The sequence below is a fragment of the Eleutherodactylus coqui genome, unplaced genomic scaffold, assembly GCF_035609145.1.
Source record: "Eleutherodactylus coqui strain aEleCoq1 unplaced genomic scaffold, aEleCoq1.hap1 HAP1_SCAFFOLD_48, whole genome shotgun sequence".
In the NCBI taxonomy this organism is placed as follows: domain Eukaryota; kingdom Metazoa; phylum Chordata; class Amphibia; order Anura; family Eleutherodactylidae; genus Eleutherodactylus; species Eleutherodactylus coqui.
Window position 1 is genome coordinate 583308 of NW_027102367.1, and position 72089 is coordinate 655396.

The window sequence follows — 72089 nt, forward strand, 5'->3', positions numbered from 1 at the left end:
CAGATAGGGACAGATAGGGACAGATAGGGACAGATAGGGACAGATAGGGACAGATAGGGACAGATAGGGACAGATAGGGACAGATAGGGACAGATAGGGACAGATAGGGACAGATAGGGACAGATAGGGACAGATAGGGACAGATAGGGACAGATAGGGACAGATAGGGACAGATAGGGACAGATAGGGACAGATAGGGACAGATAGGGACAGATAGGGACAGATAGGGACAGATAGGGACAGATAGGGACAGATAGGGACAGATAGGGACAGATAGGGACAGATAGGGACAGATAGGGACAGATAGGGACAGATAGGGACAGATAGGGACAGATAGGGACAGATAGGGACAGATAGGGACAGATAGGGACAGATAGGGACAGATAGGGACAGATAGGGACAGATAGGGACAGATAGGGACAGATAGGGACAGATAGGGACAGATAGGGACAGATAGGGACAGATAGGGACAGATAGGGACAGATAGGGACAGATAGGGACAGATAGGGACAGATAGGGACAGATAGGGACAGATAGGGACAGATAGGGACAGATAGGGACAGATAGGGACAGATAGGGACAGATAGGGACAGATAGGGACAGATAGGGACAGATAGGGACAGATAGGGACAGATAGGGACAGATAGGGACAGATAGGGACAGATAGGGACAGATAGGGACAGATAGGGACAGATAGGGACAGATAGGGACAGATAGGGACAGATAGGGACAGATAGGGACAGATAGGGACAGATAGGGACAGATAGGGACAGATAGGGACAGATAGGGACAGATAGGGACAGATAGGGACAGATAGGGACAGATAGGGACAGATAGGGACAGATAGGGACAGATAGGGACAGATAGGGACAGATAGGGACAGATAGGGACAGATAGGGACAGATAGGGACAGATAGGGACAGATAGGGACAGATAGGGACAGATAGGGACAGATAGGGACAGATAGGGACAGATAGGGACAGATAGGGACAGATAGGGACAGATAGGGACAGATAGGGACAGATAGGGACAGATAGGGACAGATAGGGACAGATAGGGACAGATAGGGACAGATAGGGACAGATAGGGACAGATAGGGACAGATAGGGACAGATAGGGACAGATAGGGACAGATAGGGACAGATAGGGACAGATAGGGACAGATAGGGACAGATAGGGACAGATAGGGACAGATAGGGACAGATAGGGACAGATAGGGACAGATAGGGACAGATAGGGACAGATAGGGACAGATAGGGACAGATAGGGACAGATAGGGACAGATAGGGACAGATAGGGACAGATAGGGACAGATAGGGACAGATAGGGACAGATAGGGACAGATAGGGACAGATAGGGACAGATAGGGACAGATAGGGACAGATAGGGACAGATAGGGACAGATAGGGACAGATAGGGACAGATAGGGACAGATAGGGACAGATAGGGACAGATAGGGACAGATAGGGACAGATAGGGACAGATAGGGACAGATAGGGACAGATAGGGACAGATAGGGACAGATAGGGACAGATAGGGACAGATAGGGACAGATAGGGACAGATAGGGACAGATAGGGACAGATAGGGACAGATAGGGACAGATAGGGACAGATAGGGACAGATAGGGACAGATAGGGACAGATAGGGACAGATAGGGACAGATAGGGACAGATAGGGACAGATAGGGACAGATAGGGACAGATAGGGACAGATAGGGACAGATAGGGACAGATAGGGACAGATAGGGACAGATAGGGACAGATAGGGACAGATAGGGACAGATAGGGACAGATAGGGACAGATAGGGACAGATAGGGACAGATAGGGACAGATAGGGACAGATAGGGACAGATAGGGACAGATAGGGACAGATAGGGACAGATAGGGACAGATAGGGACAGATAGGGACAGATAGGGACAGATAGGGACAGATAGGGACAGATAGGGACAGATAGGGACAGATAGGGACAGATAGGGACAGATAGGGACAGATAGGGACAGATAGGGACAGATAGGGACAGATAGGGACAGATAGGGACAGATAGGGACAGATAGGGACAGATAGGGACAGATAGGGACAGATAGGGACAGATAGGGACAGATAGGGACAGATAGGGACAGATAGGGACAGATAGGGACAGATAGGGACAGATAGGGACAGATAGGGACAGATAGGGACAGATAGGGACAGATAGGGACAGATAGGGACAGATAGGGACAGATAGGGACAGATAGGGACAGATAGGGACAGATAGGGACAGATAGGGACAGATAGGGACAGATAGGGACAGATAGGGACAGATAGGGACAGATAGGGACAGATAGGGACAGATAGGGACAGATAGGGACAGATAGGGACAGATAGGGACAGATAGGGACAGATAGGGACAGATAGGGACAGATAGGGACAGATAGGGACAGATAGGGACAGATAGGGACAGATAGGGACAGATAGGGACAGATAGGGACAGATAGGGACAGATAGGGACAGATAGGGACAGATAGGGACAGATAGGGACAGATAGGGACAGATAGGGACAGATAGGGACAGATAGGGACAGATAGGGACAGATAGGGACAGATAGGGACAGATAGGGACAGATAGGGACAGATAGGGACAGATAGGGACAGATAGGGACAGATAGGGACAGATAGGGACAGATAGGGACAGATAGGGACAGATAGGGACAGATAGGGACAGATAGGGACAGATAGGGACAGATAGGGACAGATAGGGACAGATAGGGACAGATAGGGACAGATAGGGACAGATAGGGACAGATAGGGACAGATAGGGACAGATAGGGACAGATAGGGACAGATAGGGACAGATAGGGACAGATAGGGACAGATAGGGACAGATAGGGACAGATAGGGACAGATAGGGACAGATAGGGACAGATAGGGACAGATAGGGACAGATAGGGACAGATAGGGACAGATAGGGACAGATAGGGACAGATAGGGACAGATAGGGACAGATAGGGACAGATAGGGACAGATAGGGACAGATAGGGACAGATAGGGACAGATAGGGACAGATAGGGACAGATAGGGACAGATAGGGACAGATAGGGACAGATAGGGACAGATAGGGACAGATAGGGACAGATAGGGACAGATAGGGACAGATAGGGACAGATAGGGACAGATAGGGACAGATAGGGACAGATAGGGACAGATAGGGACAGATAGGGACAGATAGGGACAGATAGGGACAGATAGGGACAGATAGGGACAGATAGGGACAGATAGGGACAGATAGGGACAGATAGGGACAGATAGGGACAGATAGGGACAGATAGGGACAGATAGGGACAGATAGGGACAGATAGGGACAGATAGGGACAGATAGGGACAGATAGGGACAGATAGGGACAGATAGGGACAGATAGGGACAGATAGGGACAGATAGGGACAGATAGGGACAGATAGGGACAGATAGGGACAGATAGGGACAGATAGGGACAGATAGGGACAGATAGGGACAGATAGGGACAGATAGGGACAGATAGGGACAGATAGGGACAGATAGGGACAGATAGGGACAGATAGGGACAGATAGGGACAGATAGGGACAGATAGGGACAGATAGGGACAGATAGGGACAGATAGGGACAGATAGGGACAGATAGGGACAGATAGGGACAGATAGGGACAGATAGGGACAGATAGGGACAGATAGGGACAGATAGGGACAGATAGGGACAGATAGGGACAGATAGGGACAGATAGGGACAGATAGGGACAGATAGGGACAGATAGGGACAGATAGGGACAGATAGGGACAGATAGGGACAGATAGGGACAGATAGGGACAGATAGGGACAGATAGGGACAGATAGGGACAGATAGGGACAGATAGGGACAGATAGGGACAGATAGGGACAGATAGGGACAGATAGGGACAGATAGGGACAGATAGGGACAGATAGGGACAGATAGGGACAGATAGGGACAGATAGGGACAGATAGGGACAGATAGGGACAGATAGGGACAGATAGGGACAGATAGGGACAGATAGGGACAGATAGGGACAGATAGGGACAGATAGGGACAGATAGGGACAGATAGGGACAGATAGGGACAGATAGGGACAGATAGGGACAGATAGGGACAGATAGGGACAGATAGGGACAGATAGGGACAGATAGGGACAGATAGGGACAGATAGGGACAGATAGGGACAGATAGGGACAGATAGGGACAGATAGGGACAGATAGGGACAGATAGGGACAGATAGGGACAGATAGGGACAGATAGGGACAGATAGGGACAGATAGGGACAGATAGGGACAGATAGGGACAGATAGGGACAGATAGGGACAGATAGGGACAGATAGGGACAGATAGGGACAGATAGGGACAGATAGGGACAGATAGGGACAGATAGGGACAGATAGGGACAGATAGGGACAGATAGGGACAGATAGGGACAGATAGGGACAGATAGGGACAGATAGGGACAGATAGGGACAGATAGGGACAGATAGGGACAGATAGGGACAGATAGGGACAGATAGGGACAGATAGGGACAGATAGGGACAGATAGGGACAGATAGGGACAGATAGGGACAGATAGGGACAGATAGGGACAGATAGGGACAGATAGGGACAGATAGGGACAGATAGGGACAGATAGGGACAGATAGGGACAGATAGGGACAGATAGGGACAGATAGGGACAGATAGGGACAGATAGGGACAGATAGGGACAGATAGGGACAGATAGGGACAGATAGGGACAGATAGGGACAGATAGGGACAGATAGGGACAGATAGGGACAGATAGGGACAGATAGGGACAGATAGGGACAGATAGGGACAGATAGGGACAGATAGGGACAGATAGGGACAGATAGGGACAGATAGGGACAGATAGGGACAGATAGGGACAGATAGGGACAGATAGGGACAGATAGGGACAGATAGGGACAGATAGGGACAGATAGGGACAGATAGGGACAGATAGGGACAGATAGGGACAGATAGGGACAGATAGGGACAGATAGGGACAGATAGGGACAGATAGGGACAGATAGGGACAGATAGGGACAGATAGGGACAGATAGGGACAGATAGGGACAGATAGGGACAGATAGGGACAGATAGGGACAGATAGGGACAGATAGGGACAGATAGGGACAGATAGGGACAGATAGGGACAGATAGGGACAGATAGGGACAGATAGGGACAGATAGGGACAGATAGGGACAGATAGGGACAGATAGGGACAGATAGGGACAGATAGGGACAGATAGGGACAGATAGGGACAGATAGGGACAGATAGGGACAGATAGGGACAGATAGGGACAGATAGGGACAGATAGGGACAGATAGGGACAGATAGGGACAGATAGGGACAGATAGGGACAGATAGGGACAGATAGGGACAGATAGGGACAGATAGGGACAGATAGGGACAGATAGGGACAGATAGGGACAGATAGGGACAGATAGGGACAGATAGGGACAGATAGGGACAGATAGGGACAGATAGGGACAGATAGGGACAGATAGGGACAGATAGGGACAGATAGGGACAGATAGGGACAGATAGGGACAGATAGGGACAGATAGGGACAGATAGGGACAGATAGGGACAGATAGGGACAGATAGGGACAGATAGGGACAGATAGGGACAGATAGGGACAGATAGGGACAGATAGGGACAGATAGGGACAGATAGGGACAGATAGGGACAGATAGGGACAGATAGGGACAGATAGGGACAGATAGGGACAGATAGGGACAGATAGGGACAGATAGGGACAGATAGGGACAGATAGGGACAGATAGGGACAGATAGGGACAGATAGGGACAGATAGGGACAGATAGGGACAGATAGGGACAGATAGGGACAGATAGGGACAGATAGGGACAGATAGGGACAGATAGGGACAGATAGGGACAGATAGGGACAGATAGGGACAGATAGGGACAGATAGGGACAGATAGGGACAGATAGGGACAGATAGGGACAGATAGGGACAGATAGGGACAGATAGGGACAGATAGGGACAGATAGGGACAGATAGGGACAGATAGGGACAGATAGGGACAGATAGGGACAGATAGGGACAGATAGGGACAGATAGGGACAGATAGGGACAGATAGGGACAGATAGGGACAGATAGGGACAGATAGGGACAGATAGGGACAGATAGGGACAGATAGGGACAGATAGGGACAGATAGGGACAGATAGGGACAGATAGGGACAGATAGGGACAGATAGGGACAGATAGGGACAGATAGGGACAGATAGGGACAGATAGGGACAGATAGGGACAGATAGGGACAGATAGGGACAGATAGGGACAGATAGGGACAGATAGGGACAGATAGGGACAGATAGGGACAGATAGGGACAGATAGGGACAGATAGGGACAGATAGGGACAGATAGGGACAGATAGGGACAGATAGGGACAGATAGGGACAGATAGGGACAGATAGGGACAGATAGGGACAGATAGGGACAGATAGGGACAGATAGGGACAGATAGGGACAGATAGGGACAGATAGGGACAGATAGGGACAGATAGGGACAGATAGGGACAGATAGGGACAGATAGGGACAGATAGGGACAGATAGGGACAGATAGGGACAGATAGGGACAGATAGGGACAGATAGGGACAGATAGGGACAGATAGGGACAGATAGGGACAGATAGGGACAGATAGGGACAGATAGGGACAGATAGGGACAGATAGGGACAGATAGGGACAGATAGGGACAGATAGGGACAGATAGGGACAGATAGGGACAGATAGGGACAGATAGGGACAGATAGGGACAGATAGGGACAGATAGGGACAGATAGGGACAGATAGGGACAGATAGGGACAGATAGGGACAGATAGGGACAGATAGGGACAGATAGGGACAGATAGGGACAGATAGGGACAGATAGGGACAGATAGGGACAGATAGGGACAGATAGGGACAGATAGGGACAGATAGGGACAGATAGGGACAGATAGGGACAGATAGGGACAGATAGGGACAGATAGGGACAGATAGGGACAGATAGGGACAGATAGGGACAGATAGGGACAGATAGGGACAGATAGGGACAGATAGGGACAGATAGGGACAGATAGGGACAGATAGGGACAGATAGGGACAGATAGGGACAGATAGGGACAGATAGGGACAGATAGGGACAGATAGGGACAGATAGGGACAGATAGGGACAGATAGGGACAGATAGGGACAGATAGGGACAGATAGGGACAGATAGGGACAGATAGGGACAGATAGGGACAGATAGGGACAGATAGGGACAGATAGGGACAGATAGGGACAGATAGGGACAGATAGGGACAGATAGGGACAGATAGGGACAGATAGGGACAGATAGGGACAGATAGGGACAGATAGGGACAGATAGGGACAGATAGGGACAGATAGGGACAGATAGGGACAGATAGGGACAGATAGGGACAGATAGGGACAGATAGGGACAGATAGGGACAGATAGGGACAGATAGGGACAGATAGGGACAGATAGGGACAGATAGGGACAGATAGGGACAGATAGGGACAGATAGGGACAGATAGGGACAGATAGGGACAGATAGGGACAGATAGGGACAGATAGGGACAGATAGGGACAGATAGGGACAGATAGGGACAGATAGGGACAGATAGGGACAGATAGGGACAGATAGGGACAGATAGGGACAGATAGGGACAGATAGGGACAGATAGGGACAGATAGGGACAGATAGGGACAGATAGGGACAGATAGGGACAGATAGGGACAGATAGGGACAGATAGGGACAGATAGGGACAGATAGGGACAGATAGGGACAGATAGGGACAGATAGGGACAGATAGGGACAGATAGGGACAGATAGGGACAGATAGGGACAGATAGGGACAGATAGGGACAGATAGGGACAGATAGGGACAGATAGGGACAGATAGGGACAGATAGGGACAGATAGGGACAGATAGGGACAGATAGGGACAGATAGGGACAGATAGGGACAGATAGGGACAGATAGGGACAGATAGGGACAGATAGGGACAGATAGGGACAGATAGGGACAGATAGGGACAGATAGGGACAGATAGGGACAGATAGGGACAGATAGGGACAGATAGGGACAGATAGGGACAGATAGGGACAGATAGGGACAGATAGGGACAGATAGGGACAGATAGGGACAGATAGGGACAGATAGGGACAGATAGGGACAGATAGGGACAGATAGGGACAGATAGGGACAGATAGGGACAGATAGGGACAGATAGGGACAGATAGGGACAGATAGGGACAGATAGGGACAGATAGGGACAGATAGGGACAGATAGGGACAGATAGGGACAGATAGGGACAGATAGGGACAGATAGGGACAGATAGGGACAGATAGGGACAGATAGGGACAGATAGGGACAGATAGGGACAGATAGGGACAGATAGGGACAGATAGGGACAGATAGGGACAGATAGGGACAGATAGGGACAGATAGGGACAGATAGGGACAGATAGGGACAGATAGGGACAGATAGGGACAGATAGGGACAGATAGGGACAGATAGGGACAGATAGGGACAGATAGGGACAGATAGGGACAGATAGGGACAGATAGGGACAGATAGGGACAGATAGGGACAGATAGGGACAGATAGGGACAGATAGGGACAGATAGGGACAGATAGGGACAGATAGGGACAGATAGGGACAGATAGGGACAGATAGGGACAGATAGGGACAGATAGGGACAGATAGGGACAGATAGGGACAGATAGGGACAGATAGGGACAGATAGGGACAGATAGGGACAGATAGGGACAGATAGGGACAGATAGGGACAGATAGGGACAGATAGGGACAGATAGGGACAGATAGGGACAGATAGGGACAGATAGGGACAGATAGGGACAGATAGGGACAGATAGGGACAGATAGGGACAGATAGGGACAGATAGGGACAGATAGGGACAGATAGGGACAGATAGGGACAGATAGGGACAGATAGGGACAGATAGGGACAGATAGGGACAGATAGGGACAGATAGGGACAGATAGGGACAGATAGGGACAGATAGGGACAGATAGGGACAGATAGGGACAGATAGGGACAGATAGGGACAGATAGGGACAGATAGGGACAGATAGGGACAGATAGGGACAGATAGGGACAGATAGGGACAGATAGGGACAGATAGGGACAGATAGGGACAGATAGGGACAGATAGGGACAGATAGGGACAGATAGGGACAGATAGGGACAGATAGGGACAGATAGGGACAGATAGGGACAGATAGGGACAGATAGGGACAGATAGGGACAGATAGGGACAGATAGGGACAGATAGGGACAGATAGGGACAGATAGGGACAGATAGGGACAGATAGGGACAGATAGGGACAGATAGGGACAGATAGGGACAGATAGGGACAGATAGGGACAGATAGGGACAGATAGGGACAGATAGGGACAGATAGGGACAGATAGGGACAGATAGGGACAGATAGGGACAGATAGGGACAGATAGGGACAGATAGGGACAGATAGGGACAGATAGGGACAGATAGGGACAGATAGGGACAGATAGGGACAGATAGGGACAGATAGGGACAGATAGGGACAGATAGGGACAGATAGGGACAGATAGGGACAGATAGGGACAGATAGGGACAGATAGGGACAGATAGGGACAGATAGGGACAGATAGGGACAGATAGGGACAGATAGGGACAGATAGGGACAGATAGGGACAGATAGGGACAGATAGGGACAGATAGGGACAGATAGGGACAGATAGGGACAGATAGGGACAGATAGGGACAGATAGGGACAGATAGGGACAGATAGGGACAGATAGGGACAGATAGGGACAGATAGGGACAGATAGGGACAGATAGGGACAGATAGGGACAGATAGGGACAGATAGGGACAGATAGGGACAGATAGGGACAGATAGGGACAGATAGGGACAGATAGGGACAGATAGGGACAGATAGGGACAGATAGGGACAGATAGGGACAGATAGGGACAGATAGGGACAGATAGGGACAGATAGGGACAGATAGGGACAGATAGGGACAGATAGGGACAGATAGGGACAGATAGGGACAGATAGGGACAGATAGGGACAGATAGGGACAGATAGGGACAGATAGGGACAGATAGGGACAGATAGGGACAGATAGGGACAGATAGGGACAGATAGGGACAGATAGGGACAGATAGGGACAGATAGGGACAGATAGGGACAGATAGGGACAGATAGGGACAGATAGGGACAGATAGGGACAGATAGGGACAGATAGGGACAGATAGGGACAGATAGGGACAGATAGGGACAGATAGGGACAGATAGGGACAGATAGGGACAGATAGGGACAGATAGGGACAGATAGGGACAGATAGGGACAGATAGGGACAGATAGGGACAGATAGGGACAGATAGGGACAGATAGGGACAGATAGGGACAGATAGGGACAGATAGGGACAGATAGGGACAGATAGGGACAGATAGGGACAGATAGGGACAGATAGGGACAGATAGGGACAGATAGGGACAGATAGGGACAGATAGGGACAGATAGGGACAGATAGGGACAGATAGGGACAGATAGGGACAGATAGGGACAGATAGGGACAGATAGGGACAGATAGGGACAGATAGGGACAGATAGGGACAGATAGGGACAGATAGGGACAGATAGGGACAGATAGGGACAGATAGGGACAGATAGGGACAGATAGGGACAGATAGGGACAGATAGGGACAGATAGGGACAGATAGGGACAGATAGGGACAGATAGGGACAGATAGGGACAGATAGGGACAGATAGGGACAGATAGGGACAGATAGGGACAGATAGGGACAGATAGGGACAGATAGGGACAGATAGGGACAGATAGGGACAGATAGGGACAGATAGGGACAGATAGGGACAGATAGGGACAGATAGGGACAGATAGGGACAGATAGGGACAGATAGGGACAGATAGGGACAGATAGGGACAGATAGGGACAGATAGGGACAGATAGGGACAGATAGGGACAGATAGGGACAGATAGGGACAGATAGGGACAGATAGGGACAGATAGGGACAGATAGGGACAGATAGGGACAGATAGGGACAGATAGGGACAGATAGGGACAGATAGGGACAGATAGGGACAGATAGGGACAGATAGGGACAGATAGGGACAGATAGGGACAGATAGGGACAGATAGGGACAGATAGGGACAGATAGGGACAGATAGGGACAGATAGGGACAGATAGGGACAGATAGGGACAGATAGGGACAGATAGGGACAGATAGGGACAGATAGGGACAGATAGGGACAGATAGGGACAGATAGGGACAGATAGGGACAGATAGGGACAGATAGGGACAGATAGGGACAGATAGGGACAGATAGGGACAGATAGGGACAGATAGGGACAGATAGGGACAGATAGGGACAGATAGGGACAGATAGGGACAGATAGGGACAGATAGGGACAGATAGGGACAGATAGGGACAGATAGGGACAGATAGGGACAGATAGGGACAGATAGGGACAGATAGGGACAGATAGGGACAGATAGGGACAGATAGGGACAGATAGGGACAGATAGGGACAGATAGGGACAGATAGGGACAGATAGGGACAGATAGGGACAGATAGGGACAGATAGGGACAGATAGGGACAGATAGGGACAGATAGGGACAGATAGGGACAGATAGGGACAGATAGGGACAGATAGGGACAGATAGGGACAGATAGGGACAGATAGGGACAGATAGGGACAGATAGGGACAGATAGGGACAGATAGGGACAGATAGGGACAGATAGGGACAGATAGGGACAGATAGGGACAGATAGGGACAGATAGGGACAGATAGGGACAGATAGGGACAGATAGGGACAGATAGGGACAGATAGGGACAGATAGGGACAGATAGGGACAGATAGGGACAGATAGGGACAGATAGGGACAGATAGGGACAGATAGGGACAGATAGGGACAGATAGGGACAGATAGGGACAGATAGGGACAGATAGGGACAGATAGGGACAGATAGGGACAGATAGGGACAGATAGGGACAGATAGGGACAGATAGGGACAGATAGGGACAGATAGGGACAGATAGGGACAGATAGGGACAGATAGGGACAGATAGGGACAGATAGGGACAGATAGGGACAGATAGGGACAGATAGGGACAGATAGGGACAGATAGGGACAGATAGGGACAGATAGGGACAGATAGGGACAGATAGGGACAGATAGGGACAGATAGGGACAGATAGGGACAGATAGGGACAGATAGGGACAGATAGGGACAGATAGGGACAGATAGGGACAGATAGGGACAGATAGGGACAGATAGGGACAGATAGGGACAGATAGGGACAGATAGGGACAGATAGGGACAGATAGGGACAGATAGGGACAGATAGGGACAGATAGGGACAGATAGGGACAGATAGGGACAGATAGGGACAGATAGGGACAGATAGGGACAGATAGGGACAGATAGGGACAGATAGGGACAGATAGGGACAGATAGGGACAGATAGGGACAGATAGGGACAGATAGGGACAGATAGGGACAGATAGGGACAGATAGGGACAGATAGGGACAGATAGGGACAGATAGGGACAGATAGGGACAGATAGGGACAGATAGGGACAGATAGGGACAGATAGGGACAGATAGGGACAGATAGGGACAGATAGGGACAGATAGGGACAGATAGGGACAGATAGGGACAGATAGGGACAGATAGGGACAGATAGGGACAGATAGGGACAGATAGGGACAGATAGGGACAGATAGGGACAGATAGGGACAGATAGGGACAGATAGGGACAGATAGGGACAGATAGGGACAGATAGGGACAGATAGGGACAGATAGGGACAGATAGGGACAGATAGGGACAGATAGGGACAGATAGGGACAGATAGGGACAGATAGGGACAGATAGGGACAGATAGGGACAGATAGGGACAGATAGGGACAGATAGGGACAGATAGGGACAGATAGGGACAGATAGGGACAGATAGGGACAGATAGGGACAGATAGGGACAGATAGGGACAGATAGGGACAGATAGGGACAGATAGGGACAGATAGGGACAGATAGGGACAGATAGGGACAGATAGGGACAGATAGGGACAGATAGGGACAGATAGGGACAGATAGGGACAGATAGGGACAGATAGGGACAGATAGGGACAGATAGGGACAGATAGGGACAGATAGGGACAGATAGGGACAGATAGGGACAGATAGGGACAGATAGGGACAGATAGGGACAGATAGGGACAGATAGGGACAGATAGGGACAGATAGGGACAGATAGGGACAGATAGGGACAGATAGGGACAGATAGGGACAGATAGGGACAGATAGGGACAGATAGGGACAGATAGGGACAGATAGGGACAGATAGGGACAGATAGGGACAGATAGGGACAGATAGGGACAGATAGGGACAGATAGGGACAGATAGGGACAGATAGGGACAGATAGGGACAGATAGGGACAGATAGGGACAGATAGGGACAGATAGGGACAGATAGGGACAGATAGGGACAGATAGGGACAGATAGGGACAGATAGGGACAGATAGGGACAGATAGGGACAGATAGGGACAGATAGGGACAGATAGGGACAGATAGGGACAGATAGGGACAGATAGGGACAGATAGGGACAGATAGGGACAGATAGGGACAGATAGGGACAGATAGGGACAGATAGGGACAGATAGGGACAGATAGGGACAGATAGGGACAGATAGGGACAGATAGGGACAGATAGGGACAGATAGGGACAGATAGGGACAGATAGGGACAGATAGGGACAGATAGGGACAGATAGGGACAGATAGGGACAGATAGGGACAGATAGGGACAGATAGGGACAGATAGGGACAGATAGGGACAGATAGGGACAGATAGGGACAGATAGGGACAGATAGGGACAGATAGGGACAGATAGGGACAGATAGGGACAGATAGGGACAGATAGGGACAGATAGGGACAGATAGGGACAGATAGGGACAGATAGGGACAGATAGGGACAGATAGGGACAGATAGGGACAGATAGGGACAGATAGGGACAGATAGGGACAGATAGGGACAGATAGGGACAGATAGGGACAGATAGGGACAGATAGGGACAGATAGGGACAGATAGGGACAGATAGGGACAGATAGGGACAGATAGGGACAGATAGGGACAGATAGGGACAGATAGGGACAGATAGGGACAGATAGGGACAGATAGGGACAGATAGGGACAGATAGGGACAGATAGGGACAGATAGGGACAGATAGGGACAGATAGGGACAGATAGGGACAGATAGGGACAGATAGGGACAGATAGGGACAGATAGGGACAGATAGGGACAGATAGGGACAGATAGGGACAGATAGGGACAGATAGGGACAGATAGGGACAGATAGGGACAGATAGGGACAGATAGGGACAGATAGGGACAGATAGGGACAGATAGGGACAGATAGGGACAGATAGGGACAGATAGGGACAGATAGGGACAGATAGGGACAGATAGGGACAGATAGGGACAGATAGGGACAGATAGGGACAGATAGGGGACAGATAGGGACAGATAGGGACAGATAGGGACAGATAGGGACAGATAGGGACAGATAGGGACAGATAGGGACAGATAGGGACAGATAGGGACAGATAGGGACAGATAGGGACAGATAGGGACAGATAGGGACAGATAGGGACAGATAGGGACAGATAGGGACAGATAGGGACAGATAGGGACAGATAGGGACAGATAGGGACAGATAGGGACAGATAGGGACAGATAGGGACAGATAGGGACAGATAGGGACAGATAGGGACAGATAGGGACAGATAGGGACAGATAGGGACAGATAGGGACAGATAGGGACAGATAGGGACAGATAGGGACAGATAGGGACAGATAGGGACAGATAGGGACAGATAGGGACAGATAGGGACAGATAGGGACAGATAGGGACAGATAGGGACAGATAGGGACAGATAGGGACAGATAGGGACAGATAGGGACAGATAGGGACAGATAGGGACAGATAGGGACAGATAGGGACAGATAGGGACAGATAGGGACAGATAGGGACAGATAGGGACAGATAGGGACAGATAGGGACAGATAGGGACAGATAGGGACAGATAGGGACAGATAGGGACAGATAGGGACAGATAGGGACAGATAGGGACAGATAGGGACAGATAGGGACAGATAGGGACAGATAGGGACAGATAGGGACAGATAGGGACAGATAGGGACAGATAGGGACAGATAGGGACAGATAGGGACAGATAGGGACAGATAGGGACAGATAGGGACAGATAGGGACAGATAGGGACAGATAGGGACAGATAGGGACAGATAGGGACAGATAGGGACAGATAGGGACAGATAGGGACAGATAGGGACAGATAGGGACAGATAGGGACAGATAGGGACAGATAGGGACAGATAGGGACAGATAGGGACAGATAGGGACAGATAGGGACAGATAGGGACAGATAGGGACAGATAGGGACAGATAGGGACAGATAGGGACAGATAGGGACAGATAGGGACAGATAGGGACAGACTTACCCCGACGCTGCAACTCCACATTCAGCAGGAAGCAGGGGGCAGCACATGATCATTGTGCCCTGCCGGCCCATGTGATTTCCTCCCTCCTCCTCCTCCCCCCTGCTCTGCCGGGCTACACTTGGGCTGGCCGTTCTGCATGCAGCCTGATTGGAATCATGCTGCACACAAAACGGCCACCCATTAATGCACTGAATGTGCATGCAGGTATGGCGTAGGGCAGCCTCTGGGCCCCCTGAGCGCAGAGGCCGGGTCACCATGGCGACCCCAGCAACCCGTGACGCCACGCCTATGCGCTCAATGCAGCTGTGGGGTCACTACAGTGTTAAATTAACAATAACGCCTTCCCTTACATGGGGGTGCGCTTCAATCAGCTTTATGTATACACACATTATTCTTCTCTTCTCATTTGGATATGAGGGTCACCAGTGACTGCTGAATATTGTTATTAGGCTGTCCAACCAGCGCAGGGTTTTTATAATTGACTTTTCTTATCCAGTAGTAATAGTGACTTCTATAGTGGCTTCAGTAGTAATAGTGACCTCAGTAGTAAGTGTCCCCCATATTAGCCCCAGTAGTAACAGTAACCTCCACAGTGGCACCAGTAGCAATAGTGACCCCTGTATTAGCCCCAGTTGCAATAATGTCCCCTATATTAGATGTCTAAAACCAAACTTTATTGAGATACTATTAAAAACCAGGGCACTTGAACACACATAATCCACGTCAGACCAAGTAGATACTGGAATGAACGTGAAAGTGATTGACTGACAAAAATACAGAATTAATTTAAAACCCAAGACCAGGATACCACATTTACACAACTAGACAGGAATCCCTGAAGGCCGATTGTGGCCAAGAGGATCAGCGATCCTGAATAAGGATGTTTATGGATAGGAAAAAATATGCAACAACTTGGACTTCTAAGGGTACACTATGATATAAATGTGTTATCAGATAGCCCAAGGAAAAAGGGAGAAAAGGGATTCTGCATGAAGAACACTGGTTACAGCGTCCGCAGGGATTGATCTGCATTAAGTTTCAGTTTCTTTCCATCGTGCAGCCAGTTTTCCACGGTATACCACATCCGTTAGGGCTCCCCACAGGTAGACATTAGGGGGGTTACATCAGGGGAACAGAGAGGGAATTCAACAGCACCTCTCCATCCTATCCAGCATTTTGGCAGACCATCATGGAGATATTCTATGACGGCTCGGTTGGTAGTGTGGTGGTGCGCCATCTTGTTACACGCAAAAAATTAGGTTCTGCTCCATCTTTCTGTGTTTTGCGTAGCAAATGCCCCTCATAGAAGTCTAAAGTCATAGGTGCGCAAATATGCCAGGGGAATGCGTAAAACACTGTGCAAAACTGCTAAAAAACACATCTGGACTTCATTAGGATAAATAGCCTTTTAATCCATGGAAGGGGGTGTCACGTGACCTGGCCCCGTGTGCACAAAAAGTACAGTACTAGGCATGACTGCAAATCAACCTCAACAACCTTGTTATGTGCAAATACGTTGCATTGGAGAGAGCTTTTGCGTATACGCTCATGTGAAGCGGCCCTTAAGGTAGTATTTACTGCTTCTGTATGTATATTCGAAAATATCTACACCACATATACATTACACATGTACATTATTCCCATCAGTGTGAATAATGTGCAGCAGATATTACAAACATCATCACTTCTACTATTCTGCTCCCTGTTAGGAGGACCCAGCGGTGTTTGGCCAACTGGCTCAGGAAGCACCACCTCTACGACCATCCGAGAGAGACTGCGGTTCCAACATGTACTCGGCCGGGGAGCCTACGGGAAAGTCGTGCTGGCAGAGGACACTGCTACCTGCCAGCAATTCGCAGTGAAGGTCATCAGGAAGAAAGCCCTGCTAGCGGAAGTGGAGATGGCGGATGTGATGGTGGAGCACCGTGTTCTGCAGCTTACGATTGGGAGTCCCTTCCTCGTCCATGCAGAATTCGCATTTCAGACCAAGGTATAGTTGTTATCGCACATCTGCAAACTCCACCGCTATGTGCCCCGTAGATGTGGACTTTGTAATATAACGTCATACTAACCAACCTCCTTATATGTGTTAAGGACCGCTAGGTCACATTAACCTTTCAAGTCTTGGGTTCCAAATCAATTCGTATCCGCTGCAGCACGGAGGCCAAGAACCACACAAGAGTCGGTTTCCAGTTCTCATCAGATACGGAGAGAGAGCCACGGCAAGTATATAGCTCACTCTGCTTAAGGCGTACATACTCTGAGCGTTTATTGACTGAGTATAGTTCTAAATACAGGAAAGGAATACGTCATCATTAGTCATGGGGTTAATTTCATTGGGTTAGAAAAAACATCAAGAATTGTGCTTTGTTCAACAATCAGCGCAGTGAGAATAAATATGTGAAATGTCCTTCAAATGATTACTCCTCCCGGACGTTATCCCGTCCTCCCTTGGAGTTTGGATGATCGCAGCGTCATATCAGCACGATTTGCTCTTTTCCCATAGCTCAGGAGTGGGGGAGTCTCTTCTGATAGCGACTGTACCAGGCAAATGTTCTCGGATGAATAGAAAAAAAACAAATCATTAGACATTGCACCGAATGCCATGCTCTGCAAGTTATTTCTGCTTTAATTATTGTTTCACTACACACAAGCTTATTTACATCTTATAATGCTCCATTTTGTATCTAGCGGCCATTTTGAGACAGATTCTTCCATTGTATGGACCTGTACCTTCTCATATGTCTCTTCTACATTACAGACGCACGTTCTACTCGGACTGGAGTATCTGAGCTGCGGGGACCTGGACCAACTCCTGCAGTCGAAGGGACGGCTCGATGTCAACAGCACCAGATTCTACGCTGCAGAGATGGTGTGCGGCATCCAGCACCTCCACGCCAAGGGGATCATCCACAGAGATCTGAAGCCCGAGAACATCCTGGTGGCTGAGACGGGCCATGTGAAGATCACAGATTTCGGTCTTGCCTTGGAGAACATGCACGGAGACCGAACGGCCACCGATCATGCTGGGCCCAAAGGCTATATTGCTCCTGAGGTGAGAGGAATAGACTCTTTATACTATTTTTTGCCATAAGTGTATTAATGTTCTTGGGTCATGGATCCTGGAGACAGCAGTCCAGGGATGGTATAGAGGACTGCGGTCTCAGCGCTCGCCTAGTGCAGTGCCCAGATCCCATGTAATGATGTAAAACTTATTTCCCAACTTACTGTTTACTGTTTATGGCAGATGGACGCCGGAGAGGAATACAACGCCGCCGTCGATTGGTTTTCATTTGGAGTCATCATGAATAAAATGATTACTGGCGAGCGTGAGTATAAACCAAAACTCTTTAATGAGACCACCTCCGGAGCGAAGAACATCATCTTACAGGTAAGAGTGTTACTTTTATTTCTTTGAGTTCTAATGTTGTAATAATTTGTGATGCTTTTATTGCCTTTTCTAGTCAGATTCTTGTAATTATAGTCAGTAATAACAGTGACATTTCTCATTTCAGCTCCTCAAAGAGAACCCGGCCAAGCGTCGGAGTCAACAGAAACATCCGAAAGCACCTGTTCTTCCAGCTGATCGACTGGGACTCTGGAATCCCTTAGAGTGCCCCCACCGCACATCCCTGAGGTAAGTAAATGAGCAGAATTGTACTAGATCCTGGATGGTGAGGGACTCCCTCCCTGATCTACTACTGATTGCCTATCTAGAGGATGGACCATCAATAGTTCACAACTGGAAAACCCCAAACTTCTAATATTGATGACTTATTCTTAGGATAGGTCATCAATATTAGAACAGTGAAAAGTGAGCGCTGCAGCATTTTCCTTGTATATCAGGCACAGCGTCATATATCGTTTAGTGGTTATGCCTGGTATTGCAGCTCAATCCCACTGATTCGAATGCAGTCAGCAAACAGGTCCGTAGTTTGTCTTACATGGGAAAACCCTTCTCACCATAATCAGAATAGTATTTTCTTTTCTTGCAGTCATCTAAACCTCAACATCTTCAGCCATTCCACCTGGACGCCGTGGAAGCAGCAGAGGCCAAGGACTTCCGCCCATCAGCTAAAGACCAGGCCATGTTCAGAGGGTTTTCATTCTCCAACTTGAAGACCCTCTTGGACTCCGGCTTTACAACCACCAGAGCGAGCGGTCCTCCTGAGCCCCCATGAGTACATCAGGAGAAAAGACACCGTGGGACCCCTTAGGAGTGTGCCAGCAGTACCACCCAGCTGGCGGTAAGTACCGGCGCCACAACATCTGCGCCATGTAGAATCATAGACATGTGCACTATACTAAAGACCTTAAAAATACCGTTTTTTTCTTACCAGTAGATGGATTTCCCCGAACCAATGACAGCAGCAGCTGATGGTGCTGCCACGGGTGAAGGGGAAACACATTGGTGCGCGATGGCCGGCTATTAAGGGGTGGAAGGAGGCCGGATTTTTTTTTTTTTTAAACATCCTGGCAACATACACTGTACATGTTTGGCAGTTGTGTGCAGGGTTTGTATGGAGTGGGCTCGGGAGCGGAGCCTGCTCCATATATTGAGGGTGTCAGCTGTCTATAACATCTCACACCCAGCCACAACAACCCTGATTGGAGATAACTCTAATCGCTGTTAACTATTTAATTCTGACAGCGTCATTTAAATGGTCCAATCGACATTTACATTGCCTGAATGCCCCTCCCCTCCCAGTAATAAGATTGCAGCATTCCATTTGGATGTCTTATTGTTTAAGTGATCAAACGCTCACAAGTTTAAGTCTCCTTAGGAGCCTAAAAAAAGATTCAAAATCAGTTGAAAAAGTTTTTTTTAAATACTAAATATTAAAAGTTTTTAAAAAACCCTTTATAATATTAATTTAAAAAAACTATTTTTTAGTATTGCCACGCCTATAAAAGTCTGATCTATTAAAATAGTGTAATTTTTTTGCCTGCATGGTGAACAACACTAGAATTCCACTTTTTTGTTCACCCCATCTCCAAGAAAAAAGTGTAATAAAAAGCGATCAAAAAGTTATATGTACCCCAAACAGTAGAAATAGAAACCGTCAGTTATCCACAATAAACGAGCCTTCACCCAGCTGCATCAACGGGAAAATAAAAAAAACTCATGGCAGCAGAAAATAATTAGTTTAAGATGATATTTCATTTTTTCAAAAGTCGCCCAACAAAAAGCTACTTAAATTTGGTATCACAATCATACCGACCCACAAAATAAAGTTATCATCTCATTTTTATGCAACCTGTGTAAAAAACACACTTGAAAAATAATATTATTGCTTTTTTTCCATTTAACGCCACTTAGAAATCTTCAGTAAGTTTTTCAGTACATCATATGGTCCACTAATTAAAAAAATAAAAATTGCCCTGCACAAAACAAGCCCTCAGACAGCTACAATGATGGGAAAGGGTCTTGCAATTCCGACCCCAAGTATCAGTCACACTACAATTTACCAAATATATCAGACTATTGTAATGGATTCCTCATAAATTCTAGCGCCCCCTGCAGGCATCCACTTGTCGCTTCTCCTAGGTTTTCCCTTGCCACAGGGAGAACTTACAGGGATTAGCCCAACAGGCCTAAAGAGAGGTTAGTGTAGTGTAGGGTCCCATCTACAAGAGGTCGCCTTGACGTGGCAGATGGGCTCACATGTTTTGATCAAAATGTGTGCTAAGAACCTCACAAGATTATGTGTCAGTAAATACAACAATGTCATGTAACTTCAGATATTGAGTGCTTGCAGTAGTGCTGCAGCTGCTTGTATTGTTTCAGCCATGGTGTACATGAACTTGCGCATTCAATTTGTTTGTAGGAAGTGTGGACTACATTTGTTAATGGTTCAGTCTACAAAGATAATACTACAAGTCCCAGCAATCAGCCAAACTGTAATGACAGGACTGGAAAACGTGAATGTCATAGAAGGGGACGGTTCAATTAAAGAAGCTATGCCTAAAAGGGTTGTCTGAGTTAAGGAAACCCCTGTCACCGGGTCCCCCGTTTATCATCCGGCTCTGATCTCCCTGTGACATCACTCTGCATGCTGAGCCCATCTACAAACAAGCTGCAGCAGCCAATGACAGTGCTTGGTGATCATGGCTGAGCGCTGTAATTGGCTGCTACAGCAGGTTTACGGGATATCACAGCTGCCTGTAGACAGCGGAGACCAGAGCTGACCACAAGGGACGAGCAGTGAAGGTGACTACTGATTTGTGGGGACCCAACACCTTGTAATCAGTGGGACCCCACCAATCAGGGGAGAAGTTTCAAACTTAGCACAGACCCTCTAATCACTAAACAGTGAACAATTCTCTGTAAGATCTCTGCTTGCTGTCTGTGAATGGGAATCTCTCTTGTGCCCTGATAGTTTGTTCTAATGTATCAGTTTGGAGTTGAAGCTGTGGAGATCAGAGACTGTCTAGTAAACCCTCAGCTCTGAGAAGTATTTGTACCCCCTGAGGAGACCGCAAGGTAAAACATGTCAGGGTGGCTAAGGGTTAGATTTTAATAGGGTTTTCGTAGTGCTGAGTTTCTAATCTCTACATAGGTTTTTGGAAGTTGACCATCCAGGCCTATGTTTTAGGCCGAAAATCACGTAAACAAGATGTAGTCCTGACCAAAGCACGTCTGCAACTCCCGTTTTAACGGCCTAGGTTGCGGTGCATATACGCCGCAGCCCCGGGATACCATCAGCTGGGAGTTTAGCTCTGCTAAACTCCAACACCCTTCCCGCCCCATTTCTGCCCCCTGCTGGCTTACAACAAGGGGAGGGGGTGGGAACTTAGCAGAGCTAGTCCCTCCCCCTCTGCTCCAGCCTATGGGAGTAGCCAGCAAAGGGATACTGCTAGACTCCCTCCCACCTCCCTTCTCCAGCAACTGTTATAGGCTCCCATAGGAGGCTATGGCAGTGGCTGCCGTTACAGAACTAACTTTTCTGGCTGGCGTAAAAACGTCTGGCAGGAATGCATACCATATGAGCTATATTTGCCGGCCAGATGTCTATATACATCGGGTATACGCCCATCTGAACTCCTACATTGGAAACCAATGCAACAGATGGGTAGCGTATATCGGGCCGCTGTGATATACGCTCGTGTGCAGGAGCCCTTAGTGTGTATATGCACAATTACACACATGATACTAATTGGTGACTGCTGGTCACATCTCATTGCTACCACCATTTGCCCCTTTATTTTAAATATCTTTCAATGTTGTCTTTGTTTTTTGAATAATAAAGTATTTAGATTATATTTCAGGGGATATGACCGATAAGTGTTCTCTGGGAAATGACCCTCTGATTGTCAGCGTGGTCGTTTTCAAAATTTTTGTTGAACTCCTCCCCCGCGGCCGTCACTCCTCATGACTCCCATCCTCCACCTGTCATTAGTACTTCATCCTCTGCTGTCATCACTACTACTCCCATTCTCCACCGGTTATTAGTACTTTATCCTCTACTGTCATCACTACTACTCCCATCCTCCACCTGTCATTAGTAATTCATCCTCTGCTGTCATTACTACTACTCCCATCCTCCACCTCTCATTAGTACTCCATTCTCTGCTGTCTTCACTACTACTCCCATCCTCCACCTGTCATTAGTTTCATCCTCTACTGTCTTCACTACTACTCCCATCCTCCCCCTGTCATTAGTACTTCATCCTCTGCTGTCTTCACTACTACTCCCATCCTCCACCTGCTATTAGTACTCCATCCTCTGCTGTCACCAGAGGCACAACTAGAAGCTCTTGGGCCCCGATGTGAAATCTGTAACAGGGCCCCCTATCTACCATGTGCCATTTATAATACTGGTGTTTTGGTCTCCTGGACCCGGTAGCAATTACTACTAGAGATGAGTGAGCATACTCGCTAAGGGCAATTACTCGATCGAGCATTGTCCTTAGCGAGTACCTGCCCGCTCGGAAGAAAAGAGTCGGGTGCGGGCGGCGGGCAGAGAGCGGCTGGGGAGAGCGGGGAGGAACGGACGGGAGATCTCTCTCCCCCTCTCCTCCCCCTGCTCACCTGTCACCCGCGCCGGCAGCCGAACCTTTTCTTCCGAGTGGGTAGATACTCGCTAAGGTCAATGCTCGATTGAGCAATTGTCTTTAGCGAGTATGCTCGCTCATCTCTAATTACTACCACTGCACCCCCTATAGTTACACCTCTGGCTGTCACTACTACTCTTATTTTCCACCTATCATTAGTACTACATCCTCTGCTGTCACTACTACTCCCAGCCTTCACATGTCATTAGTATTTCATCTTCTGCTGTCATCACTACTCCTGCATCACATTTTGTACGCAAGCTAGAGGTAGTACAATAGGGTACTAGAACCTTCATGCCCACCCGTATCACATATTGTATCCAAGCTAGAGGTGGTACAACAGGGTACTAGAACCTCCATTCCTGCCTATATCACATCTTGTATCCAAGCTAGAGGCGGTGCAATAGGGTATTAGAGTCTCCATGCCCGCCTATATCACAGTTTACATCCAAGCTAGAGGCAGTACAACAGGGTACTAGAGCCTCCATGCCTACCTGTATCACATCTTCAATCCAAGCTAGAGGTGGTACAACAGGGTACTAGAGCCTCCATGCTTGCCCATATCACATCTTATATCCAAGCTAGAGCTGGTACAACAGCGTACTAGAGCCTCCATGCCCACCCGTATCACAACTTGTAACCAACTTAGAGGCGGTACAACAGGGTACTAGAGCCTCTATGCCCCCCATATCATATCTTGTATCCAAGCTAGAGGCGGTACAACAGGGTACTTGAGCCTCCATGGCCACCTGTATCACATCTTCAATCCAAGCTAGAGGCAGTACAACAGGGTACTAGAGTCTCTATGCCCCCCATATCACATATTGTATCCAAGCTAGAGGCGGTACAACAGGGTATTAGAGTCTTCATGCCCGCCCATATCACAATTAACATTCAAGCTAAAGGCAGTATAACAGGGTACTAGAGCTTCCATGCCCACCTGTATCACATCTTCAATCCAAGCTAGAGGCGGTGCAACAGGGTACTAGAGCTTCCATGTTCACCTGTATCACATCTTCAATCCAAGCTAGAGGCGGTCCAACAGGGTACTAGAGCCTCTATGCCCCCCATATCATATCTTGTATCCAAGCTAGAGGCGGTACAACAGGGTACTAGAGCCTCCATGCCCATCCGTATCACATCTTGTATCCAAGCTAGAGGCGATACAACAGGGTATTAGAGCCTCCATGCCCGCCCGTATCACATCTTGTATCCAAGCTAGAGGCGGTACAATGGGGTACTAGAGCTTCCATGCTTGCCCATATCACATCTTATATCCAAGCTAGAGGCGGTACAACAGGGTACTAGAGCCTCTATGCCCGCCTGTATCACATCTTGCATACAAGCTAGAGGCGGTACAACAGGGTACTAGAGCCTCCATGCCCACCCGTATCACATCTTGTATCCAACTTAGAGGCGGTATGCTTTTTTTTTCTTCTCATGCACGTATAAAACACAAGAAGGTCTGAATACGTTAATTTTTGGTCTGTGAAAACGCTGTGTATTTCATGGACCAAACCTGTATACTCCCGTGTGAATGAGCCCTAAATGTAACCATTCCCTAACTTGGTTATAGAGCTTAATGCACTATGATGAGGTTTTGCTGGATTGCATACAAAACGTGTAAATGGGCAGGAGTTACACAGGATGTATAATGCACCAAATGGCAGGGCCTCAGCAGACTTGTTATGGTTTATGTACCTTTTTTGCCTGGGTAGGGCTGTCACAGTTGTGCCACCACTTGTGAGTTGCTGAATAGAGTGGTGTGGAGGTGTGTTCTAAAGCTTGGGGGCTGAGATGGCAACGGCCACCTCTGCCAAGCGCTGCCTGCGTCTCCATCCTCTTGGGAAAGTGGGCTGGATTTGGCCCGCGGGCCTTCAGTTTGACACTTGGCTTAGAGTGTACCTGTTATGTGGCCAAGAAATGAAACATGAAAGTTGGCAGAATTTAAATAAAACTAACATTCCTCATTAAACGGCACACAAAATGTACTTATCTCACCTAGGAGCCAAGTATCTGATCAGTGGGTATTCGACCCGAGGCCTTCATCATAGGCGTAGCGTCAGGGGGTGCTGGGGTCGCCATGGCGACTTGGCCCCTGCGCTCAGGCGGCCCCGGGGCCGCCCTCTGCCATACCCACATGCACATTCAGTGCATATACCCGGCCCTTGAGCTGAGGGGGCCCAGGGGATCGGTGCTGTCGGCCGCATGATGGCTGAGAAGGGAGAGGAGAGAGACGGGAGGCAGCGCCGCAGGTCGGCAAGAGCAGAGGGGAGGGCTGTTAGACTTGGAGCCGGCAGCCAATTACAGGCTGCAGACTCCCACGACGCGCGGCCCCCCCACTGATAGACTGCAGCTGTGACCACTCACAGCTGCAGCCTATCAGTCTCTGCCAGCCAGCGATTACCAGGGGGAGGGGCTACTGCGGCTCTATTCACCTCCGGAGCGCTGGATGCACAGGACCTGGGAGAGGACCTGTTACGGCACTCTGCCCCCGAGCGCCAGGTGGGGTGCCCTGAACTTCCCGCACCCCACTGTCCCTGCCTACTTGCCTCGGCCCTGGCTAACCCACTAACTAACTGACAAGCAACTAGGGCAGACTGGAACAGACCTGACTAGAGGCTAGCAGAACCAATAACTGGCAGTGAGCTCAGGTCACTGCCAGCCTTTTAACTTAAAGCCTCCGCCCAGGGGCGGAGAGTGGGAGGAGCCGACTCTCCCACTGTTTCATATGGAAGGTGGAGGAGAGCGGGCGGCACCCGACGGGCGGACACGCCCATGCCGCTGCACGCTGGCTGCTCCACGCCGTCGGGAGAGCCCCGACAGCACAGCTCCGGGACGCCGAAGCCGACCTCGGAGCGGCGCGCGCCTGCCACGGGACCCAGCGCCGCCCTGCATGGTAACATTACCCCCCCTCTGACGGGGGACCTCCGGGCCCCCGGAAACTCGACCAGGCTTATCCGGAAAACGACGGTGGAACCGCCGTACCAACACGGGAGCGTGAACATCACGTGCGGCCACCCAGGAATGATCTTCTGGTCGAAACCCCTTCCAAGCCACCAAATATTGTAGGATTCCTCGACACTGACGAGAGTCCAGTATCTCCTGGACCTCGTATTCAACTTCATCCCGGACCAAGGTGGGCGGAGGGGGACCGGAGGTGGGCATCACCGAAGGGACAAAAGGTTTCAGTAGCGACTTATGGAATACCCTGTGAATCCTCCATGTGGCTGGCAACCCCAGCTCGTAGGCAAGTGGGTTCACCACACGTGTGATGGCAAACGGCCCCACGTAACGTGGCGCCAACTTCAAGGACGGGACCCGCAATTTGAGATTTTTAGAAGACAGGTATACCTTCTGTCCCACCCTGTAAGGTTCAGACACAGACAGACTCTTCCCACTACGCAACTGCATACGGGCCCCCGCTGCCTCCAAGTTTCTCTGTACCTCTTTCCATACTCCCCGAAGCGTATCTGTGGCGTCATCAGCTGCCGGACAGACCGACGGAGTAGGGATTGCTGTAAGGAAGCGAGGATGCTGACCGTATACACTAAAAAATGGAGACACCCCAGTGGAAGAACAAAGGCGGTTGTTTAGTGCAAACTCTGCCAACGGCAGGAACTCTGCCCACTGATGAGCCTTTTCACTAGCAAACAACCGTAAATATTGCACTAAGTCTTGGTTCTTCCGCTCAGTCTGACCATTAGTCTGCGGGTGGAACGCCGAAGAAAAGGAAAGCGATGTTCCCAGGTTCCTGCAGAAGGCACGCCAAAACTGCGACACAAACTGAACCCCGCGATCAGATACAATATTTTGGGGAACCCCATGGAGGCGAATTATTTCCTTTACAAAAATTGTGGCGAATTCTTTGGCCAAGGGTAGCTTTTTTAACGCCACAAAATGTGCCATCTTTGAGAACCGGTCGACCACCACTAAGATAGTGGTGCACTTCTGGGATTCTGGTAGGTCCGTGATGAAGTCTACTGATAGGTGCGACCATGGGCTGGAAGGAACCGGTAGCGGTCTCAGAGGACCCTCCGGAGGACGCCGCCGACTATAATTGCGAGCATAGACCGAGCAACCCCTCACAAAGTTGCGGATCTCCTGAGACATGCCTGGCCACCAGAAGTGTCTGGAACAAAGCTCCAGGGTCCCCTGGAACCCTGGATGCCCGGCGAGAACCGACGAGTGAGACTCATCCATGACTCTAGGGCGTAGGGTCTCTGGCACAAACCATCTGCCCTCCGGCACCCCCGAAGGAGCGTCCTGCTGAGCATCCTGTAGTTGAGGGACGAAGTTAGACTCTACAGCTGCCACCACCACGCCGGGGCCCAAGATATTCTCGGGAGTCATGGTCTCACTATCCGGTACCCCCAAACTCCGTGACAGGGCGTCCGCCTTCACGTTCTTCTCTCCTGGGATATATGTCACGACGAAATTAAACCTGGCGAAGAACAATGCCCACCTGGCTTGACGGGCTGTGAGTCTTTTCGCATTGGCGAGATATACCAGATTCTTGTGATCAGTATATACGGTAATTGTGTGTCTAGCACCCTCAAGATGGTGTCGCCACTCTTCCAGAGCCCATTTGATAGCCAATAATTCACGGTTACCCACATCGTAGTTGCGCTCTGCTGAATTGAACTTTCGCGAAAAGAACGCACATGGGCTATAGCCAGACCTCCCACTGACTTCCTGCGACAATACTGCTCCTGTCCGCACTTCAGACGCGTCTACCTCAATAAAAAAGGGTAGTTGTGCGTCCGGCTGTATTAGCATCGGGGCAGTCGTGAATGCCTTTTTTAGACGGCTAAAGGCCTCAAGGGCTGCAGGCGACCACTTTACCAAGTCGGCTCCCTTAGTCAGGTCGGTCAGAGGTTGAGCAATAACTGAGTAATTCCTAATGAATTTGCGGTAAAAATTTGCAAAACCTAGGAACCGCTGGAGAGCCTTGAGGTTGTCGGGTCTTACCCATTGGGAGATTGCTGCTACTTTATCAGACTCCATCTGAATCTCTGTGGGTGAGATCACATAACCAAGGAAGGATACTTGTTTAGAACCAAATGTGCATTTCTCTAACTTGACAAAAGGTTGATACTCGCGTAAACGGGTCAGGACCAACCTCAGGTGCCGCACATGTGAGTCCCAGTCAGGCGAGTATACCAGAATGTCATCAAGATAGATGACCAGAAATACCCCCAGGAAGTCGTGGAAGACTGCGTTCATAAAACCCTGAAACACAGCGGGGGCATTACAAAGTCCAAAAGGCATGACCAGACATTCAAAATGTCCTAATGGGGTGTTGAACGCCGTCTTCCATTCATCTCCCTCTCTAATGCGAATGAAATTGTAAGCCCCCCCGCAAGTCCAGTTTGGAGAACCAGTGGGCCCCTACCACCTGATTCAACAAGTCAGGAATTAGGGGCAAGGAGCACTGGTTCTTCACAGTGATTTTATTCAAGGCCCGATAATCCACACAAGGCCTTAGTGTCCCGTCCTTCTCTACAAAGAAGAGACCTGCCCCGGCGGGGGACCTGGACGGCCGGATATGTCGGTTGGCCAGAGCCTCCGAGACATAGGACTTGAGGGCTTCATGCTCACGGCCTGACAAATTGAAAATGGCTCCCTTAGGGATGGGACTGTCGGGAACCAGATCAATCCCACAGTCCCACTCCCTATGAGGAGGTAGAGCCTTAGACAGTTTTTTGGAGAATACATCCTGAAAGTCTGACAAACACTCCGGAATGAGCACAGTATCTGCGAAGCACACAGCTATGGTAGACAGGTGATTATGACAGGATGATCCCCAATGAGTCAATTCCCGGGTGGACCAATCAAATTGGGGATTGTGCAGTGCCAACCAGGGCATACCAAGCACCACATCAACCTACATTTTTTCCATAACCAGGAAAGACAGTTCTTCCGAGTGGAGGATCCCCACCGTGAACTGTAATCTTGGGGTCCTCCATCGTACCAAGCCTGTAGAGAGAGGGGTAGCATCAATACTGGTAAAATGAATTGGCGCCTTCAGCGCCACAAATTCCGCCATCAGAGAACGGACAAAACACAGACTTATCAAGTTAGCGGCTGCTCCGGAATCAATAAACGCCTGCCCTGATCGGGAAAAATCCCGGAATCTAACATGACACGGTACCAAAAGTTTAGGAAGTACCTGAAGTCCTAGGCGATCCTCCCTGCAATCGCCTAGGACTCGGGAGTTTTCCGCTGGTTCCGGCTGCGAGCGTTGAGACCTCAGTGGGCAGGTTTTCACCCGATGTCCAGCTTTCCCGCAGTAGAGGCAGAGACGATGCAACAAACGGATCCGGCGGCGCTCTTTGGGGTCCAGCGGATCCACCTCCATCGGCTCAGGCACAGAGACTGGTAAGGAGGGAGAGGGACCAGGGCAACCGACCTCCCTGACTCTACGGATCTGCCTGTCCTGCTTCCTAGATCTGAGCCTCCTATCTGCCTTCACCGCTAGCTCCATAGCCTCCCTTAAGGACCCGGGAACGGGATGGGAAATTAACAGGTCTTTAACTGCGTCTGAGAGGCCCTGCAGAAAAACGTCTTTCAGCGCGCTATCGTTCCATGTCGTATGCCCCGCATAGCGTCTGAAGTTGGAGCAATAATCCTCCACACAAGACGACCCCTGCCGCAGCGCCAACAACCGCGAAACCGACGAACCCGACCGAGCGGGGTTGGCGAAGATACCCCTGAGTTCCTGAAAAAAAGGAGTCCACAAACTGCAGGCAGGAGGAACCCTCGGGGATGGAAAAAGCCCCGCAGCAGGGACATTATCAGCCCGACCCTCTGAGCCTCCGACCCGGAAGAACGGGGACGCATCCGAAAAAACAGGCGACACGCCTGTCGGAAAACAAAAAAAACTTGTTCCTCTCCCCAGAAAACACCTCGGGAGAAGGGGACTTGGGATCGGGGCTGGTTGAGGCGTCCGACCCCTGCGACACCCCCCGCTGCTCCTGGGCCACCATGCGGGCAGATAAATCCTGGATCACAGGCACCAGGGCCTGCAGCTGGTTCGTGAGGGAACTGATCGCCTCCATGATAAACAGTTTTAAACGGCCAGGGCCAGTTATTATGTTACGGCACGGTGCCCCCGAGCGCCAGGTGGGGTGCCCTGAACTTCCCTACTTGCCTCGGCCCTGGCTAACCCCAGGCGGACAACTGGGCGGCGGTCCCTGTACTAGCTAGGGACCTGGCCACTACCACGATGGAACTAACTAACGGGGGACAGAGTGCTGAGAGAAGAGGCAGGTGTAACAGACCAACAAAACTTACTAGGTAAATCAAGGCTGGAGGTGGAGCTCACAGGCAAACGAAAGGATACTGACAAGCAACTAGGGCAGACTGGAACAGACCTGACTAGAGGCTAGCAGAACCAATAACTGGCAGTGAGCTCAGGTCACTGCCAGCCTTTTAACTTAAAGCCTCCGCCCAGGGGCGGAGAGTGGGAGGAGCCGACTCTCCCACTGTTGCATATGGAAGGTGGAGGAGAGCGGGCGGCACCCTACGGGCAGACACGCCCATGCCGCTGCACTCTGGCTGCTCCACGCCGTCGGGAGAGCCCCGACAGCACAGCCCCGGGACGCCGAAGCCGACCTCGGAGCGGCGCGCGCCTGCCGCGGGACCCAGCGTCGCCCTGCATGGTAACAGGACCTGTGGCTGCAGATCACATGACCAGGCTCTGGTCATGTGATAAACGACGGGGAACTTTCCATTACAGGCTGCCCAGAGACTGCTGCAGAGGTGAGTAGAGAAGGAATTATAATTATATATGTATAGCTGGTATAGGTTATACCAGCTGAACATATATAATTATATACAGGGAATACACAGGTTACACCAGCATGGGACATGCCACTATATACAGGGGGATACACATCCTGTACATAGCTATATGTAGCATGCTGGTGTAACCTGTGTATCTCCTGTATATAGTTATATATGTGCAGCTGGTATGGGTTATACCTCTCCTGTATATAATTATATATGTACAGCTGGTATAGGTTATACCTCTCCTGTATATAATTATATATGTACAGTTGGTATAACCTGGGTATATACATGCATTATAATACAGCACGCCATGCTTTTTCCTCCGTGAGTGGAAAACCGCAATTGCTTTCCGCTCGTGTAAAGAAAAAAACGCTTTTCCATAACATGCTATGGCCGGTACATGCTGCGGAATCCGTAGGCGGACGCCCGCTCCATATTCCGCAATGCAAATCCAGCCGTGTGCAGCCGGCCTTACGCTAATTTTACACGAGTGAGTCTGATATTGGGCCGTGAAACTCAAGTTAAAACCAGCTCGCATCACATCATCAGATTCTCGTGCGATGCAGAGAAAACCAAAACATCGCTCCTGTGTATGATTGTATTCAAAAGAATTGGGTCATATTCATGTGCGATTTGTGGTTCTTGCAACGGACAAATCTCACGCAATTTTTGCGGCCGTGTGAAAGCAGCCTAAGACATTACCAACAGGTTTTTACGTAGTCAAGGAAAGGAGTCCTGATGAGAAGGCTTACGTCAAGGGGCTGCATCATGTTTGTAAATTAGCACATTTTAGGTATAGGTACGGGTACAGATGGAGGGGGGGGGGCCCAGCTGAACTTTTGCACTCGGGCCCCTTAGGCTTTAGGTACGCCCCTGGCCTCCATCGTCATGAAAATTGGGATTCCAAGTGTGCCTGAATGAATGCAGCAGCGGTCATACTTGTGTCATTATTTCACCAGTTCTGCTGCCTGTGAAAGATACTAGAATGCAGCCAATCCTCTCAAAATCTGTGCTGCAGAATGTGATGAAAGTGGGCAGTAGCCGCCTCACACCTCACCCTCTTGGCATCACCTGTCTGACATTACATCTCTAGCCCCACTTAGACTATCATCTCATTTGTGCCATTATAGCGCATGACCTCACTGACACCGCTTACAAAGTATCACTCACCTCATCGATGACACATGCAGCTCATTACCTTACAGCAAGAGTTCTTGCCAGTATTATACCATTGTTGTCAGGGGTAAGCTGTACTGGGGAAATGGCAGCAGCAGAGTCTCCCTGCCTCCTGGTCCACTACACAGACACACAACGTGGCAGTGACGCGCTCTATCTTGCTTTCTGACTTTAAAAAGTCCTGAATGTTCTAGAAATCTAGATAGGCAAGTGAAGAACTTGGACAATGCAAAAAATGCACATAAGGATGCAATGCCAAGTTTGGTTAGAGTCCGCTACCAAAAACAACCCTAGCGATGGTGTACCCTACATTTATGGTAGATATGCCCCCATGTGCCTTCTGTACAAGTGCCAGCGTTGTTCTAACATTACCTTGCATTATAACTGGTCATGCAGCTGTGAACTTGTATTTTCTAGGGAAATGAACAAAAAGCTTCGAGATGAGAAGGATGTGTTTGACGAAGAAAGCTGGATACCCTCCGGAAGGACCTGGCGGACCCCATCCTGGTGCCCAGAAGTTGCTGCTGCTGTTGCCACTCCAGCTGTGCTGGCAGTGCCCATTGTGATGCTGCATTACGATACAGGGAGGGGAGCTGATGGGATTAGCAATGTGATTGTATAGCTGTAGTATATAGTAGTTGATGTGTATATGTAAATACGTTTTAGTATCTGTGTATCTGCATGGAGACCCCTCTTCTCACACATGTATATGGAGAAGTGATGAAAACCTTTCTGTATTGTACATAATTAGGTCAAAGCTTTAGGCTGTAGATGGCAGCGAATGGACGTGCTAATGGCGAATAGAACAATTTACCCAAAGGGCCTGAGTTTGCAAACCGGAAAAAGACTCCATGTAATCCACCGCCCGCTGGACTATGTTTTACCTCAGAATCATATTGAACATGCTTCCATTACAACTAAGGGTTTTAAGAATTTTTTTATTATAAATAGTTTTTAATATTTTCATGTTTGCTTTTTATTCATTGAGGAGAAGTGTAAAAACGTAACCAAAAGGGCGGCATATGGCAAATACCGCTCTATACCCTTGTACACACAGAGCTGTTTGGGGGGGAGTGGGATGTTATTTACAGGGGTTCTCATGACGTAGATGGTTATAACCTATCCTTGGGATAAGTCGCCAATATCGCGTCCGTGGGGGTCCAACTCCTGGCCACCTCACTGTATACCTATGTGACCTTTATACCACGCACAGTGCAGGTTATTTCGTAGTGGCGGTGCCCAGTTTTGCAGGTCGGTCCCATTCGCTTGGATGAGACTGAGCTGTGCTAAGTCCTTCTGACCAATGAGCGTGACGTCTCAGGCCAAGGAAGAGGCCGTAGTGTTCTCCTGAGTGGTGTGGCCATCTCAAATAGCTGATTGCCGAGGATGCTGGGAGTTGCATCCTTACTGATCTGATATTGATGACTTTCTGTATCTAAGTTCTGGAAAACCCTTTTCACAAAAAACAAATGGTGTCCTGTGTGATCAAACTCTTGCACAGCATTCATGCTTGGAGCAATTGCTGGTGACAAATTATTACCTTTTCCACTTTTCTGACATTCATCTAAAGTAGTAAGTGTATCAGAAGTTGGAAGGATTTTGGACACCAGTATACAATTTAAAAAAGGAATACAATCATATAGATACAGAACTTTAGTTCTCCTGCAGAGACCTGGTTAAATGATGATATTCTGGCTGCTTGTTGCCACCACTAGGGGGAGCTTACTGCGTGTGGTTTTATTAACGAGACAGTATAGTATGCAGTAGGCTCATAAGGCTGCATGGCAATCAGAATGGCTATGGAATGGATCTAGAACAGAAAAACAGACTTCTGACTTCTATAAAGATCTACAAAATAAAATCAAAAGGGTGTTCAAAGATGGACGCTTCTCCTTTTCAAGCCTGCAGTATTTCAAGTAACAACAATAAAACCTAGTGATTGAACAATACATCTGTATTGTGTTTGGGAATACTCAGCTGCGGTCAGACTGCTCATTCACATGTACACTGGACTTGGCCAAGTGTGTATATATACATACATACGATTGTTATACATGTCAGCCCAGGCAGAATTCCTAGGAGTCTCCCGATTTCCTAAGCCTCTTTACCCAATCACCTCTCTGTTTCGCCCAGTGTCATACTACAGAGGCTGAGCATGTCCCCAGCCCTGGCATCCCCCACACACAAGCCCTCAGCGTGCCAACACTACCTTCACTATGATGTTAGGACAGTGGTTTTTATTCAGTCTGGTGGTATTCATTCACTACTTGGTGGTCATGATGTGGAGGTATTGTTGGTTTTTAGATACTGTTTTGTTCAATAGCCGTATATAGATACTGTATGATGGTAATATTTGTTCTTGGTGTAGCAGCAACAATGTTGTTCATCTTCTCTCTCATGTACTTTATTCTCCATTGTGTCTCCATGTACTACTCTTGCTGTAGGATAGCCATGGCCCTTATATAAGCCACGTCATGAAAAGGCCAATCACATTCTTGCTGTGACCAGAGACTCGTCCTGTGACAGTCTCTCCCAGGTTGACATCTCTGGATTGTGCATATTGAAATCCGATATGCCTCATCCCTCAGTGGACATCATGGCGCTGTTTGGGTTCCCCCCACACACGGTAGATCATCCGCCGATCTTGTCCACTTCAATGTGTACAGCTGGTTTAAATTTTAAAAACGCCTTTACCTGTTCAAAAGTGGACAACCCCTTTAACAAAGTATTGATGGCCTATTCTCAGAATAGATCAATAGTTTATCAGTAGCCGACTGTGTTCAGAGCGCTCTACTTCCAGCTCCATTCACTGACCCGTTGACTCTGCAGACATCCTGAGGATAGGACATGGTCTACTACCTGGGACTCCTACAGATCAGCTAAGTCGTTAATAGTTAATTGGCCATCAAAAGTTTAAAGGTAGATAATGCTTTCGCCCAGATACCAATGTGGCTCTGCCAATCATGCATTAATGTATTGTGGTCAGTAGGGAGGATTTAGGTACAGATTTTGATATTGAGATTGTAGATTCACAGCAGATTTCACTCCATTCATCCCAAGGAGTGAAGTTCATCATGTATGAACATACCCTTATAATCGTAAAGCGGAAAAGTTGAGTAGTTGCTCATAGCAAACAATCAGGTTTTTCCTTTTTTTGGCTATACTGTATTTATTAGGCTCTTTTACATTTACATTTTGCATAGTTTTTTTTCTGTTCTGTGTGTATCCATAGACCTCATTACCTTTTATGCATGCCAAAACACTATATTTATTCCATGTGTCAGTGCAATTCAAGTGTATTCCCTAACGAAAAGGAAATGTCACATGAGATAAGACTAAACTCTTGCTGTTTTGTGAGTTAGTATTATACCAGGGTTTATTGTATAGGTGTCAGTAATTGATTCGGTGGTTTTCATTCTTTGTCATACACTTCTGCCATACCTGAAATTAACCACAAGATGTCGCTGTGCACTATAAAACATCTATCTGTTCCCTGGAGGGTTTTTTACTAACATAATTTTTATAAGGTTGATTTTTAAACAATGAAAAAGGTGACTGTACAAACAAATCTAACAAATGTAGCTGCTAACGTATAAACAAGGAAAAGAGCATGTTAACAAAACATAGTCAAACAAGGTGGAATCAGTTTCCTGACTGAGCAGATATCTTATGGCCCTTTTACACGCAACGATTATCGCTGAAACAACTAAACAACTTAATGACTTTTTTGCATAAAATGCTGAACATTTATATGTGCAGATAATCATCTGTAATCTCTCCATTTCCCTCGTTAGCTGAAGGGGGGCGGGGTGTTTATGTGATAAACTCTGGCCAGAGGACTTTAATTAGTGTGAAGAATCTGCTTTGTCTCCTACTGACATGAGTAAACAAGTAGTCTCTGTCTTTAAAATGGCAAACAAACACCTCTCCACTCAAGTGATTAAAGGGGTTGTCCCGCGCCGAAACGTGTTTTTTTTTTTTTTTTTAACCCCCCCCCCCCGTTCGGCGCGAGACAACCCCGATGCAGGGGTTAAAAAAACACACCGGGTAGTACTTACCCGAATCCCGGCGGTCCGGCGTCTTCATACTCACCTGCTGAAGATGGCCGCCGGGATCCTGTCTCTCTGTGGACTGCAGGGCTTCTGTGCGGTCCATTGCCGATTCCAGCCTCCTGATTGGCTGGAATCGGCACGTGACGGGGCGGAGCTACACGGAGCCGGCATTCTGCACGAGCGGCCCCATTGAAGACAGCAGAAGACCCGGACTGCGCAAGCGCGGCTAATTTGGCCATTAGAGGCCGAAAATTAGTCGGCACCATGGAGACGAGGACGCCAGCAACGGAGCAGGTAAGTATAAAACTTTTGATAACTTCTGTATGGCTCATAATTAATGCACAATGTACATTACAAAGTGCATTAATATGGCCATACAGAAGTGTATAGACCCACTTGCTGCCGCAGGACAACCCCTTTAAGTTGCTCAAAAGAAAGAACTACTGCCATTTAACTGGAATGAAAATCAAATGAACTAACTATTTTTATGCCGGCTGAAACTCAGCAATAAGTGAACAAATTGTGCGCGATGGTCGCACGGTTACACGTAATGATTATCACTCTTTTGCTTGTCGTTTGAATGAATTTTTAGCGATAATCGTTGCGTGTAAATGGGCCTTTAGATAAGAAATTACATTTGCTATTCAGACAGACCTTCCAATCAGATCTGAACCTGGCATTACTATTTGCCGCCCTGTAACTCCTAAATTCAAACCAATAGTCCTTGTTTACTCCTTTTATTACATCCATTAACCTTTACGTCACAGGATGTAACTATACATTCTGTTAGGGGAGCATTCTATGCACAAGGACTTAAGGCCCATTTAGACTCAACGATTAATGCTCAAAATTCACTCAAAAGCCATCTTTTGAGCGATAACTGTTGCGTCTAAACACGTGGCCATTGTGCACTATTCGTACCATCAGTGCCGCCTGCTAAGAAGCTGATTTTCTTAGCAGGCGGCACTGATGGTATTCTTTCAGCTGGTATCCTGCTGGCAGTTCTCAGCGGGTCACCAGCTGAAAGCTCCGAGAACAATGCAGCTGTTTGTATATATAAAACAGCTGCTTTGTTCTCTGAGCTATCTTGGTATCCTGCTCTGCCTGCATTAACTCTTAATTAGCTAATTAGCTACTTAGTTATGCAAAGATAATCGCTCAAAACTGTCACTCAAACTGTCATTTGAGTGATCATTGTTCCGTATAAATGGGCCTTTAGACTTGCGTCCTGTGGATGACATGAGCTCAAGATTTCTGTACTTGCAATTCATTATCACTCAACAATAGTCATTGCAATTCATGGCAGAACCGGACACCAGCGTATGGCGGTAGTTGCCATGCCAACCCATCGACCCTCTGCGGGGTTTTTTTTCTGTTTTTTGTTTTGTTTTTTTGTTTGCGGGATGTCCTGTAGTTTCCAATAGTATCAATTTGGAATACATATGACTTTTTGATCGCTTTTTATTGCGTTTTTTTCGGACGACGTTCACCGTGCAGGAAAAATAATGCGTTACTTTGATAGATTGGACTTTTACGGATGTGGCGATACCAAATACATATTTTTATTTTATGATTTAGATTTTTTGATAATAGATATGGCAAAAGGGGGGTGATTTAAATTTTTATAACTTTTTTTTTATTTATTTTTTTTTACAATTAAAAAAACTTTATTGAATTTTTTTAAAACTTTACTTTGAAGTCCCCCTGGGGGACTTTAATATGCGATGCTTTGATCGCTCCTGCAGTATGACGTAATGCTATAGCATTACGTCATACTGCTTTTTCACGGGCAGTCTCTCAAGCCAGCCCACGGGGATGGCTTGATAGGCAGTCTGCTAAGGCAGCCCTGGGGCCTTTCTAAAGGCCCTCGGCTGCCATGACACCTGCATGGCTCCCCCGATCTCACCGCGGGGGGGGGGGCCGTGCGGGACCCCCGAACAGCGTTCGGGGGATTTAAATGCCGCTGTCAGAATTGACAGCGGCAATTAAAGGGTTAATAGCCGCGATCGGCCAAACGCCCGAGTGGGGCTATTGCCCGCGGGTGTCAGCTGTAATAAACAGCTGACGCCAGCGCTGTATGGAGGGAGATAGCGCCGCTACCTCCCTCCATACACATCCTGCAACAGCAGGACGTAGTTTTACGATAGCGCCGTCACTAAGGGGTTAAGCAATGCATCCTTGAAGTGATAGAAATGTAGTCTGGCCAAGCCATCCCTTAGAACACCGGAAGACAAGTTCTTAGGTGTAGGCACCCTGTGAGCGCAGTCGAGAGGTGTCTCATGTGCATCTGGAAGAATAGCAGCAAACTGAAGTCCATGAGAAACTCAATGAGCTGAGAGTCCTTCAGTTTCTGGAAAGTTTCTAAAGTGGATATTGTTCCTTTTAGAAGGGGCGCCTCAATAAGCCAATTATAACCTAAGTGCTGCAAACTCCTTCTCAGTGTCGTTATGACCATCTACCAGGGACTGGGGGGACAATAGAGTGTAGCTTGTATATCAGCTAGCGCACTCATACCTTTTTGCTTTCCCTAAAAGTCTGATTAGTCCCCAGGAATCAAATCAAGTCATGGATTTTTAGGGGGACCAGCCCTAATATCTGGGTATTCTGTTGCTGATCAGAAATAAGGGGTAAAATAATGAATACAAAGAGAGCTACATACAAAAAATTGTCTTTAACTATACATACAAAAAAGTGTCTGAGTCTGGAAGGCAGTGTTGGCCAATATATGATATAAAGAACCACTGACTATTTCTGATCTGATGGATTCATTGAAATTTCTTTATATGCAGGTTGTCCCTGTACAATCTGTAGGCTGTAAAGCTAATAAGGAGGCTCTCGGATAATAAAAAGGAAGTGCCTTCCCAATCCAGTGATATCTTGGCACCATTGCGGTGTCAGGGTTTTCCACATGTCACACCAATACCTATACTGGTCTGGTGGATATGTGGTACCCGTAGTGAAATATGACCATGAGGTGTTAGGATTTCTGGTTCCTATCCAACTAGACTTCCACCTCACTCTATGTATATGTGTAAGTCTGTCCAAAATTTGTGTTTTAAAGTAATATTTAATAAAGTTAGTAATCTGAATTACATTTCTTTTTCGGTGACTAATTACACTTTACTAATTAGACTAATATACTGACCGATCACAGTAATCGCTGGGGCAGGACTGCTGTGATTGGTCACCCAGTGGCAAGTAGTGATTGGCTGCTGGCTATGTCAGCAGCTATCAGTAAAATGTTGCCATGATAATCAGTGGCGACTCTTTAAACACAGGACGTATGGCCCTACGTTCACGGGCGTTATGGTATTCACCGCGGGAGCAGGAGTTGGCAGGCTGACCGCGGAGTTCCGTCTATCTGATAGGCTGACCGTGGAGAATCGCGGCAATTTGCAGCATGCTGAAAATTGCCGTCCGAGAGCAGAGGATCGCAATGATTCTCCGCTCGTGAACAGGGGGCCGGCGCTTTCCATAGCAACGCTATGCAAAGCTTCAGACACGCCCGTGAACAGGGGGCCTAAGTTTACGTGCAGGTGCACTAAGTACTAAGTGCCCATGACATAAGTTTATGTCCTGTGTCGTTAAGGGCTTAAATGTTCTGATCAGCTAATTTATGACCAAAGTTTTCACCGTGAACAGAAATTAGCTGAATAAAAAGTGCAAAAGAAATGTCATCAGTCCAGCCTCACTGGCTGATCTCCTATTAGGACTTAGACTGCAGTGTCTATATACAGTGATATGTAGAAGCTGCGGAAGACAAATGGTACCAAATTTTTTATTAAACCCTATTGCAAAAATGATTGCACTGGTCAGCAACAAACATTTACAAAAGTCATGTTACTGAAATAAAAATTGTTAAATGACTAATTTTATGTGCTCAACACGACTTTTTGTAATCTGCAACAATTGTTTACATCATGAACTGCATTGCAATATAAATAGGCCTATGGTTAATACCTGTAAAAATCAGGTCATAGACTATGTCTTAGAATTCTTTGCCTGCCTCTTGTCTAGCTGTTCGGGAGCATCTCTGTAGGCTGTCCAGCAGTAGTCAGCCAGTATGGTAGTGGACCATTTTCCCTGGTATCTTTTGTTCTATTGTTTCGATATCCTGATGAAAACGTTCGCCATGTTCATCACTAACCATACCACAGTTATCTGGAAAGAAATCCAGATGGGACTGGCGGAAGTTAGAGACATATTGCTGCCAAGCTTCTGATACTGCATCAGCAGGTCTTGTACTAGATCCTTGTAGTTATCTGCCCTAACATTCCCGAGAAAGTTTGTAGACACTAGGCAGACAGCATTACATGCTTGTTTCGCATTACCCTGCAGAAAGTTGTTGAACCGGTCATCTTTGAAGAGTTCTCAAATCTAAGGATCCACAAAAACTCCCTCTTTAATCTTTGCCTCGCTGAGTAGAGGGAATTTTTCATGAAGGTATTGGAAAGTTGAAGTCCGGTCCATGGCTTTCACGAAGTTCTTCATCAAACCCAGTTTGATGTGAAGGGGTGGCCGCAGGATTTTGTGAGCCTTGACCAGAGCCAGGTGCTGGATATTCTTCTCTCCAACTGCTACTTTTTGTCTGCGAGTCCATTCCTTCCACAAGTAATGAAATTTCCTTACTCCGCTATCTCACTCAAATAAGAAACACATGTATATCCCTGCTGCAGTGCCATTAAAAGGGCAACTACCTTCAAATGACCACAGAGGTGCCACCTGTACTTGTTATACTCAATGGACTTTGGTAGCTGTGTAAGTTATAACTGTAAGGACGTTGTTACAGTCCTGGATAAATTTCCACAGTGAAACAGAAAATAAACTATATGCAATATCTTCAAAACGAGAGCTCATAAAAAAAAAATTGTGGTCCTATTCGTGTTCAGCACACCGAGATGATACAGATTAGGAGCTTTTTATGTCAGAAACAGTTTCAGTGTTAACCAGTGTAATCATTGCATGTAAACGGGCCAGTGTTGTCAGCAGTGTGTGTCTGTCTGTCTGTCTGTCTGTAATATAATGTATGCATATATGTGAAAAAACGTTTGCTCCAAAGGTTGTCAATAGCCAACGTCAAAACATATACTGAACATAACCCGGTTTCCTCGAAAATAAGACAGGGTCTTTATATTATTTTTTGCTCCATAATATTCATTTTTTTTACATGGACAGCTGGTTGGGCACTATTAAAATTGTTTTTTTTTAATTTAACTGTAACTTGGACTTATTTTTGGAGTAGGGCTTATATTTCAAGCATCCTCAAAAATCGTGAAAAATTTATGTTGCATTCTCAAAAATCCTGGAAAATCATGCTAGGGGTTAATTTTGGGGTAGGTCTTAATTTTAGGGAAACTGGGTATATCATTTTGCGTTACTTTACAGTGCTTCTACAAATGCAGCTGCAGACGGGTTGGGCTTGACTAAATTGCGTAGATTATGAAATGTGTCCTATTCTTCAGTCTGTGGTAAGTAATAAGTAAGGGCATGTTTTGGTTTCTAACTAACCCGTACTTTACCATTTAACATTTCAGGATTCCTACAGAAAACAGGTTGTCATAGATGGAGAAACTTGTTTGCTGGACATCCTGGACACAGCAGGTCAAGAGGAATACAGTGCAATGCGGGACCAGTACATGAGAACAGGAGAGGGATTTTTATGTGTATTTGCCATTAACAACACCAAGTCTTTTGAGGATATTCACCAGTACAGGTGTGTGACCCAGAACCTCAAGTGACACTTAGCCCATAAAACCTTTTCACCACCAATACATTGCAGCTTGAAATCCTCAAGTAAGGAGCTCTGTGAATCTCCTTGACTTTGCCTTCAATGTTCCTCTGCACATACCACCATTATACAAGGCACCATGCGTGAATGTACAATATAGATTACCCATGCAAATGCTATAGGGCCCTTGGCGAGCAAGAACCAGATCATGGTTGGTCCCATGCCCTTTGCTGCTTGGCAATAGTTACTGCAACGTTCACAGAAGTGCCGCCCGAAAATCTGTCCAAAGGTCATAGAAAGAGGATGGAGAGTGAAAATAGTACCGAGCCCTTCTGTAGAGGTTGATATCACCAAGACCTTCCTGCATTCTGCAGAAGTATATCAGCACATGTACTTATTGTATAAGGTAAAGAGCCTTAAAATTGGCGTGACGTGAGAATATTTGGTTACAATATAGATAATCTCAGAAAACCGTAGACTAATCTTGGTCCTGCCAATGTAATACTAGGCATGGACACCCATATTATTAATGGCCCTGAAAGTGACCCTACATATTGGATATGATCTAATGTGTATCTGCAGATTTGTTGGTGATATGTCTGCGATTGTCCCATTGATTTGAATGGGGTTTGTAAAAATCCATGCACTTCCTGGATATATGGAACAAAGAGTTTTGCAACAACTCTGATGTAGTTGAATTTTTCCTAACTGTTCCTTGACATCTGATCAGGGAAACCAGATGGGTAGGTTACATTATAAACCCACCCAGTCATTGATGATATACCACAACAGTAATGTATCTGGTAGACTCTTTTATCTCAAGCACTCCGTCTGCCATTGAACTAAGATACTTGGTCAGCTGAACTGCGTGAAGAAGTTTATAACGTGACTGCTGTCAGTCAACAACAACTTCTGTATGTGTAGTCCCCATAAAGGTCTTACCCCATTTGGCAACCTCTTCTTGGTTTGAAGCTACTGAACCTCAGGGATTAACTAAATTCACTAAATAACTGCAATCAGATGCCAACTGCTGGGGAAACCTAATATTTAGCTGATGAATGAGCGACTATGTAATACACGGCCATGTTCATTATCTTAGAATGGGACCCGACTTTTCCAGCAGCTTGCTCTGCTCATAAAGGGTGCTCACGTGTGGGGAACACTTTGATGCCCACATCCATGCCTTACTGGGGCATCAGGATAAACTTGTAGTCTAGAGTCTCCAAAGCAGGGGTGTAAAAACTCCTTTTCACCGAGGGCCGTATCAGCCCTATTGCCTTCAAAGGGTCATTTGTAATTGTAAAACTGTATAATAGTAGTGTTCCCCATAGTGACCACAGTAGTAATATGGTCCCCCATTGTGGCTCCAGTAGTAATGGTGAACCCCATAGTGGCTCCAGTAGTAATGGTGTTCTTTATATTGGACCCAGGAGTAATAATTTACCCCCATAGTAATCCCAGTAGTATTAGTGACTCTTTTGTCTTGCCCTCCCTTCTCTATTGTCTCTGGCCAGGGAGCATCCATACAGGCATTCCATTGGTCCGATCTGCAGCTGAGTCTGTGACCGCTGACTTCTCCCCTTGGCATCTGAACTGCATACAGGACGGCGCCCTCAGACATTGGAGGAAGAGGTCAGCGGTCACTGACTCTGCACTGCCCCACCAGGCCAGAGATGCAGGCTGGGTGAGTGGAATGCCTGCTGGGTCACTGTCTGGCCTTCAGGCCTCAAGTTTAACTTGTGTGCTCTAAAGCGATCGGTTAATGTTAATGCAAGTCCTTTTTAATATTTTACACAGGGAACAAATAAAACGGGTAAAGGACTCTGATGATGTTCCAATGGTGTTGGTGGGGAATAAGTGTGACCTCCCAGCTAGAACTGTGGAGACCCGACAAGCCCAGGACCTGGCCAGAAGTTATGGCATTCCTTACATTGAAACCTCTGCTAAAACCAGGCAGGTAGGAGCAGGATGTATTTTGCTTTATTGGTAATGAGATACAATCTGACTGGTATGGATGACTGTTTTACTGTTTTACCGATGGCTGTAAGTCTTTGTTCACACTGCTAGAATTTTCAAACCATGTCTGGTCCTGTACAGCTAGGAAAGGAGTCACACTTTTATTTATCCATCGACCTAAGTGCAAATTGAGGGACACTTGGGAAATAGTGACCTCCATAAGTAATTTCCAGCTGTCATTCAATAGGAAGCCTTATCAGGGAGCAACAAAAAAAACTGAACTTTAGTAAAGCAACATTTGATCAGCTGAGAATTACTCTTGGCAACATCAAATGGGACAACATCCTCAAAAATAACAGTACAGGAGACAAATGGGAGAAGTTAAAAAACATCCTATTAACCTTATGTGAGCAGTTCATACTCCAACCTCATGTGGCTCAACATGACCATAAGGGGGCAATAAGTAAAAGCCTTTAAATGACTAAAACAAGTGGACAGTGAAAAAGCGCTAAAAAAACCTGAAAAAAACAAATTATGTAAGAAAAAGATAAAACCTGCAAAGGAGGAGGCAGAAAGACTTATTGCCAAAAAGAGCAAAAAAACCCTTAAACTACTTTTCAATTACATAAATGGAAAAAAGGATTTGCCCTGAAAGCACTGGCCCTTTAACCCCTTAAGGACATGGCCCCTTTTTTTTGTTTCCTCCATTTTCTACAGTGTATACAATGCAACAAAATGACTATTCGCCCCTCCCCCCAACCAAGGGTTCTAATAGAACTAAGTGACATGATAAACAGACCGCTATTTCTTACATCTTGGGACTCTATTTAGACTGGACAATCACTGGATTGGCACATTGCCAATGTGGTTCAAATATGCAAAAAGGGGTCAAGAAGGGAATCTGGTAACTACAGGCTGGTAAGTCTCACTTAATTGGAAAAATATTCAAGGGGTTTCTGAGAGATGCCATCCTGGAATACCTCAAGGAGAACAACGGAATAACTCCTCACCAGCATGGGTTCATGAAGGGTCGATCACGTCAGACCAATCTGATCAGCTTCTACGATGAAGTAAGCTCTAGGCTGGACCTGGGAGAGTCTTTTGATCTTGTATATCTGTATTTCTCTAAAGCATTTGACACCGTGCAACATAATAGGTTGATATACAAAATAAGACAGCTCGATCTGGGCGAAAATGTGTGTATCTGGGTTAAGAACTGGTTCAGAGATAGAAAACAGAGGGTGATAATAAATGCTTCGTACTCCGATTGGGCCACCGTCGCTAGTGGGGTGCCACAGGTTCAGTATTAGGCCTCATGTCCACGGGGAAAATCAGGCCCGCTACGGATTCTCCATGGAGAATCTGCAGCGGGTCCCTTCTGCCCCGCGGACATGAGCGCTGAAAATAAGAATAAATCAGAATTAACTCACCTCTCGCACGCTCCGGATCCTTCCTTCGCTGCCGCGTCATCTTCTCTGCGTCGCGGCCGGATCTTCTTTCTTCGGCCCGGCGGATGCGCAGGATGACGTCGGTGACGTGCCCCGTGCATGCGCCGGCCCGAAGCAAAATGATCCGGCCGCGACTGAGAGAAGATGGCGCCGCTGCGAAGAGAAGAAACGGAGCGGGTGAGTAAAATCTGATTTTTGTCTCCCGCGGATCCGGACGGCTTCCATAGGCTTCCATAGAAGCCCGCGGGAGCCGTCCCCACGGGAGACCCGCACGAAAATGGAGCATGGTCCAGATTTTTTCATGCTCCATTTTTTTTAAAATCACTTTTATTGACCATCCGCGGGTATTTATCTACCCGCGGGTGGTCAATGCATCCCTATGGGGTGCGGATCCGCGGGCAGGAGAAGAGTTAAAATCTGCTGCGGATTTTAATTCTTCTTTTGCCCGTGGACATGAGGCCTTAGGCCCCATTCTGTTCAATATATTTATCAATGACCTGATAGAGCGGCTGCACAGTAAAATGATACAAGATAATACAACGGAGGACAATGTGCGGCTACAAAAGGACCTAGATAAGATGGGGGATTGGGCAGAAAAATGGCAAATGACGGTTAATGTTGATAAATGTAAGATTCTCCACATGGGCAGGAGAAACAGATGTTACCAGGTCTTTCTGGCAGGTTTTATACAAATCTGTATACAGGTGTGTGTATATAATATTATTCTGCCCTTCCAACTGGTGTCCTGGATTGTAAGTGGTCTTGTACCTTGGTGTCTCCTGTATCTCGCAGGGAGTAGAAGACGCCTTTTACACACTCGTGCGAGAGATCCGGCAGCATAAGTTGCGGAAGCTGAATCCTCCCGATGAGAGCGAGAAGGGATGTCTGAACTGCAAGTGCGTTGTATCCTGACCCTGGTAAGCAAGTCGCCAGCCGCTGTTTTCTAACAAAATGTTCATAAATGCTCCCCACATTCCATAAATACAGAATTTTGTTTTAAAACCTTAAGTTGACCCTCTGGCTTCTGCACAAAATTGTATCTCAGGACAGGAGGAGAATGGTATATTACCTGCTGCCAGATTTAGCCTCCATTTTCAGCCTTTCGAGATGGCTGATGCAAACATCAGACTAACACTACCAATGCACTGTGGGGATTAGATAGACTAATAATGTACTGCACATGCTCTGATTAGCCAAAGCAGATCACGTGATCAGCACTGGTCAATCAGCAGATCACGTGATCAGCACTGGTCAATCAGCAGGCAGTACAGAGTGTGCCTTAGCTAGTGAGAAAATTGCTGCAGCCGTCTTTGATGCCTGAAAATGGGACTCAAGACTTGGGGATCGGAGGGGCAGCAGAGAACTGCAGATAATATACCCTTTTGTCCCAGGATAGAATTTAGTCTTAAATCCAAAAGGGTCACTTTAACAAAAGTACAGTTTAATGTAATAGATTCATTTGGCCACATAAGGGAGCTATATAATTATTCTTTCTGTGGAGAAACTGGACCGATTTATCAACCTGTTGCTGCTGTAAAACACAGTGCGTGCGTGTGTGCGTGCGTGCGTGCGTGCGCACCATAGAAACATACTATATGGATGCTGTGGGATTCTTGGAGAAAAAAAGCCCAGTGGTGGTTGGCAAGGACTTGAGCGAAACTCCTTATATTCATAGAAACGTTTTTTTTCGTAAATAAGAGGGTGGAAAATTGGCCCAAAGTTCATGAAAATTAGATTGGAAGGATAATTGCAACACCCCAGAGGGGTGACCCTGGGCACCTGGCTAACATGAAGAGCTGGGATAAGGGATAAGTGTTGTCTCGTCACGGTGGTACTTACCAGGCTCTGGTCCCTGAGGGATGACATGTTACAAAGGCCAGAGCAGGATTGCAGGCCAGTTTCGACACCCCTATGATAGAGAATGCCAATAAAAGGGATGGGGGGGGGGGAGTAGTTGTACAAATCACTTGTGACGCCACCATTCCCACACACCGGTATTCTATGCGGTGGAGAAATGAACCCAGAGACTTTAGTACCTCGGGTCCCCAGGAACAGTTAGGGCCCGGTATTACTTTTACTGAAGAATAACTCGTATAACAGATAATGCAAGTACAATTCACTTTACATGGTAACAGGCTACAGCTCAGAGACAGGGAGGATACAAAGGATGAATACGGTCCATATTCTCTGTATGTCACTGCTTCTGGATTGGGAGCACTCCAGAGGAGGAAGGGGGTTGGGGTTACTCCCCAAACACTTTGGCAGACAATTACTAAAGGAGGCTTAGCCAATATACACCATGCACGGTAGATACGGAGGCGGATGTACGACTAGTTGGTATTCCACCAAGCCCTGATTCTGACTTCCATTTGCATCTAGTGGGAATTTATTAACCGGCTCATTCTGTGTTGAGTGTTTGTTCAGAGTATAGGTACTTTTAGTGATAATAATAAAAGTTATTTTTTAATTGTTTTTATAGTACAATCAGTGATGAAGTTTAGTAAATTCAGACTATTCCTGCCCCAGTGAAACCAGTATAAGTGACAGACTGCTGAAGTCAGCATGTCTGTCACTATACTGTGCTGCCCGCAGATAGACATATAAGGGACTGACCGGGTTCCCTTTTAAGAAACGTCTATGGTCTTAAGATTAAATTGTCAGCTATTTATTGTGGCTACTGCTTTTGCCCATTTTGCCCATGTCATAGCATGAAATAGTTTATGGAGAATAGATATACAACGGGTGGACAAAAATCTAGAAATGTGGTATAACATGGATGCATTAAAATCGGTCTCTGCATGTCTTATTTAGTATGATTTATAATCCCATGTAACTTAAAGGGGTTGTCTCGCGAAAGCAAGTGGGGTTAAGCACTTCTGTATGGCCATATTAATGCACTTTGTAATATACATCGTGCATTAAATATGAGCCATAAGGAGTTATTCACTTACCTTCCCTGCGCTGGCGTCCCCGTCTCCATGGCTCCGTCTAACTTCAGCGTCTAATCGCCCGATTAGACGCGCTTGCGCAGAAGGGTCTTCTGCCTTCGGGTCTGTTCGACAGCAGCGGCGTTCTGGCCCCGCCCCTTCTACGCATGATCGTGTAGCTCCGCCCCGTCACGTGTGCCGATTCCAGCCTCCTGATCGGGCGATTAGATGCTGAAGTTAGACGGAGCCATGTACACGGGGACGCCAGCGCAGGGAAGGTAAGTGAATAACTTCTGTATGGCTCATATTTAATGCACGATGTATATTACAAAGTGCATTAATATGGCCATACAGAAGTGCTTAACCCCACTTGCTTTCGCGAGACAACCCCTTTAAGTAGAGGTAATATGACACAGATGCTGCCGGAGCAACAGGTTCAATTGGTCAGGGGTTTGAGCCACTTAGCTGCTGTTACCAGCTGGCTCCCAAAACCACCCAGAGCAGAGCAAGAGGTGAAGTAAACACTAATTTGGCAGGAAAGCTCAACCATGTTGTTGTTATAACACTACACTTTTCTTTTTTTTTTTTTTTGTCTTGTCAGGATCGCAGGTCACAGTCTGACCTGAATGTGTTCCCCTGTTCTGCTTCTCCGGCCAAGTGCCAGATACCCAGGTGGATAACTATTAGAAGAGATTAGAAGACATCAAGCCTTCTGTGGAGACGTCTGTAAACCGTCAACCATGATTACCTGGGTATTATATTTCCATATCCAGGAATGTATTGCCTTCTGGATGTGCTGAGTGTATACCACAGGTAGTATTAATGCCAACAAAAGGGTTAATGACATGACTGTTGGCAACTCAGCGGATCTACAACTTATTAGTCATTATGGTACTAATATCAGTATCATTCCTTAGAGGTAAATCTGGATCTCTGGATGAGCAACCTGGTCCTGCATGCAATGCCCATATTTCAGCCGAAGGGCCCTTTAAGGAATACGTCATGTCATTGATTACAAGGATCTGTTTGGCATGCTCCAAAGTAATGAATTTTACCTTGACATGTCTGCTTATGTACTTCTTGATTAAAGGGGTTGTCCCGAGGCAGCAAGTGGGTCTATACACTTCTGTATGGCCATATTAATGCACTTTGTAATGTACATTGTGCATTAATTATGAGCCATACAGAAGTTATAAAAAGTTTTATACTTACCTGCTCCGTTGCTGGCGTCCTCGTCTCCATGGTGCCGACTAATTTTCGCCCTCCGATGGCCAAATTAGCCGCGCTTGCGCAGTCCGGGTCTTCTCCTCTTCTCTATGGGGCTCCGTGTAGCTCCGTGTAGCTCCGCCCCGTCACGTGCCGATTCCAGCCAATCAGGAGGCTGGAATCGGCAATGGACCGCACAGAAGCCCTGCGGTCCATGAAGACAGAGGATCCCGGCGGCCATCTTCAGCAGGTGAGTATGAAGACGCCGGACCGCCGGGATGCAGGTAAGCGCTGTGCGGGTGGTTTTTTTAACCCCTGCATCGGGGTTGTCTCGCGCCGAACGGGGGGGGAGGTTAAAAAAAAAAAAAACCTGTTTCGGCGCGGGACAACCCCTTTAATGTCCATTACAATACCAAGAAGTAAGAAAAAAATTCAGACCTGAAATAGTCTGAAAATCTGCAAAATTTAAGTAAGATCCTAATTTAAGTATTCAGTATGATGTGTGTGACATGCTGATTGGTGCTTGAAAAAGAGCCATAGCTGCTGTGAAGTACAAGTTATTTCCCCCACGATATCTATACAGTAAGAAATAAAAATCATTTATAATAGCTATATTTACTTTTCCTTTTTTTTCATTAGTGTACTAACTTTTCATGAACCTTTATTGCAGATTGTTTGATTACATACAAGACTGTAAAATTGTAAACTACGTAATCTTCATGTATGTTCACTCAGGGCAGCTATACACATTAGATGGCCGTCTGCTCTGCCGAGTATGCATTCGAAGGGTATGTTCAGCGGAATTCGGCTCTGATTCCCACCTCTGTAAACCATGCATTTTTCTATGGTTTTTGGCACAGCTTGGCACGTGCAATCTGCCCTGTCAATGGGCAAAACCCACGCGCGGAATTCCAATGCAGAAACGGCATCTGAGAACTCCATTGGCATTGACGGAGGAAATTCCATGGCGATTCTGCTGTTTGAACATATCCTAAGAGTAGAGGGAAGAAAAGCCTCTGGCAGCTGCTTATCTCCCGAATACAATGAAACCGGCAGTTGAAATCCAGCTACCCAATCCTTATTTCCCCCAACATCTGCCATCAATGGAGTGCTGGGGGCTGTCATACATATTAGATGATTGTCCGGACTTGCTGAAATCAGCAGGTTGGGACAGTATGCATTTAATGATGATGGCCACTCTTATTGTTGTATCTTGGGTTATGGTTACAAGGCTTGTCGACTCAAAACAAGCTCTACTCTAGATATCATGGGTGAGGAGACTTTTGCTTGAGACTCTGGTTAGCCATTCGTTTAAAGGCTCACATCTACCACTGTAGTAGTAAAGGGATAACCACATTGACTGGCAAAATCGGTGGGCTGCTGCCATCTTTGGAGCAGAACCAACATCAATTAGCTGAATGAATTGGGGGCTGTCATATTATCGAGGTTGTCTTTGATAGACAAGGCCTCTATAGAGAAAGCAAGCTTTATAGAAGACAGGCTCAAGCATCTAATATATGGGTAACAATTGGGACCAAACCTTTACATAATTTGTAGGCATTATATATACTTGTAGCTATCTTGCAAACTTGAAATGCAATAAGTTCCTCATGTGCTGAGTCAGGATATATTTTTGGGAAAGCAGAGGGTAAGTATTGCCCTCACCTAGAGAGGTTCTGTAGTACACAGTTTGGTTCTCGCACTTGAAGATGAAGCCCTGGGTAAGCCCCAAGGAATAGCTGTACACTAGGAGGCCACTGCTCATGTCGTGGTGGATATAAGGAAGTAATCTTCTGTATTACAGGTACAGAAACGGCATAGTTTGGAACTGGACTTGCTTATACCCACCATAACCTGAGCACTCCAGCTGGCATGTGCAAGTACCAGCCGTGATCTCCTCCTACATTGATTAGCAGGTTTCTTGGCCTATCCATCTATATGCAGTGCTATAGGAGTTCAGAAGTTGTAGCTCTTGAAAGCGTTTTTGGTGTCCAAATCATCAGTTGGTTTTCTCCAAAAATCATCCAGTACACATTTACCATAGCCTTTCTTTTTTTGCCTCATTTACACAAACAACGTATTGGGAAATATTTTTAATGAGTTTTCTGGACAAAACCTATGGATACAATCCTGAGGTTAGGTTAGCGGTTAGTGCCCTATGGGAGTGAAGCCAGCTTAGGGCACTTCTGCCATCCCCTCTGACTCACATCTGGGCCACTGCACTGATAACGCGCTCGGAGATTATGCCTCGATAGGGATTCTCAGTGATTTACCATTAATGACCTATCCTGAGGATAGATTATCAATAGTTTTTGCCCAGAATATATCTTTAAAGGGGTTATCTGTGTTGAAGCTTCCATATAAAAGCTTCTTCTCCATGAACCAACATAACAAATTGGCATATACACCCCTCCTCCGGCTCCCACTGTGTCTCTCTCCGCCGCTCCGGGTCTCCCATCTGACATCATATTTACAGGCTGCTCCATCCTTTTTATGGGACGTCACAGGCGCTGCCGCCAACGACAGAGCTCAGCAGTAGGTGGTTAGAAAATTGCAGGACAGTCCAAAACAGGAGTCGGCGGGCTGGAAGGATGGCAGAGAAGAACTGCAAGTAATCTATCCCCAACCCTTCTGGTCCCGGGACAGAATTTTAGTTCCAAAACGAAAGTTTGCTTTAAAGGTATATTACTAATTAAAACCACATATTGAAATATTTTCAAATTGAAGATTTCTTTTTATTCTTCTTTTCTGTACATGATTATGGGAGCCATCTTTAATAAGCTTCTCTTAACAGCATTGAGTTATATGCTTACAGGAAACACATGAACCATAGGGTCTTGTAGTCTAGAGAGGTTTTATTAACTTCTATGGAAGAGTGTTCTAGGCATGCTCAGTGACCAGCATAGGGCTGACTTGGAAGTAGGTGAGCCTTGATTGTCACTTCTTGTGAATTTTAGATCCTTTTATGTATAGGTGTTACTTGCTATTATAATCTTGCCTGTTATGATAATGAGATGACTACTGAGAAGTAATCTATACAGAACAGGAAGTCTCAACACTACAACATTTCAGGATGGTTTTAAATATAATGACATGGAAAATTAAACTGTTTTATATTAAAAAATTAAATTATGCTTAACATAAAACTTAGATTTAAAAAATTGATAATTTCATGATGACGCAATCCCTTTAAGGCAGGAATTACTGTATCTTTATTTTTTGGTTGTTTTTTCTTTATACGTTTTTAGTACTTTTTTTTTTTTCTTTTTTTTAATTTTAAACAAATTTTGCAACAAGTGTCAATATATTGTAGTATTCAGTATTACACCAAATGCACGGAGTCACTGACAGAGTGCATTGGGTCTCTATAAGGAGCAGGCACGACGTGAGGAGGAGAAGCTGTATGCAGCACAGGATGGCTTCTCCTCATACAGCGCATGCATCCAGGCAGGAATATATCTGATGGATGAAATGGCTAATTTAGACCAAAAAAGAGAAGTAGTTATTAATAAACTATATTCTGTACACTGCAGTGCCTGCACTACATATGACAGTGCAAGATCACTGATGGGAACCACTAAAACATAACTTTTATTGATAGTAAATTAAAATTGAACGGGGACTACTACCTAAACACAGACAAACCTATAATAATCCAATACTAGCGATGCAGTAGAGCAAAAGAAATTGGGACAGAGAGTTGTCTATTTCCCATCGAGGCCCAAAAATGTCAGTATCCTTCAAAACCCTTGTTCCTTGATAATGGAGCAGGAATTATAGTGGCTGGCCTTGACTGCCACAGGACACCACAACTATATGACAATGCGACTCTATTTAGAAAGCGTGTGCTAGAAACAGATACCTCTAATTTAACTTATTCTCCGAATGGGTGGGGAGACTGTTAACCCTTTGCAATCCAATTTTAGATTCAAGGTTTCCTAGGGGGCTTTCTCTTTCTGCCATTATACAATGGCACCATCTGCTGGCTAGAGCCAGTACTGCGGTATGGGATATGCTGGAGAGGCCCCCGACAACAGAGCGGCCAGTGATCTACAGTAAGAATATCCTGCTAGACGTCTTCCGACATCGCAGCTGTACAGCCTTCAATAAGAATGTCTTTAGACGTCAGACAGTGGATTGGAAAGGGTTAATAATAACCGGATGTACTGTCACATGTCAAACTGAGAGGTGCCAGCGATGATGTAGCAATGTATCTCACATTATTTAGTAGGTGTTTTATTTGAACTAATGCCAATACACAGTGTGTCGTGATTTTAAAGCCACTGCATTTTGATGAACAAGTTGCTGTGCACATCAACATTTGCACCATAGAGAGTCACAACCAACTGCGGATTGGGCTCATGATTTCATAAGGAGTCTGTTAATGTGATTCCAGATCTCCTCACTAATCCTCCTCTGTGCTGGCAGCTACATAAATAGCAGTGTATTCGTTAGCTATTCATATTTAGATACACTGTCTCACTGGTCTATAGCCAATGGGTGTTATCCCACATAGCTATCTCGCTAACTAATGAACACTAATGTGTGCTGTATCTGACAGCCTGATTAAACGTCATTGTCTGAATGCTTTCCTGATAAGCCAGCTAAAACATCATTGGGGCTGAAACCTGTTTAGGAAATTTAGACCGATAGTAAAGAATCATAAGGCAGCTCAGCACCAGCATCTAGTTTCTATGCATTAGGCCGCCTGCACACGGGCGGAAATCCCGCGGCGCGATTTCCCGCGGGATTTCTGCCATTAAAAGCCTACATAGGAGTGCATTACAATAGGCACTCCTATGCAGACGGCCGCGCGAAATGTCGCGCGTCAAACAAACCACGGCATGTCCTATTTCTGTGCGGGGCTCGCAGAGCCTCGCACAGAAACATCACTCACCCGGCCGCCGGCTCCGGTCTGCGCATGCGCCGGCAGCCAGCACATGAAAGAGCCGGGGCCGCCGGGCGCGGGTGAGTACGCGCTGCTCCCTGCAGGCGCTGGGGTCGGGTCCCGCGGCAAGAATTCTCGCCGCCGGATCCGACCCGCCCGTCTGCAGGCGGCCTTAGTTAGCGGGATAGCTATATGGGATAACACCCATTGGCTATAGATGTGTACATTGGGATAAGTACCCAAGCAAAGGTGGTTTCTGGGCAACTTTCCATTTTGCAAAGTTGAAAAAAAATGGAAACTCTTGTTTAAGCCCTCCCCACACAGGCATTTTTGTACAGCGTTTAGCGCTGCCTTTTTAGCGCTGTAATAAACGCTGTACAACACTCTTATTCAATTTAATGGGGCTGTTCACACAAGCGTCAAAACACAGTGTCTTCAGCGCTGCGCTTTGACAGCGATGCATGTTCTATCTGTGGCCGTTTTCAGCCGTGCGTCGTCCATTGAAATGAATGGGCAACGGTTTCAGTATTGATGAAAATGTGGCACAACTTGTACCATGTTTTTGGCAGTGCTAAATGCAAGCACTAACTGCACTACCTAAAAAAATATATCAATACTCACCTAGCTGCCACCCACGGGGCTGTCAAGCTGCTCCCCAGAGCTCCAGGCAGACTGCCGGCCACTTATCGCCGACAGGGCATCTTTTGCTAGTGACGGGGTTTGAAGAACCTGCCTCCAGCAAGAGATTGCTCTGATTGGCTCAGCCAGTGCTCGTGAAACCAATCGGAGCCAGCGATCGATGAACCAATCACAGCCATTCAATGAATGGCTGTAATTAGTGCATCCAGAGCTGGTTGTGATTGGCTGGGCACGCTGACATTCGGCGGGCTCAGCCAATCGGAGCAATCTCTTGCTGGAGGTGGGGTCTTCAAACCCCGTCACTAGCAAATGATCCTTTGTTGGCGATGACAAGTGCCCGGAGCTCTGGAGAGCAACGACGGGAACCCGGACAGGGCCAGCTAGGTGAGTATTGTTTTTTTTTTTCAGCATCCTTGGCTGCGTTGAAAACACAGCCAAAACAGTGTAAAAAATGCATGACAAGGCTGCTGAAACCACAGTAAACCGAGCGTTGAAAAATGCTGTGTTTCTGCAAATGCCTGAGTCCAGCTCCCTGTGTAGACAAAATGTAAATGTGTTATCTCTCCGTTTAGATGGAACGATTTAATTGTTCTGTTTAAACTCTGGCAAACTACTGAACGACAAGCAGAATCGTGAGGTTCGCGCTCGCCGTTCAGTTTCAACCAGCATAACCACCAGCGCGGCTCGTGTACTTATCATGCTGTTTAAACACCATTTTCAGTGTTTCATTATGGAATGTGAATCGCTGAGCGATAAATGCCCGAGGACTGCCCAATTTTTAATGACTGTCATGAAGTCTAATTGGGCTGCCTGAGCACGAATGAGCTGGTGATGAAGTCCCCCATCCTCCGGCAAGCATGAATCATGAGATTCTTGGCCCGTGTAAAAGGGCCATAAATGTGTTTTTTGTGTTTTTTGCTTTTTTTTCGTTTTTTTTTTTAACTCTTCCCCCAACTGTTTCTCCTTTCGCAGCACTGTGTACTGCTGGTAGACTGCACGTGTCTAAATGAAAATGTTAAAGGGGTTGTCCCGCGCCGAAATGTTTTTTTTTTTTTTTCAATAGCTCCCCCGTTCGGCGCGAGACAAACCCGATGCAGGGGTTTAAAAAAAAACAAAAACGGATAGTACTTACCCGAATCCCCGCGCTCCGGTGACTTTTTACTTACCTTGCGAAGATGGCCGCCGGGATCTTCACCCACGGTGGACCGCAGGTCTTCTCCCATGGTGCACCGTGGGCTCTGTGCGGTCCATTGCCGATTCCAGCCTCCTGATTGGCTGGAATCGGCACACGTGACGGGGCGGAGCTACGAGGAGCAGCTCTCCGGCACGAGCGGCCCCATTCAGAAGGGAGAAGACCGGACTGCGCAAGCGCGTCTAATCGGGCGATTAGACACTGAAATTAGACGGCTCCATGGAGACGAGGACGCTAGCAACGGAGCAGGTAAGTGAATAACTTCTGTATGGCTCATAATTAATGCACAATGTACATTACAAAGTGCATTAATATGGCCATACAGAAGTGTATACCCCCACTTGCTTTCGTGGGACAACCCCTTTAAATGGAAAATTTTTAAGATGCTACTTTATATAACCTACCGGTATCTATACAAAGGAGCTGCATCAAAAATTGCATATGTGATTCCAGGGTTAAAGAGTAGAGATGAGCGAACGTGTTCTTCCGAGCTTGATATTCGTGCGAATATTAGGGTGTTCGGTATGTTCGTTATCCGTAACGAACACCATGCGGTGTCCGGGTTACTTTAACTTTCTTCCCTGAGACGTTAGCGCTTTTTTTTGGCCAATATAAAGACAGGGAAGGCATTACAACTTCCCCCTGCAACGTTTAAGCCCTATACCACCCCCCTGCTGTGAGTGGCTGGGGAGATAAGGTGTCCGCCTGATATAAAAGTCTGCCCCTCCCGCGGTTCGCTATGGATGCATTCTATATGCGCTCAATGGGGCCAGCGGCAGCAGCGCTGACCCCATTGAGAACATATAGAAGACAAATCCTTCTTCTCTGGCACAGCTGTAACAGCTGTAGCAGAGAAGAACGATGTTTGCCCATTGAATTCAATGGAGCGGCAATACAGCATGTTCCACTGAATGCAATGGGCTGCCGGCGATCGCAGGATGAATGGTCGGAAAGGGGTTAAATATATAACCCCTTTCCTGCAATTCATCCAGAAATGTGTTACACTAAAAATATATACCGGCGTATAAGGCGACGGGGCATATAAGACGACCCCCCAACTGTCACCTTATACGCCGGTAATACAGTGGAGCAAAGAATAAAAATCATTACTTACGTTTTTAGATGATCTGCGGCGCTCCTGCAGGCTGTCACTCCCTCCTGGTCCACGGCAGAGTATTGCTTTCTCCACGAAAGACTTTAAATCCCTGCCTCCAGAAGCACACGTGCCTTCAGCCAATCACAGCCAATGACAATGATGTCATTGAATGGCTGTGATTGGCTGTGTTTCTGGAGGCGGGGATTTCAAGGCTTGAAATCCCCGCCTCCAGAAACACAGCCGATCACAGCCATTCAATGACATCATTGTCATTGGCTGTGATTGGCTGAAGGCACGTGTCTTTATGGAGGCAGGGATTTAAAGCCTTTCATAGAGAAAGCTTGTCTGCCGTGGATTAGGAGGGAGTGACAGCCTGCAGGAGCGCCGCAGATCATCTAAAAACGTAAGTAATGCTTTTTATTCTTTGCTCCACTGTATTGCCGGCGTATAAGGTGACAGTTGGGGGGTCGTCTTATACGCCCGGTCGCCTTATACGCCGGTATATATTTTTAGTGTAACACATTTCTGGATGAATTGCAGGAAAGGGGTTATATATTTAACCCCTTTCCGACCATTCATCCTGCGATCGCGGGCAGCCCATTGCATTCAGTGGAACCTGCTGTATTGCCGCTCCATTGAATTCAATGGGCAAACATCGTTCTTCTCTGCTACAGCTGTTACAGCTGTGGCAGAGGAGGACGATCTTTATGCTGACAGTGGGGGGGGGGGGGCACTCTTGCCGCTATTGTGGCTTAATAGTGGGACCTGTGAACTTGAGATGCAGCCCACCATGTAGCCCCTCGCCTGCCCTATCCGTCACTGTGTCATTCCCATCACTTTCTTGAATTGCCCAGATTTTCACACATGAAAACCTTAGCGAGCATCGGCGAAATACAAAAATGCTCTGGTCGCCCATTGACTTCAATGGGGTTCGTTGTTCGAAACGAACCCTCGAGCATCGCGGGAAATTCGTTCCGAATCACGAACACCCGAACATTTTGGTGTTCGCTCATCTCTATTAAAGAGATACGATATTACATTTGATTCAACCAGAAGTACAATAGAGTTGGCTCTTTTTATGCTGTTTAATGCCCGGGTGTTTTTCTTTTAATTGTGCAACTACTGTTCAAATCTTATAACTCTATAATGCAACAGAAGATAAATAAATGATACACAAAATAGTACACATAGATCAGATTACAGCTGTTGCCCATAGAACTCTATAGAAAGGAGAGGGGAGAGAGAAAAAAGAAGCATCTGCAGTGAGAGATATATAAGCACTGCTGGCTCTAGTAAGGGTTCCTTTACATGGGCCAATTTCTAGCCCATGATGAGCATGAATGAGATAAGTCAATTGGCTCCCCTTTAAAAAGGCCTTCACACAGTCTGATGCAAACTGTATGGGGGGGGGGGGGGACCAATAGTTTTCATTGCAGTAGCACATCCCTGTTTACATGGGGAGATGTGCTGCTGCCAATGATGACTTTCGCAGACACATAATAGATACAATCAGCTGTCCAACAAGTGTTTGCTCATTTGTTGGCCGATGGCTGTCCTGTTTGCAGGGAGCAATAAGGGAGAATGATCGCTCAGCCAATTATCAGGCCATGTTTTATGTGACCCCAGTGCCTGATTTACAACTACACTGCTTATTACTGCTGTATAATGTCCTCCATGTTATTGCTGCTTCTGAGGGTGTGCAGTATCTCTATTCACTAACTCAGGGAAATTAACAGTTAGTCATGGAGTCTATTGAGGAGGAAAATTAGAAAAAAAAACTGCTGCATTTCTACATGAGGAATAACACTATATTTGGCCATTACATGATTTGCATTTTTCACCAAACATTCACCTGAAGCCACAAGTACACATTAAATATACTAGGATCATATTGCACGTATACAAGATGAAAATCTTCTCAGAGAGTATTGTAGATAATTAAAATATTGGATTTCCATCTGTAATGTTCTATGCATTTTGATTGTCGTCTTAGGGCTCCCAGACACTTGTGTTTTTGTAACGCTGCGTTTTCTGTTAACGCGATTGTCAATGGGACTTTCTAATGTTAAAAACACAACGCAACTTGCATTTTTGGTGCATTGGGTTTTAACCATTAGAAAGTCCCATTGACAATCGCGTTAACAGAAAACGCAGTGTTACAAAAACGCAAGTGTGTGGGAGCCCTTACAGAGGAAAAACATTCTGAAAGACCATATTTCACTGCATTGTTTGCTCATGTCAAAAAGGTTTTCAGAATTATGCATCATTTTTATAAAAGACTCCAATGTAGCCCATAATCCCAGTGATGGGTTTTCTTTGAATTTAAGTTTAGTTCTAGTGAAGTTTTCCATACTCGTGCCATGGGTATCCTTATCCAGATCCATGAATTCATAGAGTAGATGATTTTTTTTTTTAAACCTTCCCCACTGCCAAATAAAATGTGTAAAGCTCTGCGTCTTTAGTATGATGGCGTTATGCATATAGCTATATGGATTTAACGATCATTACTTCTCTCAGTCTTTTGGACCATATTCAGACAAATATGTTCAAATAGACAGAGAAAACATGCTAAATTGTCTATATACCTTAGGAATGCCTGCATTGGTACCATATTTTCTGTGTTTTTTTTTTTGTTTTTTTTTAATATCTCCAAGTTCTGTTTTTGTTCAGAATGTCCATATTTTGTAGAGACTGGCTTTAGGCCAATTTGTTATTCGGAGTCCTCCCTGCCAGTATTAAGCACAAAATATAATTTTCCCTATGGATGTACAGTAAATACACATTTCACATTTTTTCATGCCGTCATTAACTGAGACTTAATTTACAAAAGTGTTTGGTATTCCATTCATCACCTCTGTCAGCAGTTATGTCACCGAGCAATTACTTACTGCCAAAACAATGGACACATCGGTCGGCATTGGGATCACTGTGGCAAATCTAACTCCATGTTGTGATTCTCATTTCTAACAGAATGCAACACAGATGTCAACATGCCTTAAAGAGGAACAAATGTCCAGGATGTGCTATGCAATTAAATACTTTGCATATTTGAAAATATGGTTGGAGTATGACCATGCAAATGTAAGAAAATAGGTTGCCGCCATATGCATTACATACTTTAATCTCTCTATTCTGCATCATGCAAATGTGCAGATAAAACAATCATCCGAATAAAGCCGTAAGATATCCGTCGAGATTGAATAGCCGTTGTCTGAACACTCGTCTGGCCTATAGTCTTTTCTTCCTGCTGCCCCATGAACATAGATGCTCAGTTTGACTGAGCGTTTGTGTGTTTTCCCATGGGGAGAGTGGAGAAAGCCAAAGCCTGGTACCTCTGATGTTAGCTTAGCTCTACAAAGAACAAAAGGGTTGGGAGTTGGACTCCCATTGTAAGAAAGTTGGGAGGTGCCCATACATATAGAGCAGTTGGCTGGCCGCAACAACATTGATTAGTTTGGACGACCTATAACAGTTTATCTGGGTCTATGCACTGCAAACGTGGAGCAAAATGATTGTCCATTATTTTCAACGATAATTCGGTTTGAACCAGGATGTAACAAAAAAGTAACATTTTATGACTAACTGACCTTTGCTTTTTGTTTGATTCGAAAAAGTGTTCTATATAATGCTTCTGCCGGGTTGCCAACCGTCCAGAAATTCCAGGACCTCCATAAAAATATGGGACTCTTTTCTCAGTGGCCATGATGCATCTGTGTATTTTGAGGCTGGTGGAGCTTCAGCAGATTATTATGGCTGTAATTATCACTTTACAGTTCAGACAATTCTGGCAATGAGTTCATATCTGTATCTCATCTAAAGACCTGTATGACTTATAATCTTTACCATTTTAGTATGGTTTTCAGATGTGTCCATAAAAATGTTGACTGCCCACTATTTTTTAAGAATTTGTCCAGCAAAAATGAAAAATTCCAGTTGTCAGACCTGTGCTTCTGTCTGGCAGAGAGGATACGGTCATTGATATCAATGGAGGACCAGATGGAAAACCCTAGAGCAATCGGCTTTAGATATGAAGGCTTTTATTTTTTTTCACGTAGTGCCTTCAAATGCACCTGAAGATTTACACATTAGTTTAGCATCATGCATTAAAAGGAGGATCTTATAATCGCTGCAGGCAGTTTCCAATGATGCCGTGTCTAATATTTTTCTCCAACTAATCCTATTTTTAACTTTAAAAAAAAATTGAAATGACATTGCATTGTAATGTGCATATTGATAACATGTTCGGCTCACCATTAGGCCACACAACTGAAAAACTTCACTTATTGTCTTCTGAGGACCTTTTTATCTCAAAATTGGTACATTACTGAAAAAGTGGTAATATGTTTTACAGTCATGTCACAACTGTCACTGACCAGCAAGACCTCTTTAAAATACCTTTATTGGCTCAGATTAAAATGTACCGACAGCAAGAGTCATAAATCCAACACTAAGGATAATGTGAACACTCAGTGGTAGCCATATGCAAAAAAAATAATCACAGATCCGCATTAATAGTAGATACAATGATAGGGGATCAGGAGGTTACGTGGCACACCCTGGGTCAATGTTATTGACCTTTTAAGACCCTAATCCTAGACCCATGCGAGAAAGCAAAGTGAAATGAGGGCCTCATACAGGAATCTCCTGTAACACCTTAAAGCATTCCTATAGTGTGACTTCTACCAAGTTGGTAAAAAAAAAAACCCGTATTATACTGTACACATTAAGGGTGCATGCACATGGGCGGATTTGAATTGTGGAATACGGAGCGGATTCTGCAGCAAATACCGCCCATGGCATGCTATGCAAAAGTGATTCTTCCTGCATACAAGCGGAAACCAGTTGTGGTTTTGGCTTGCGGGGTGAAAAATCGCAGCATTTTCCTGGGGTGTCCGTACGGATGGCTTCCAATGAAGTCAATGGAAGCCGTTTACTCCGCGGCCAGTTTGCAATTGACATTGCGAACAGGCCGTTGGAAAAGTAGGAGTTTAAAAGAAAAAAATCTGTACTGCGCATGTCCAACAGCGAGCCGTGCGGACCATCCGCAGTACAGAAAGAAGAAATAGAAAGCAGGTACACGCGAATGCCACTGCTGCTATTGCTGGAATCCCCCCCAACCCTGTGTGAACGTGACCTAAAGATAATGGCTTCAATGGGAGCCGTTCCACCCCCTGGACGAGCCGCGGGATAAGCTGAAGTTTAAAAAACTAACTGTACTGAGCATGTCCAACGGCGAGCCGTGCGGACCATCCACAGTACAGAAAGAAGAAATAGAAAGCAGGTACACGCGGATGCCAGAATCTTACCCGCCCGTATGAATGCGCCCTAAAGAGAAGGATGCATACATATTGACTGCAAAATATCTCTATATATCACATGTTCACAGGTAATGTTCCAACATATTTTCTAATAGAACGGGTTCATTAGGGGACAATATTCAATACTGAACATACATGTATGGATTTACGTTGTATAAAAATACTCAAAAGCAGACGGGCCAATTAGACTCCAATCAGAAAATCTAGCAAAAATGAGTGCAGTTGGTAAAGGCCATTTGAGAACTTTTGACTCCTGGCAGCGCTATACTTGGGGTACCCTGTGGTTGAGGTGATAACTTTGCTCTCATAAGGCTCTAGGGTTGGGATCATATTTGGTGGACCATTTAACCTACTGATCCCCAATGACTGTATCTATAGGGGGTTGGTGATTGCCCCATATTTGTTGCTTGTTTTTAGAGCCCCTTTAGCTACCACTGATAACTGGATGTCATTGCTGTCTGACCTATTGTATATGGTTATTTTTTTTATTAATTCACTTTTTATTGAAAGAGTTTATCATACATGGTATTCAACTTTACATAAGTACCAGCTGTTTGTCTAAACTTCAGTAACATAGAGTTTCTTACAGAATTATATGCGTATGTTACCATCATAACATTATGTTCTTATCAAACTGACTTGTATCTGAACTGCCCATCCCGGTCAGACACTGGCACATAGGCTTTATTTATCTGGCCAGAGTGGGCATAAATCATCACATCCAAGTACCTAAACTAGTCAAATCTCTACAACTTATCAGAAGAGTAAGGCTTAAAGGCAAGGGTGGGGGGGGGGGGGGGAGGGGGTGGGGGGAGGTGGTCACAAGTCTCTGTATTCAGACTACAAACTTTAGTTCTGCGGTTAACGCCATTTGGGTGGGCGTGGTGCGTAACCTGTTGTCTTCCACGCGACCCCTACTTTAATCCAAATACGGATAATGAAGTTATTTCCCCATATCTCTAAGTCCCTGAGGCCAATCTCAGGATTAGTCGCATGTGTGCGGGCGGTCACGTCCCCACCGGGGGGGTGCAGGGACGCGAGCGCCCCAGCGACGTCCTCCCGACATCTCCCAATTGGCAGCTCTCTAGGCACCCTGAAACTCTGTGGTCTTACAAGCGGAAGGGGGTAGGTCCGTCATGTCTCAAGTCTTGTGAGGTGCTATAGCTCAGAGTTGGTGTGAGAAGATTGTTCTAGTGTATGGCTTTGGAGGATTGAGTTAGTTGTGTGAGGTGGATTATTTCCAGCTAGTATCTTTACTTGTTCGCTACTAGGCTTTGACTCTATTACAGTGCAATCCGGACTCCTCTCAGAGAGACTATTATGGAGGCTCCGGTGGAGTTACCCCCCTCAAATCAAGAGGGGTCCGCTGCGGGGAATCCGCCTTGTGTTGTGGTACTAGAGCAAGAGTCTACCCACGGCGACCATATTGTCAAAAATGTTGGATATGTCGAGTTTGTCCAACTAAGGATCTCCTCAAACTGGTATATCTGGTTGATTTTTGTTTTCCACATCGTAATAGGGGGGGGTGCAGGGCTTTTCCAGTGGAGGGGTATTAACGCTTTAGCTGCCGCCACCATAAAAGCGGCTAGTTTGTCCTTTAGGGGATTGAATGACTTGTTTGGTCTATTTAAAATTATCGTGTCTGGAGTCAAGTCAATTGCTTTTCCCAAAATTCTATGCATTTCGCTTTCAATCGCTGACCAAAAGGGTTTAATTATTTTGCAATTCCACCAGATGTGTAAGTAAGATCCCACCTCCTCCTGGCATCTCCAGCACCTGTTTGAATCCGCCAGTTTGTAGTTATACAACCACTCGGGGGTTTTATACCATCTGGACAATAGTTTGTAGTTGTTTTCTTGGAGGCGCACGCAAGGGGAAGCGCCATAAGAAGCTTTAAATATCGTTTTAATTTCTATTTCCGATAACTTGATGTCCAGCTCCTTCTCCCACGAGGAGATATAAGATGGTCTACTTAATGTATGAGGTGTTGTGAAGTTTTTGACAAGCGAGGAAATTTTCCTGAGTTCTGTATTCTGTGATTTTATTAACCTTTCAAATTCCGTAGTTGGTCTTGTGGAGGGGTAATCTTTTTTAAATGTATCTATTGTGTTCGCAATATGCGCAATATGGAGATTTTGTAGTTTCTTTTGTATGCCTAGGGAGTTAATAATAGTGGTGGGTTCCTCGTGCATAATGTTTTGAAAATCCTGAATTGTATTTCCTTCAAAAATGTTCCATAGGTTCTCTGGCATCCCAGTCTTAGGATTTTTGAGGGTGTTGGGGAGCAGGCTTAACGGTGTGTATGGTGATGGCAGGGGGGCCAATCTGTGGGATAGGGAGTCCCAGGTCTCGCAGATACCTCTCAACAGGATGCTAAATTCTTTGGCTCGGTATGTTTTTGGGCAGGGAAGCCACAGATCTCTTATCAGGTTGTTACCATAAGTTTGTTGTGCGATTTTCCTTAACTTTTGGCTTTTGGTCGGAGCCACCATACCCAGCCATCTATTAAGGTTTATTGCCTTGTAATATTCCATTATATTAGGGAGGCCCACACCTCCGTGTTGTCTTCTTCTAGACATTAACGAGTATGCTAGTCGCGGACGTTTGTATTTCCAGAAGAAACGCGAGAATTGTGAGTTGATTTCCTTGAAAAAGGATTTGGGTATGTGTATTGGTAGCATTTGTAATTTGTATAGAATTTTAGGTAGAATGTATGTTTTAATGAGGTTTTTCCTCCCAAACCACGAAATTATGGGAAAGTTATATGCGGTGAGAAGTGATGAGATTTCTGTAATTAACGGTCCCAAATTGATCTCATAAAGTTTGGACAGGTTATTTGAAATTTTGATACCTAAATAGTCTAATGAATGATCTGCCCATACATATGGTGATGATCTCTTCACTTCTTCTGCCCTGTGGGGGGGCAGCGAAATATTCAGTATTACCGATTTATTTGTATTCACTTTTAGGTTGGAGAAGCTGCCATATTCATCTAGCAAGAGATTTAAGCTATTGAGTCCCTGTGCCGGATTTGTGATCAGGAATAACACATCATCTGCAAATGCAGCAGATTGTATACAATCTCCTCCAACCTCCAGGCCTCGAATTTCTGGGGATTGTCTAACCGCCTGAAGGAGAATTTCCAGTGTAAGGATAAATAATGTGGGAGAAAGTGGGCATCCTTGGTGCGTGCCGTTTGTTATATTAAATGGTTGGGATAAGATATCATTAATTTTTATTCTGGCGTAGGGTTTTGCGTAGAGGGAGAAGATAGCGTCGGTTAGTTGGCTAGGGAAATTAAATTTGTCTAGAGTCGCTCTCATGAATGACCAATTAACTCTATCGAATGCTTTTTCAGCATCGATCCCCAGGAAAATTAGGGGGATGTTCTTTTTCTTAGCATATTGTATCGAATGTAGGAGTATGGCGGCGTTGTCCTTTCCCTCTCTACCTTTAACGAACCCTGACTGTTCATCAGAAACTAGTTTGGGTATAATGCTGCTCAGGCGATTAGCAATTATTTTTGCCCAGATTTTTATATCTACGTTCAGTAGAGAGATTGGGCGGTAGTTGTTACATAGGGTTGGGTCTTTGCCTTCTTTATGTATTAAGGCGATGTGGGCCTCCTGCGTTTGTGTGGGGAATGTGGCTCCGTTCATAATAGCGTTTAACGTAGTTCTAAGATGGGGTTCCAGACTTTGTAGTAGTGTTTTATAGTAGCCTGTAGTGAGGCCATCAGGGCCCGGGCTCTTGCCGTTAGGGAAGCTATTTATTACTTCTGTCAGTTCTTCTTGACTCACAGGGGTCAGTAAATCTGTGGCTTCTTCTGAGCTAATCTTGGGAAGGGTGAGCTTTTTAAGGAATTTCTCCATGTTCTTGTGTTTTCTTTCAAGCTCTATTTGTGTGAGTTTGCCTTCAATGTTGTATAGATTTGTGTAGTAGTTATGGAATTCTGTCGCTATATCTTTAGATGATGTAGCTTTCCCTCCCGAGGCTTTTTTAATCTCTTTGATATGGGTTTTTTCCCTCGCTTTTTTAATGAGGGTTGACATCAGCTTTCCACCCTTGTCTCCGTGTGCATAGATCTTTTGTTTGTAATTTATAGAGGATTTAGTGAATTTTTTGTCAAGGATTGATCTTAATTGATCCCTGAGGGAATTAAGTTCGATTTGTGCCTTTTCTACAAGTGCTAGTTTTCTTTTTCGCTCTAAGACTGCAATTTTTTTTAATAGTTTATCTATTTTTTTTTGTTTCTGTTTCTTCAGTTTCGAACCCAGGGAAATGAATAAGCCTCTCACGAAAGCCTTGTGCGTTTCCCATATCAAGGGAGCATTTGTGTTGTCTTTGGAATTAATTTCGAAAAATTCAGAGAGATTTTTTATCAGCTCTTGTTTGTATTCCTCTTCTCTTAATATCGACTCGTTCAAGGACCATCTCCATTCCCCTAGGTTGTTCGAAAATATATTTAAACTCGTGTGCATTGGGGCGTGGTCTGAAATTGTTATGCAATCTATTTGAGAACTGTGTATTGCTTTTAGTAGATTGTTTGACACAAAAATGTAATCGAGTCTCTGATGTGAGGTGTGAATGTGCGAGTAGAATGTAAAATCTTTTTCTTCTGGGTGTCTATATCTCCAGGAGTCCGTTATATTTAGTTCCTGCAAGGCTATATGAATTTTTTTCAGCGCCCTCTGCGAGACCTGGGACTTGCCCCTCGAGGTGTCTAGTAACGGGTTTAATGTCACATTTAGATCCCCGCCCAGAATCACCTGACCCTCTGCAAAAGCTCTCAGTGTATGCAGAGTATCCGTGAGCCACTTAGATTGGTTCGTATTGGGCCCATAGATGTTAGCTAGGGTGTATGGGACTCCTCTTATTTTGCCTTTAACGAATATAAAGCGTCCCTCTGTATCTGTTAGTTCTTTTTCACACTGGAATGGGAAATCTTTGTGAATTGCAATTGTGACTCCCTTAGAGGCTGAGGAGGGGTTGCAGCTGTGGAACCATTGTTTGAAATAGTTTTTGGGGAGGATTGGAATCTTGTTACTTTTAAAATGGGTCTCTTGGAGGAATGCGATTTTGGTTTTATTTTTCCTCAATAGCCATATCATATGGTGTCTTTTGTTAGGGGAGTTTAAGCCTTTAGCGTTGAAGGTGGTAAATGTTGTGCTACCTGTTTGGGGGGATGTGGAGAAACTCTGTTGTTTTTTCTGTTTGTATTGTGGGGTATCGGCATTGTTAAGATGTCTCGCAGACATATTTCTGGGTTCTGTATACGTGTCGGTTTGCGCAGAAAATGAGGGTGGAGGGGAAATCGGTTAAACTGTTAGCAGAAGGTCTGCAATTAACGTTGGGTTCTTGACTGGTGTATAAATGTCCAGTCAACTGTTATATGTTCTGTGTTTGTTTTGTGTGGATCAGAAGCACCCCGACAACCTCCCCTTGCGGGTCTCTGTTGTCGGTGTCTTTCTCATCTCGGTATTGCCCTTGAATAAGGGCAGGTGTTGGAGTTCAGTGTGTGGTAAGTTCACTCACATGTGTGGCCTCCCCTGATGGCGCGTGGTCGGATGTTATTCTCTGTTCCGTTTATGCCGTCTGGAGAATTTTTCTCCGCCCGCTGGGCGAGCACCTCCCTCCACCGGCAAAGTCCTGGTGTTTTTGGCTTAACCTGGGTATGGAGAAAGGCTAGTCGGAGCAGCAGAAAGTGGACGAGGTGAGAGGTAGAAGGAAAAAGAAAGGCACGTTAACATAGAACAATAATAAGTGCAACAGTATCCTTCGTAGCCCATATGACACATTCTGCCTAGGAACTTATTATAACTAGAGTAAGCTGGTGAGCCAACTTGATCAAACCGCTCTCGCGCTGTGATCCCCGGGCGGGGAGGGAACCCGGCGGGCCGACCCCCGTACGGCCCCCGGGCCCCACCCTGCCCCAGGACCCAGCCTCCTGGCCCGAACCCCCAATATACAATCCCGACCAATAAAGGCTAAATACCTCTGACAACACAGAATTTACTCAAAACATTTTACTTTAACATCCGGTGCTCATACCCTCTTCTTATGCTGGTCTGGACGTACACGGAGAGGACAGCCCGAGAAGTCTCCTGTGAATTCTTGAGTATTGCGAGGAGGAGCCCGCCAGTGTCTCTTTTTCAATAACGTTACTGTTGAAAAAGACAGTGTGAGGAAGTTCGCTCATTACTCAGAGAGTAAAAGTCTCGTGTCTGGGTCTCACTCTCATTAGTCCACAGCGCCACTCCTCTGGGGGACCATCACCACTCCAACAACGAGGAAAAGACTCTTAAAGTGTCCTAAGCTGAGGTTTTTGCGCCATGTTTTTTGCTTCTGGGTGATTTGAGCTTTGTTGTTAACTTCCAAGGCTCTATTTCCGGAAGCGGTGGTATAGTTAGATCGTATTGTGTCGGCATCCAGGAAGGTATATCTATTGGATCTATTTTCAGTTGTTGCCAAATCACCTCGAGATCTTCCGGGGTTCTGACCGTCAATCTGTGTCCTGCATCATTGATTGCTAGGCCAAATGGGAACAGCCAGGAGTATTGAATTCCTTTTGATTTCAGAGCTTCTAGAAGCGGTCGCAGTATCCGCCTTTTTGCCAGAGTAGATGGCGCGATGTCTTGGAAGAAGAGTAGTGTCGCATCGTTATATTTAAATGTCTGGTGAGTTCTTGCGGCATTTAAAATGGCACTTGTGTCTGTGAAGGAGAGCAGGCCGCAGATAACATCCCTTGGCGGGTCTCCGTTTTTTGGTTTGGGTCTAATTGCTCTGTGAATTCTTTCGATTTGGATGTGAGTGGCCCTCTCTTCGCCCAGTAAGTCAGTAAAAATCTCTTCAGCCACTTTGCGTAAGGATTCTGCTGCCCAGGATTCCGGTAGCCCTTTTATCCGGATGTTGCAGCGCCTGCTACGGTTTTCTTGATCTTCGATTAAGGTAAGCGCTCGATCAAGGTATGAGCGGTGGACCCCCACCACTTGCGTGGTGGCTTTTGCATGTTCTATGATGGCTGAGCATGAACCTTCCAGGTCCTCCACTCTGTGGCCCATTTGTTGTAACTCGGTTTTGATATCCGCTAGTTCTGACATTATTGGTTGGGTGACTTTCAGCAGTGCTTTTTGAAGGAAGGATTTAGATATTTGGGTATTGAGGTCGCACTCTTCCTCTTCCATGTCGCTGTCTAGCTCTGAATCTGGGGTTGCTTGGTCAGAGGTGTTTTGTGGGGGAAGCGATTTTGCAGAGGTGCTTGGAGATTGTAAGTTTTTCTTTTTTAGAAATTTCTGCATGTCAACTTGATTTTTTTGTCCTCTTGGTGTATTTGGTGGATCGCCACTGCGGTCTCTGCTTCCCTTCACCATTTTATGCGATTGTAAGGGGTTTGTTGGAGTTTGTTTGACGGTCAGAAAGGTCCCGGGAATCAGCCGTATATTATTGTGCCCGGCGTTATGGGTCAGGTCAAGGTGCAACTTCTTCCACACTAGTTAGAATTCAGCCTGTCATCTTTGTAGGCGAGTTTCACCCCATGGGAAGATGGTGTTTCAAGATGACAGAGGAAAAATTGAATTTTGCGGTTTTGGCAGACTTATTTCTATCGTCCTAAAAATTTTTTCACAGATCTGTGTGATACAGCTCCGTAGAAGGTTTGAACTATGCTTTTGGAGGGGTCTCTTCTTTTCTTTACAGCGAGCCTGTGGGCTATTTGCTTGTTAGTGATGGAGAAGAAAAAAAAAATTGTTTTGTGAGTTGCAGTGCTAGCCTGCGTGCGTCTAAAGACTTCAAAAATTGAAAGAGTTTTGGAGCTGGATAAACCAGCTCCGAAAAAATTAGGGCAGTGCCCTTTAAAGAGAGTTTGTCTTGCTAAAACTTGTGCCGTTTGGGCTGACAGCTCCTTTAGGCCTCCTTCCCACGAACGGATTTCCGCCGCGTAATTCGCGGCGAAAATCCGCTGCGTTGCACGCAGCTATTAGGTTCTATTGAACCTAATAGCTCCATGCTCACGATGCGTAATTCCACCGCGGAATTACGCACCGCGATTTCTCCCGTCCTCACCCGCAGCATGCTCTATTTTCTGCGGGTGAGGACGGGCTGTACGCACTGACGGCTTCCATTGCAGTCAATGGAAGCCGTCCATTCACGCTATCTCCCGCTGTAACCAGCGGGAGATAGCGTGAAAAAACGCTTTCCCGCCCACCGCCGAGCGTCATATGACGCCAAATGACGCGGTCCGGCCGCGTCACGTGACACGGCTGGTGACGCGAGAGCGGTGGGCGGTGACGAGCGGTGACGAGCGGTGACGCGGCGGTGGTGGGCGGGGAAGCGATTTCACGCTATCTCCCGCAGGTAAGTATAGGGGCTCTGGGGGGCGCCGTGACGGGCTTCACAGCGGAATATTACGCTGCGGAGCCCGTCACGCTCGTGGGAAGGAGGCCTAAATATAGAGCTACTGCACTCTGTAATGGCCGCAGGCACTGTAGGGGAAGAGGGAGGGGGGCTGGATGGCGGGAGATTCTGGCGGGAAGCGGGTTTGCTGGCAGGGAGTTGGCGTTCAGAGTAAAATGAGCGATCTTTAAGCCCTGGGGAGCATGCCTAGAAGGTGGGAAGGCTTATCAGGGTCTCCGGTACTCACTGCTTTTGAGAACGTTGTTTTCTCTCCTTCTTGCCTGTTGCCGTGGCTCCCGCTTGCGGGGCTGTCTGCATAAACGTCCTGTGAGCCGCTCCTATTCTCTGGGCTCTCCTCAGCTTCCCTCCACCAGCGCTGCCGGTAGGGGTACACCGGGGATCCTCCGCTATAGGGGAATAGTTCCTAAGCGGCTCCTCTGCACACCCCGCTCTCTCTCCTCTCCTCCTCTTCCGTGCAGGACTCTGTACCGGCTCCGCGCTCAGCGCTCAGCGCACCGAGACTCCCAGACTGCCGGAGAAGTGTCCCGTGAGCCGCCCCTGTTCTCCTGGCTCTCCTCAGCTCACCTCCGCCG

General features: G+C 46.5%; 1 protein-coding gene and 1 long non-coding RNA gene across 2 annotated transcripts; both read left to right on the plus strand.

Moving 5' to 3' along the window:
• The first annotated feature begins 19169 nt into the window (after window positions 1-19169).
• On the plus strand, window positions 19170-33379 carry LOC136602431 (uncharacterized). The gene is made up of 3 exons (XR_010789512.1): window positions 19170-19267; window positions 19626-19877; window positions 33073-33379. It is a non-coding gene; the product is annotated as an uncharacterized lncRNA (long non-coding RNA).
• An 8835-nt stretch (window positions 33380-42214) lies between these two features.
• On the plus strand, window positions 42215-49802 carry LOC136602436 (GTPase HRas-like; the record flags this gene model as incomplete). Its single annotated transcript, XM_066588868.1, has 4 exons — window positions 42215-42420; window positions 44233-44392; window positions 46632-46756; window positions 49368-49802. Coding segments are annotated over 3 exons (486 nt in total), but the record flags the coding sequence as incomplete, so codon positions are not given.
• Window positions 49803-72089: the final 22287 nt, after the last annotated feature.